Source organism: Pinus tabuliformis, chromosome 1_2, assembly GCF_031772625.1.
Source record: "Pinus tabuliformis cultivar Carrire ecotype Pingquan chromosome 1_2, CPIR1, whole genome shotgun sequence".
Taxonomy (NCBI): domain Eukaryota; kingdom Viridiplantae; phylum Streptophyta; class Pinopsida; order Pinales; family Pinaceae; genus Pinus; species Pinus tabuliformis.
This window is the reverse complement of record NC_142298.1, coordinates 581,217,232-581,289,320: the sequence shown is the minus strand read 5'-3', so window position 1 is coordinate 581,289,320 and position 72,089 is coordinate 581,217,232. Positions and strand designations below refer to the sequence as shown.

The window sequence follows — 72,089 nt, the reverse complement described above, 5'->3', positions numbered from 1 at the left end:
AAGGAGTGAAGCAACTAGCTACTTGGAACACTGAAGTTTAAATGATAAAGTTGTCTCCCTTTCAAACAAAGGATCTACTATGGAGAAAGGGGAATTAGAAGTGAATTAATTTGTTTTGAACTCACACATTTCCTGAATTGTATAACATGAAGGGTGAAAATTTTAATTTTAAAGATTTACATAGTCAAAAATTGGTTCCAATTATTAACAAACGATCTGATCGGGTAAGTTCTTCTCGTAGCAAGTCTAGATAGTACTTTAGTGCATGTAAGGAAAAACAGGTGGCCAAAAATAACTCTTTAGCCATGAACAATAAGGAAATTGAAGCCCTGTTATTTCTGGATCAACATTTGGTAAAAGGAGGACACAACATGCCAGCAAAGGAGGCCTCAATCTTTTAGAATTAAATGATGGAACTATCTCACACAAGATATTAGCATCTTGGGCTTGTTAACGCATTCTAGAATATCATGGAGTTAATTCTATCCCTCTAGTGTATCATTTAAATGAAAATCCAAAATCTTTTAGAATTAAATGAGGGAACTATCTCACACAAGATATTAGCATCTTGGGCTTGTTAACGCATTCTAGAATATCATGGAGTTAATTCTATCCCTCTAGTGTATCATTTAAATGACAATCCAAAAAATTAGTGAGGATTTAGGCATGGGTTTGCACACGAGGAAATTCAATGCTTCAGGATGGTAGATCAAATGTAGTAGAGGATATATATGGCACACATTTACTCTTCTTCAACCCATCTCGTCATATTGATAAGCATCTCCCTCTATGAACAATGGTGACTGCCATATTTTTAGGTTTGTAGAGTGGAAAGGCATCTCCCCTCTATGATGGAGCCTGAGACTTTATCTTGTGAGGTGGACTAGACATATTTGGGTAAACTCCTATCCAAGTTGTTGGAGTCACTCCAAGGGTTTTTGGAAAATTTGATTCATAGAGGATTTGTAAAAGATAAGGAGACAAAGACTTATTAGCTCCTAATGAACATCAATTTCGAACTACTACAGAGTAAAGTAGAGATGTTCCAGGTTGAGATTTTCATTGGTTTGGAAACTATGGAACACAAAGTGTCTAAAATCAAAGAGAGCTCCAACAATAGGATTGAATTCATCAAGGTTGAATATGGGACTAGCTCGGAGCCAAAGAACAAAAAAAAACAAAGTCTAGTAGGCAAATAAAGTAGAAAAGGATTGAAGAAACTAGCTACTTGGAACACTGAAGTTTAAATGATAAAGTTGACTCCCTTGCAAACAAAGGATCTACTATGGATAAAGGGGAATTAAAAGTGAATTAATGTGTTTTGAACTCACCCATTTCCTAAATTGTATAACATGAAGGGTGAAATTTTAATTTTAAATATTAACATAGTCAAAACACGGTTCAAATTATCAAAACACGATCCGATTAGGTAAGTTCTTCTGCTAGGAAGCAAATTCTTGATAATACTTCAGTACACATAAGGAGGGATAGGTGGCCAAAAATAACTCTTTATCCATGAACACTAACGAACTTGAAGTCTTGTTCTTTCTGGATTAACAGTTGGTAAAAGGAGGACACAACATGCCAGCAAGGGAGGCCTCAAACTTTTAGAAATAAATTAGGGAACTATCTCACACAAGATATTATCATCTTGGGCTTGTTAACACATTATACAATATCTTGGAGTTAATTATATCCCTCTAGTGTATCATTTAAATGATAGTCCAACAAATTAGTGAGGATTTAGGCATGGGTTTGCATGCAAGGAAATTCAATGCTTCAGGATGGTAGATAAGATGTAGTAGAGGATATATATGGCACAAATTTACTCTTCTTCGACCCATCTCGTCATATTGATAATCATCTCTGTCTATGAACAATGGTGACTATCATATTTTGAGATTTGTAGAGTGGGAAGGCATCTCCCCTCTATGATGGAGCATAAGACTTCATCTTGTGAGGTGGACTAGACATATTTGGGTCAACTCTTATCCAAGTTGTCGGAGTCACTCCAAGGGTTGTTGGCAAAGTTGAACCATAGAGGATTTCTAGAAGATAAGGGAGACGTATTAGCTCCTAGTGAACATCAATTTTTAACTATTGCAGAGTAAAGTAGAGATGTTCCAGGCTGAGATTTGCATTGATTTGGAAACTATGGAACACAAAGTATCTAAAATCAAAGAGAGCTCCAACAATAGGATTGAATTCATCAAGTTTGAACATGGGACTAGAAAGGAGCCAAAAAAAAAAGAAAAAACCAAAGTCGCATAATAGGCAAATAAAGTAGAGAAGGACTGAAGCAACTAGCTACTTGGAACACTAAAGTTTAAATGATAAAGTTGAATCCCTTGCAAACAAAGGATCTTCTATGGAGAAAGGGGAATTAAAAGTGAATTAATGTGTTTTGAATTCATCCATTTCCTAAATTGTATAACATGAAGGGTGAAAATTTTAGTTTTAAATATTTACATAGTTGAAACATGGTTCAAATTATCAAAACATAACCCGATCAGGTAAGTTATTCTGCTAGCAAGTGAATTCTTAATAATACTTTAGTACACGTAAGGAGGGATAGGTGGCCAAAAATAACTATTTATCCATGAACACTAAGGACCTTGAAGCCATGTTCTTTCTGGATCAATAGTTGGTAAAAGGAGGACACGAAATGCCCTCAAGGGATGCCTCGAACTTTTATAATTAAATGAGGGAATGATCTCACACAAATGATTAGCTTCTTGGGCTTGTTAACAAATTCTACAATATCCTAGAGATAATTCTATCCCTCTAGTGTATCATTTAAATGAGTGTCCAAAAAATAGAGAGGATTCAAGAATGGGCTTGGCTGCAAGTAAATTCAATGCTTTAGGATGGTAGATCAGATGTAGTAGAGGATATATATGGAACAAATTTACTCTTCTTGAACCCAAATTTTCATATTGATAAGAATATCCCGCTATCAATAACAATAACTACCATATTTTGATATTCGTAGAGTGGGAAGGCATCTGCCCTCCATGACAGATCCTAAGACTTCATCTTGTGAGGTGGGCTAGACATATTTGGGTCAAATCCTATCCAAGTTGTTGGAGACACTCCAAGGACTGTGAAAAAAGTTGAACCATAGAGGATTTGTAGAAGATAAGGAGAGGGAGACTTATCATCTCCTAATGAACACCAAATTCGAACTATTGCAGAGTAAAGTAGAGATGTTTTAGACTGATATTTGTGTTGATATGGAAACTTTGGAAAAAAAGTGTCTAATACCAAAGAGAGCTCCAAAAATAGGATTCAATTCATTAAGGATGAAGTTGGGACCAACTGGGAGCCAAAAAAAAAAACCAAGTCACCTAATAGGCAAACAAAGAAGAAAAGTACTCAAGCAGCTAGTTGCTTGGAACACTTGTTTTTGAATAGCCTTCCAATGCCAAATAAGTCCCCACAGTTAGATATATATATATATATATATATATATATATATATATATGTTTTTGTTAGGTTGTTTCTGTAAGGCATATAACATGCTTCTTTTTAGAATGGTAGGAAAAAATAGCCATAATAATAGGCTAGCTATATTGTGGACATATGAAGGAAGTTTAACCATTGAATATGTAGACCAATGTACAAGTCGTGGCCCTAAAACCAACACTTTATATTAATGAAAACCCTAACCCACTCTTTAAAAGAAAAGAAAAATAATCCATCCATCATAACTCCATATTTATCAAGCGTCGAGAGGGATCAAATCTCTAGAGATGCAAACCTTTCCTCAAGGTTTGCACTCAAAATATAGGTTTTCACCTTGAGATATTTGGTCCCTAATTAAGATGGATTTAGGCTTGTCTTGTAGCAAATGAAAATGTCAACATTATTAGAAAAGTCAAAATTAAAAGGAAATACATTGAAATATCATAAGTAAGAAAAAAAAACCACGACTAACATAAACAACTATTTCAATAGTTTATTTCTATATGAAACTATTAAACATGTTAAATGGTTTTTTTTTGCTACATTGCATCCATTAATGCATTTAATAATTAAGCTATGTCTATTTTGAAATAGGGATTTCAAAGTTTTAATTTAATTATCCATAATTATTAGGTGGATGGTAAGGATTTAACCACCAAGGATATTATAGAATATTCCTAGTACTAGAGATAGATCAAAAATTGAGATTTGTCTCCAAAGGGATCATCCCTTTTTTGCCATTTTAATTAAATTAATTAATAAAAAAATGTCATATGAATATGAGTTATGACTCTAATAATGAATAATAATATAAAATAAAGTTATAAATTAGTTAAGTTTTATGAATTTTCTTTTAAATCTTGTCAATGTGAGATGTATCATGAGGTAAGTGTTTTGATACCTACTATTTGATCTGAGAGACGCTCCTCCCAATATGAAAGAGATGTTATAATGTTATATTATATAACATTTTGACTGAGTCGAATAAAAATAAATAATATCAAATAAAATAAAATAAAAATGATATATATATATATATATATATATATATATATATAATGGCAGAAGTTTCCTGAGACACATAAATTTATTAGTCAGAAAACAATTACATAATATCATTTTGCAAGAGTTTACACCCGAACAACACAAACACTCTTGCAATGAGCTATTTATAAGCTCCATGTCCTAACTACCTCTAATTATGGATCACTTATTAAATAAGAAGTGTCCATTTACAATAAATGCTATAAAAACCAACTAGCTAACAAATCTCCTAAAATAGAGCCTAAGATATGACACATTTGGAGAGTCATATCTAGTTACAACAATATGCTAATTCTAAAAGTCTCCATTAAATAATTAAACATTCTAGAATAATAATTATTAATTTAATATCTTAAATTAATAATTATTTTATTCTAATTTTATAACCTATGATAAAATTGTATTTTTGGATCATCTAACATTCCCCCCTATGATCCAAAGATACATTACAACAGATACCAAGTTCATCCCTGAACTTAGTAAATTTTATTCTTCCAAGCGGTTTCGTGAAAATGTCGAGATCTGATCTTCGGAAGGACAATAAACTGGCTTGAGGACATCTTTGGCAATGAGAGATTTGATATGATGATACGTGGTGTCCACATGCTTTGTCTTTGAATGAAAAACTGGGTTCTTGGCAAGTTTGATGGCTGACTGGCTGTCAATGAATAATGATGTAGCTTCTGTCTGAGAAATGCCCAAGTCCTGCAAAATTCGGCGCAACCAAACAATTTCACATGCTGCTTCCCATGCTGAAATGTACTCTGCTTCTGCGGAAGAAGTGGCCACTGTAGCTTGTTTCTTCAAACTCCAAGATACTGCTGCTGACCCCATGTTCATTAAATAACCTGATGTTGATGCTCGATCATCAATACTCCCAGCAAAGTCGGCATCGGAATATCCACCAAGTACAAAATTTTTAGTCTTTGTGTAAAGAAGACCAAAATCTTTTGTTCCTTGGATATATCGAAGAATTCTTTTGGCTGCATTCCAGTGGCTATCTCATGGTTCCTGCATAAAACGTGAAAGAATACTGACTGCATAAGATAGATCAGGACAAGTATTTTTCAAATAAATCAAGCTGCCAATCAACTGTCTGTAAGTTGTACTGTCCACCTTTCCCGCCCTTCAAATTTTGAAAGTTTCAAGTTTTGCTCCATGGGGGTGAGAACGGGCTTGCAATCCTGCATGCCAAATCGCTGAAGAACCTCTGCTGCATACTTACTCTGAGAAATGAAAATATGATGTGGACAATGGAAGAATTGAACTCCAAGATAGTAGTGAAGTAATCCCAAATCTGTCATCTTAAAACCTGCATGTAACTCCTTTTTCACCTGTGCAATATGATCATCATGGTTGCCAGTAATGATCGAATCATCTACATACATAACAAGAATTACCAGATATTTTCCCTGTTGTCGCACATAAAAAGTATCATCAGATTCACTTGGTTGAAAACCAACTTTCTTAAGGTATTCATCCATCTTTGCATACCAAGCTCGGGGAGCTTGTTTTAATCCATATAAAGCCTTGATCAATTTGCAGACTTTATGTTCTTGTCCTTCAATTTCAAAACCTGGCGGTTGGGTCATATACACTTCCTCCTGTAAATCCCCGTTGAGAAAAGCATTTTTCACATCCATTTGATGAACTTTCCGTCCTTTTTGAGCGGCCAATGCAAGTGTTAATCGAATGGTGTTCCATTTAGCTGTAGGAGCAAAAGTTTCCTCATAATCAATCCCTTCCTGCTGTGCAAAACCTTTTGTGACAAGTCGTGATTTATACTTTTCAAGTTCTCCCCTCTGATTATACTTAATTTTGTAAACCCATTTGCATCCTATGGGTTTAACGTTTGCTAGACAATCAACAAGTTTCCAAGTGTTGTTATCAATTACTGCATGATATTCTTCAACCATAGCTTGTTGCCATTCTTTATGTTTTACTGCTTCTTTGTATGTGGAAGGTTCAGTAAAATCATTTGCTATTAAGGCAAAATTGCCTTCACTTCTATGTGCCCTTCTGGTGCCTATTTTATTTTGCTCATCATGGTTTACATCTTTCAAAAGTTGAACTGCCCATTTTGGTAGTTGGTGCTCACTTGTTTGTGCTTCTGTAAAGTCTCCATCATTGTAAAGAGGATTAATATAAACTGATGTTCGTCGTTCAGGTGAAGAATGTGGAGAATCACTGTCAGAGGCACTGCTGCTACTTGGAGATGCGGATGAACTGCTAGAAGATCCAGATGATGTTGTTGATGTAGATGGGTTGGATGACTCATCTTCAGAGGAAGGAAAATCAAGTTCATACCAATTTGGTGAAGTTGGTTGACTTTGCATTTTTCCATTTCTTTTACTTCCTTTAGTTTCTAACTTGTGAAGAAGATTTTCAATTTCTTCAGCACTCTTACTCTCAGTTTCATAAAAAATGACATCCCTGCTCACAATGAATTTTCCATTGGTCAAAAGACGATACCCTTTCTTCTCATCAGAATAGCCAATCATTATGTATTTTAAACTTCTCGAGTCAAGCTTAGTTCGTTTTTCTTTCGGAACTAAGGCATAACATACTGATCCAAAAACTCTAAGATGTTTAACTCGAGGTTTGAAACCAAACCAAGCTTCATAAGGTGTGATTCCATCTAAAGAAGCAGACAGAGATCTATTTCTTAAGTAGACAGCTGTATGTATTGCTTCTGCCCAATATGTTGGACTTAACCTCTTGAAAGTTAACATGGATCTCGTCATTCCTAACAAAGAGCGATTCATCCTTTCGACTAATCCATTTTGCTGTGGAGTGTAAACATTAGTAAGATGTCGTCTTATGCCATTTTCACTACAATAAGTTTTGAATTCATTTGAAGTGAATTCTCCCCCATTATCTGTCTTGAGAGTACCTATCTTTTCTTTGACTTCATTTTCAACAAGTTGGCGAAAAATTTTAAACTTATCAAATGCTTCTGACTTGTTCTTCAAAAAGTAAACCCAAGTCATTCTACTGAAATCATCAATGAATAGTAAGAAATATTTGCATCCACCAAAGGAAGTTTGTAGTGGTCCACAAACATCACTGTGAACTAGTTGTAGTCGCCTGTTTGCATGCCATGAACTTGTTGGAAAACTTTCTCGATTTTGTGTGCCATAAATGCAAGCTTCACATTTTGCATTTTCCCTTTTGAAAGTGGGAAGTCCTTTAACCATTCCTTGTTTCTGCAATTGAGAAAGACTCTCAAAATTCAAATGTCCATATCTTACATGCCATAGTCTTATAGGTGAAATACCTGTACTTACAGCCCCTGCAAAATCTGAATGCCTTGGAATAACTGTCCCTTTCATCCGTAACAATTTTCCATCTTCATATCCTGTCATGATTGTTTTCAAGTTCTGTTTGACTGAATTAATCTTGACTAAACCATCTTCCATAATCACCTGATGTCCTGCTTGTCAAATCGTGACTAAAGAGAGCAAATTTTTCTTAAAACTTGGTACATACCATACACTGGAAATCATTTTTTCTCCAATGCCAGGGAGAAAAACTTTTACTGCTCCTTTGCCATAAGGAGTATGTTTTGTATCATCAACAAGAAAAATGGAATTAAGTTGGCAATCTTGAAAATTCCAGAAAAAATCACGTCGACAAGTCATGTGCTGAGTGGCCCTGGAATCCAAGATCCAGGCATCTTCATAGTCACTTCTAAGATGGGATGAAAGTTGTGATGCTGGCGAGGACGTAAAAACATATTCTGAGTTATCATCATCTTGATCATTTGCAAATTGCGCTGAATGTTGCTGAAACTTGAGAATTTTATTAAGTGAAGTTCGACAATCTTCAGCATAATGGCCAACTTTGTTACATCTTCGACACACAATTTGAATTAAGTCTCTTCCTCTTCCTGAAGATTGTCCTCTGCCTCTGCTTTGACTTGTATTTTGAGATTTTCCTCTACCTTGATTATTATATCCTTGTCCTTTAAAATTGCCTCTTCCTTGGTTGTTTCCTCTACCTTGAAAAATATTTCTTCCTCCTCTGTTAAAATTGTTTCCTCTGCTTTGGCTTCGACCTCGATTATGTGCTGCTTGATTCTGATTCCCTCTGCCTCTGCCTCGAGAACTGTCTGCTGATGATTTACTACTGCTGGCCTCTGTGAGAAAAACATCTTCACCAACTTTCTTCTTCTTCCCAAAAGTTTTATCATGTTGAGTCAACATTTCACAGAGTTCATCAAATTTTAGTTTCTCTAATTTTCCAATTACTTGTAGAGTCTCCAAAAAATGCGTGTAGGAAGAAGGAAGTCCAGCAATTACAATTGTGACCATAAAGCTATCATCAATTGCGGGAAAACCAGCATTAATAATTTCTTGCCTAATATTCTTAAGTCTTGAGATATATTCAAGAACATCACCGCCTTCAGTTAATTTTTGTTGCAACAATTTTAATTGTAGATCAAATTTCTTTGATTCAGGCTGAGTATCAAAGAGGTCTTTAAAATTTTTCAAGGCAGACCATGCATCTGTAGCATTTTCTATATGGACATACATTTCATCATTCACAGACGATTTAATAAGAGCTAAGGCTTTAGCATTCTTGATTTCCCATTTTGCTAGTGCAGCTGCATCTGTGGGTTTATTCGGCTTAACATCTCCATCACATATACCCTGCCATAATTCATTGTAAATGAGAGTGCTTTCGATGAGAAGATGCCATAAATATTTTGTGCCTTCAATTTTGTCGGAATCAGAAAACAAATTAATCAATTTAGACATTGTAGCGTTGAAGCGTCGCACCAAGAATCAGAACAGAAATGACAATATAGTCAACACAACACACCACGCAAAAAACACGATCTATCAGGGCTTGGCCTTGACCCTCATATACTCGTCAAAACAGGAGAAAATTGACTGAGCTTTGCACTTGGCTCTAGTCAATTTCTCAAAAATTACAGGGCAACTTTCAAAATTTGACTTTTACAATGATGCTTTTGCAAAACTTTGTAAAAAAAAGTTACCCCCCCTCAAAGTAAAATTACTTTAAGTTACACTTATTCCCTTTAAAAAATTACAAGTAAAATCTCCTTATTACTCCAAAACTTTACAAATCACCTTATTTCTCCAAATATTTACAAAATCCTTATTACTCCAATTACATAAAATTATATACCGCATCTCACCCAATTACAAATTACAAACTATATATTACAAAAACCTTATCTCTCCAGATTACAAACTATTAAAAAAACTTTATAATTCATCTTATTTCCCCTTTACAAAAAACTTTATTATGCATCTTATCATGACTCTCTTTTTTTTTTTAAAACCCCATTAAAAAAATGAATGTTACGTGAACTTTTAAAAAGTGAATTCTACTTTTAAAGCGTATATCATGCCTTTTAAAAAACACATCCTAACTCACGCTGGCTTTTAAAAATCCACGTAGGCTGGCAATGCTGATTGGAACGCTGGTTGGAACGACAGTGTGAACGATGGTTGGAACGCTGGTTGGAATGCTAGCTAGAACAGCAATGCGAACGCTGGCTAGAACGCTGGTTGGAACGCTTTCAAATTTAAGGAAGCAGGCCCATAATCATGCTCAGTCCAACAGATTGGCCTGAATTTCTCCACGCAGATTAGTCCAACAATGCTACACTTCAGATCCACACTTTCTTTTGTCTAAATTGTGTTGTAATTATGTCCACGCGCTGACAGATAATACTTGGATTCTCTTTACTCAGTCTCAACATTCTATGCATCAATATTCTTCAACTCATTTTCATTTCATGAACGATTTTTACATATTCTGTGTCCATTTTGGCTGAAACGTTCAGAGGGTTACGTAGATCCGGTCATGGGGATTCGGAAGGTGGGGAATGCTGGATTTACCAGCGCAATTAAAGCACAAAAAACAAATTAAATTACAGAAATGTTGTGAGTTTATTTCCATTCAAATGCAGAGTGTTGATGTACTCAAAACAAAAAGTAAACACATGTTACAAACAATAACCAAAGCGCCCAGTTCTGTTACGCTGTTTTAATTTACCGAAAGCTCAAGAGGGCCTGATCGAATCTGGATGCAAGATCGAATCTGGATGCACCAAAAGCTCAAGAGGGCATATTACATGCATCAGCAATCATTCTCTGATCACTTCAACGGAGTTGAGTTTTCCACGATCTGATAGAGCTGGAATCTCCTCTTCAAATCACCTGCAGCATTACTGGAGCTCTGATACCACAAAAATGGCAGAAGTGTCCTCAGACACATAATTTTATTAATCAGAAAAAACAATTACATAATATGATTTTGCAAGAGTTTACACCCGAACAACACAAACACTCTTGCAATGAGCTATATATAAGCTCCATGTCCTAACTACCTCTAATTATGGATCACTTATTAAATAACAAGTGTCCATTCACAATAAATGCTATAAAAACCAACTAGTTAACAAATCTCCTAAAATAGAGCCTAAGATACGACACATTTGGAGAGTCATATCTAGTTACAACAATATGCTAATTCTAAAAGTCTCCATTAAATAATTAAACATTCTAGAATAACAATTATTAATTTAATATCTTAAATTAATAATTATTTTATTCTAATTTTATAACCTATGATAAAATTGTATTTTTGTATTAACAATATATATATATATATATATATATATATATATATATATATATATATATATATATATATATATATATATATATATATATATATATATATATATATATATATATATATATATATATATATGAGTCGTCTACGGACGCGGAGGAATTGCCCGCACTTCCAAAAGTGGCCGAAGTTGGGGAAAAAAATAAAAAAAATCTTGTAGATGCAGTGTTTGAATCATGTTTTTGATGGTGGAAATGGATTCAACACCAGCAGAAACGTCTAGGGCACCTAAAAGTATGAATTTTGACAACTTTTACTTAGATTTACAAAAATCCCTGCCGGATTTGTTCAGAATATAGCCAGAATTTCCATAACTTTCCGGGCAAAAAATCACAATTTTTAGACTACTGCTATATATATATATATATATATATATATCCTCCATGCATCTTAGTTCTGAATCTATCAAGTGTTGAGGGGGATCAAATATCTAGATGTGCAAACCTTTCCTCAAGTTTCCCCTTCAAAAAATAGGTTTATATATTAGATATTTAATCCTCTCGAAGCTTGATAGATCCAAAGTTAAGATGGATCTAGATTGGTTATATTGATAGGAATGTCTATTTCGGAATAGGGCTTCAAAATTTTTAATTTAATTAGAAGAAATGATTGGATAGATGGTAGGGATTTGATTTTGAAAATTAAAAATCAATGAAAAGCAATTGAAAAACCATGGCTAACGGAAAAATCTATTTCAAAATTTCCCCCCTTAAAACTCATAATATTATGAAAAATACTTTTGGCAATATTATATACATTAATTTATGTAATATAAATATAATAATATTATACATGCATATTATTGAGTATATGATATATATTTATTTTACATTTTGTTAGTTGCATTATGTGTGTGTGTGTGTGTGTGAGTGATACATCTATTCTTACTTTTAGGTTAAACTCTTCAATCTTCCTTTAGATTCTATGAGTAGATACTATTTTTCTTATTTTACTTATATAGTTAGTCATATTAAATTTAACTATTCATTATGTATTTTTCTAACTTCTTCTTGAGGGACTAAGATGACATGCAACACCTCTTAATTTAATCATGTAAATGTAAATATAATCTCTCTCTCTCTCTCTCTCTCTCTCTCTCTCTCTCTCTCTCTCTCTCTCTATATATATATATATATATATATATATATATATATATATATGTAAAAGGATGTGGTCAAAGCTCATAGAAGTGTTACAAAATTTGGATGTTATAGGAGAACTTCTATATCAATATATACATCAATATCAAGATTCCTTTATATTTTGAGTTCAAACTCTCTCTCTCTCTCTGTATATATATATATATATATATATATATATAGGATGTGGTCAAATCTCATAAAAGCGTTACAAAATTTTGATGTTATAGGAGAATTTTTGTATCTTTAGATACATAGATATCAAGATTCCTTTGTCTTTTGAGTTCAAACTTCAAAAAATTCCTATAGAAGATAAATTGCGCAACGTAAAAACAATAGATAACACATAACATGGAGAGAAGACAATCAGGGTTTGCATGGGTGGAACTATGTTTTTTCAATGGCCCAAAAACAAAAATTTTTCTTGTAGAATAAACTTATGGAAATTCTAAGAACCAAAAGCATAATTTAATATAGATAAAACATTAATGAGGAGGAGAAGATGGTAAACAACCATGAGCATCCAATTTAGTTGTCAGGATTATCACAATTGATGTAGAGGAGCTATTGAAGAAGTCATCCTTTTGAGTCATTATTTCTTGATGTTGAGGAACCACAACTACAATTGGGTTATCCATGCTATAAATACTTTGCTGCAGAGAGTTAATAATTTGATTTAGGTTTATTAAAATTCTCAGAGACATGTCCATATCCTTTCCTATAGAGCTATCTATCGCTACCAATCTTCCTAAGGCCACTTTTAGTTTGAATCACAACTCTTCAATAGTTGTTTCGTATTTTTAGAGCGAGCTATGAATTGATCATAGCTCCCTAAAATCCATGATTGTGATTGTAGTAGAGGAAAATACAAGAGAAACTAGGAGTAGGTTAATATCAAGTTCAACTATCCATGAAAATCACTCATTTAGACCAACTGTTCAAGCGATAACCAAATGTCTAGGTCAAAAGCCTAGGGATCGACCATTTGATCATTTTTCTGTTTAATATGAAACCATTCAAATTTCCATGGTAAGTGGAAGAGTTACTCCCAAATTTGGTTGATGATGGATTCCAATCCTCTGTCATTTTCATTTGTTCCTTTAACTAGGTAATTTATTAACAATAGATAATCTTCGAACACAATTAATGAGTATGGTTGTAAAGGTTTTCCTAGGAAAATGCCTTTAAGAAGAGCATATTATTCTGTTGAGCTGTTGGTTTTCATTCTAAATTTACAAGCGACATTTCCTTCATTTTTTCTTCCAAGGCAAAAGATAACTCCCCCTCCCCCCTTCTTACCTCCCTTGGGTTTCCTTTCGAGTCTCCATCAAAGAATAGAACATATGGGTCTTACATTCTCAACCATTTAGAGAACTCCTTTGAGTCTAATTAAAGTTGCAAGCATGAGTTTATGGGAATTTTGTGATTTTTATCTCTTTAGAATTATCCAAATCAATGGAAGTGGACCATCATGCCTTCTCTGATTCATCTAATTGGGAGTCTGGTTTTCATGAAAAAGTATGGTAAAAGAATTTGTGGGGAGAAGATTGAGACCTTTTCACAAAAAATTTAGGAAGAAGGATGAATTTCCTTAATATGACTTGGTTTTGACCCAAGCCCATATTCCATAGTAGAAATTTCATGATAGCCATCCAAACCATTTTGATTTTTGTCTTGGAGTGAAAGGAACCACCATAGTTTTTATACCAATTTGCAATTAGGTATGGTCACGTGAATGGAGAGGTGATGTGAGGATCAATATCTTTAGAAAAGAAAGTCCATACCTATTTGACATAAGGGCATTGAAGGAATATATGTTTTGATCCAGGTGGATATTGGTTGTCACCCGCCTATTCCACATGGACCCCCAACACTTTCTCTTTCAGGTTCCTTAATTGTTACTAGCATAGTTTACTATTTTTGGCATTTTTTCAGGTCCTAAAATTCTGAAGTCGTTTTGAGGCCCTAAACGATGTTTTTTGGGGAAATAGGAAAACACTATAGCAGGGGGTCAAGGATTGTAGTTGAAAGTTGTAGTCCTAGGATATATCTTTCTAACGGGGTATTGTATGCATCAAATAAATATCATATTCCAAATTTATGACCCCAAGAAGTTGATGCACTAACTAACCCCAACAGGGTCCATACACATTTGGCGCTTCCTCTCCTAGGGTTACGGTTTTGGATTTTTAAGGTTTTCCCTTGTTTCTAAATAATAAAAAGGCCTTGGAGCCTCGTTGTAACATTTTTCAAAGGCATGTACCTGTCACATCTCTTCTCACAGAAAAGTCCATCATAGAAGGGATTGAATTTACATTATGAGTAGATGCCATCTATCTTGCCACAGGGATACCTAATCATGGGGAGTATTGGTTCAAAGGCATGAGCCTAGATCTTGAGGAATACAAACCTTTCTTAAAATCACCCTACATAGAGGCTCATTCACACGTCATTCCCTTCAGATACCTGTTGGAAAAGTATGCACCACTGATGAAGGTTGTAATGAAGCTTTTCACCTGTGAGGGGAGATTTTCCAGATTGTATGATGCCACATTAGGTTGCTAATGCATTTCACATCTATGAAACCTCTCAACATGTGCAACTACTTGTGTAGAAGTTTTATCAAAATGTATGAAAAGGTGCAAATGAAAAGTAAAGAAAATTACCCAAGCCTTTTTCATCACAGTTTGATAAAGGTTGTAGCCCTCCATCAGTTGGTAGAAAATAACATGGCATGAGATACCTTCATAGAAACAACTTTGCAGTGGCATGAAACTACATCAAGTCATCATCAAGACACATTAGCACAACATGTGGAGGTAGGGTCATCAAGAAAATCAGAGGAATTTCCCAAGGCACCTAGACCTGCGGTGACTAAAATATATTAGAGAGGAAAAAGGCTTGTGTTTACTTCTCAAGTGGATAAAAGGGCCAAGCCTTGTACATCAGCACAATAGGGATCACATTTACGGGATGAGGAGCTAATTGATCATGATTTTGAACTATTTGACTTGGAAGGAGCGGATGAACCCTGAAACTTGCAACAAGTTATCAAGGAGAAGGATTCCAAAATTAGATAGCTCATGGACAATTTGGCAATATCATTATTCATCATTTCCTTCCTTGAGCAAGAAAATAGTCAGCTCAAGGCCAAACATCTAATCATGGAGAAAGAGAAATCCAAGATGTTGTAGCAAGGAGACAAAGGTAAATTAGTCTTAGATCATGATCAACATGATGAATAGGAAAACTAGGTTGGAAAGAAGAAGCCATGAACAAAGGGTCTCGAAAGGGCATTGAAGAAAGAAAAAGAAGAAAACCTACTGGATGAAGACTTGGAAATTGAAGACATAATTGCTTTGGAAATTAGTGAAGACAAAAAGTATTTTTTAGGTAAATTCAATGGCTATCTAGATAAGCTCCTTGAAAAGGCTAATAGAGACAACCAGCTATTGACGTACATGGCCCACCACTACCAAACCAGAAACATGATTTGCAACATCAAGCTCAAGCAAATGAAAAACAATTTACAGGAAACCCTAAAAGAAAAAGATGAGAGGGATAGCTTGGAGATGCTTATTGAAGCATCCATTAGATCATAACATACCTAATTTTTCACTTTTGGACCAATTTTGGGAGTTTTCTATGCATTTTTGGTTTTTGGTGAATTTTGGCGCAAAACTCAGAAATTGCACTAGTCACAGAAACACAGAACCTTGGTGCTGCGCTTTTTCCTTAGGGCTACAAATGACAAGTGGCTTACATTTTTGGAAATCTGGTGGCCTCATCTTAAACCCATTTCATCAGATTCCTCAGGAAGGGCATAAATTTTGAGAAAATGGGGTCAAAAATCAACATTCTGCCCGTCTTTTTGACAAGCGATGTGCATTTGAAGACACCTTGGGAGAATCAATTTTTGAAGGCATTCCCACGGGTCATTTTCAAAAATTCAAGATGTTCTACAAATGAGACAGGCAAGGCTATTTGATTGTTCTCATGGAATTCAAATTTGACTTCAGAAAGGAACCTAAAAGTGTCCTCAAATGTGGTGCTGCACTTCTCCAATTTTTTGAGTTTTCAATTAAAAATTCCAGTGTGTAATTTCTCAGTTTTCTTGTTTGACTTGGTCAAAGTTAACTTCATGATGTAACTTCAGTAGTTCGATGTCTATATGATGTAATATTGAATAAATAGGCATGATATATTGTTTTTATGGTTAATTAGGCCTCATAAATGAAATAAAACTCAAATCAAAGTCTAAGAGAAGAGTTTGTTTTTGACCTTCTCATTCTCACTTGTTGGTTGAGAGATTCTTGGAAATTGTTCCAATACTTAGGGATTTGACCCCTAAAGGTGGGGAAACTGTTTGTTTGAGTCTATGTGTATCATTTCTCATTCGGAGAGAAGGGTTTGACTTCAGAGGAGAGGACTTGTATCTTATGCTTTCACACAATTAATCAAGGAGCAGTTGCAACTATTTTTCAGGAATACTTGTGCAGTGAGTTTGTGGTGTTGTTTTATTTCTATGTCAGTTTCTTATGAATGAATTCATCTCTCTTAACATGTTTTGATTTCCTCAGTGATTTTCCTTGCAAGTATATAGGCATAATTCTTTATATTCAAAGCTTTTTTATGTGGAAAATCATGTTTGTGTATTTCTTCTTCTAGATTAATGAATTCATGGTAATACATGCTCATTATGATTTTCTAAGCTTTCAGACCCTACACTACATTGACCAAAATCTTAAATACATCACAAGACATTGTTATCTTGCTCCTCTTTATGCCTACTAATGCAAACCTTTGAGACCTTAACCTAATTTCTCTTTCTCATCCCTGGTCCAACAACTTAAAAACCCTAAATTTTCAAAAAATCAACTCAAACTATTATATCTAGCCTAAAATATATTTCTCTTCCAGTCATTGACTGTGAAATCCTTAGAAAGATCCCTCTCTGGTCTAGCAAGGTTGGTTGTTGAACTACAAGTGGTTTGAAGTTACCTCTTTCGATCTCCTCCTCAACCTGGGACATTGTAGGGGATAATATATTTCAAGGAAGAACGATGCCGAAGGTACACCTACTGCTGATAAAGGATGCATGCATGGACCGCTTCAATTATTCCAAGCACAGTAAAGGGGGAAAATGAAGTCAAATGGTTACAGTTAAAAAAGCAATGAGATTAAAAATTGATGAACAAAAAAGTAGAATTCACAATAGAAAATGGCTCAAATCACTCATGAAAATACTTAACACTACCAACAAGAGTGTTCCTAGTAAATGTTAGAGGAAGTTAAGCATTGGAAAATAGTTGCGAACATTGAGATATGAAAAAATATGACTAATAAATAATCGAAATTACTTAGTCAATAATCTATCGAAGTCAAGTATAGATGAAAGGAGAGATGGCGAGACCACTGGGTCAAGGGTGAAAATACAGCTACCTATATACCAAAATTCCTCCTATCATCCCTCTCCACTCCCGACACAGTTACATTAGCAAGCACAACAAAGGAAGAGAAAACTAAGCGAAACTTAGGTTAGTTTTTGGGAAAAACACCTTTCCATCTTTGGATGGGCAACCAAAAAATCCCTACCATTTGTATCCACTAGTTCCGACAAATCACGTAATATTCACATGGATCACAAAGATGTGGAAAAATCAGTTTTGATCACGAATTTCAAGAACCATGTTGTCAAATTATTAGACTCCACCTTTATTACACCATGTAAGTAGTATGGTGCAAATTTCTAATGATCGCCATAAATAACAAAAGTTTATTAATGATTCTCAATATCATTGCAATATCACATCACAACCCGGTATCTGCAGGGGGGTGATTCTGTAACACTGACCCTTCGTCGATATGTGATTGCAATCCATCGCATCGCACCTCCGGCCATTTCTTCAAAACCATCCTGCCTGCGATTGTGATTTGCGACATACGGGGGCCAATGGAAGCTTGCCACTTGGTGCCTCCTCATTTGCTAAAGGACCTTGCCACATCATCCAATCCTGCCATGTAAGCAAGTTAAATCTAAACTTTGACTTGCTCTAACTTCTGCATATGAGCTCGGATTTGAGTGTCGTTCACACCATTGGAATAAGAATGACGAGTTCTTCGATCTAAAGATAAGTTTAAAAAAAAAAACTGACACTTTGATTTTTGAGCATAATTTTGAACACCTGATTAGGAAGTATGGTCGAAAGTGGTCCAAATTGAACACTACGTGCAGACCAAGGAATGGGGGAATGCTAAGCTCAAAATCATTGTCTCCCACATCCTTGGTAATGGTGTAAGGACCATATCATAGTGGTATGAGCTTCCGATGGGCTTTGGTAAGGCGTTCTCTCTACAAATGCAACCAGACTTTGTCACCCACCTGAAACTTGTGTGGCACCAGATGTTGATCATGTCACTGCTTGTACTTGGAATTTGAATTCTCTAAGATGTCGTGAACTTGCTGGCATATGTGTTGGATGCGTTAAATAAATCTAGTCACTTTATCCCTCTCGGACGATACATGTGTGGATGTTGTCTATGTATTCGTCTGAGGAATGACAACATCAATCATACACAACGGTTGAAATCCTAGACCCACTTGAAAGGGACTACAACCCGTTGAGCTATGTAGAGCTCTATTATAACTGTGTTGAACATATGGAAGACTCTCCTCCTAGGTTCGAGGATGCTTGGAGTTGTACATGCAGAGTATGTGCACTATCATCCAATTGACTACCTTCATCTGGCCATCAATCTAGGGATGGAAGGTAATCGACTTGGTGAGCTTGGTGTCCAGTAGTGTCCAGAGGCTTGACCAGAATGTGCTTAGGAACCTGCTATACCGATCTAATATAATGGTCTGTGGGATCCCAAAACGTACCCATACTCGTTCAAAGAAGAGCTTGGCAATTTCCTCTATTGTGATACTCTTCTTGCAAGCTGCCAATATAGCCATCCTACAAACTTTGTTCACGACCACAAATACACAGTCATTACCATGTTTGGTAGAAGGGAGGCCAGACATATAATCCATGGAGAGGGATTCCCACAACTAGCTGGGAGTAGGAAGAGGAGTGTACAGGCCTTGCTTCTTAATGGATGGTTTGGTGATAGCGCAGGCAATGTAGGATATGATATATTTCCCAACATCCAGTCGAAGTTTTGGCCAAGATAATTACTTTTGTAATACAGCCACAATTTTCTCCACCCCAAAGTGTCCTATGATTCGACTGTAGTGTGCCTCCCAAATCAATTTGGTACGCTCGCTTGAAGGAACAAAAATGTGGCCCAGGTAGCATAATAATGCATCTTGGAGGTGGAAATCAGGAACTTGCTTCCCATCTACTAGCATCTGGTATGTGGAGGCGAACTCTGGATAATTTTTGTATAGTTGTGACCATCCATAGGTCTCATGACCATAAGAGTTGAGAACAGTAGTCAATGTTTCAACTGGGGGTCGGCTGATGTAGTCTGCAACATGATTGGTGCTACCCTTTTTATATTTAATGTTCAAGTGGAATTGTTAAATATATGTAGACCACTTCCGATGGCGATTGTTCTGCAACTTCCCCTGTGTCTATATAAAATGAAGAGGTTGGTGATCGGTGTGGATGAACGTCTCCTTCCCCAGAATGTAGTGGTTCCATTGTCATCAATTCTACATGATGAAATACATTTCTTTATCATAGGTGGGGTACTTCCGAATTGTATCGAAAAGTGTCTCACTAAGATAGGCCACTGGATGCCCGTGCTGGGTGAGGACTGCACCAATAGCATAGTTTGAGGAGTTTGTCTCGATCTCAAATGGTTTCTACAGGTCTGGTAGTGTGAGTATCGGTACAGAGCAGAGGCGGCACTTCAACTCAACAAACACCTTTTGTTGGGTCTCAGACCAGGAAATTTTTTCTTCACCATGCCCTTAGTAATCTGACTCAAAGCTCAAGTGATATGGAAAAATCCCAACACGAACCTTCGATAAAAATTTGCAAGGACCAAAAAGCTGCGAAGCTCCGTTAGAGTGTATAGGGTTGGCCAATCTTGAATGACTTGGATCTTGGTCGGGTCCACATGCACGCCACACTCACCTATTATGTACCCCAAGTATTGGACCTGGCTCATGCCAAAGGTGCATTTCTCCAAGTTGGCAAATAGTTTGTGTTGCTGAATGGTTTGAAGGACTTGCCGAATGTGTTGCAAGTGTTCTTCCCAACTCTTGCTGAAGATGGGGATGTCGTCCAGATAAACCACCAGGAATGGGTTAGTGAAGGGATGCAAGATGTTATCCATTAGCCTCATAAAAGTAGCGGGGGAATTTGTCAACCCAAAGGGCCTAACCAACCATTAAATAAGGCCTTCCTTGGATTTAAAGGTAGTATTTCATACATCTGTGGGCTCTATTGGAACCTGGTGATAACCAGACTTCATATTGATCTTGCTGAAATACTTGGCCCCCTTGAGTTAGTCAAGCAGGTCATCAATCTATGGGATTGGATACCTATTCCTGACAATGATTTTGTTTAATGTTTGATAATCAATGCAGAGCCTCCAGGCTTTGTCCTTCTTTTGTACCAGTATAATCGGGCTCCCACAGGGAGAGGAACTTGGTCGAATGTGCCCTTTTTGCAGCAACTCCTGGATTTTCTGCTTGATCTCTTCATTCTCAAGAATGAAGCGTGATATATCAGCCCTTAGGGTAGAGGTGCTCTGGGAGTTATATCGATTGAATGCTTGACCTGACAATGCAAAGGTACCCATGTGGTTGAGGAGAAGATGTCCCTGTATTCTTCCACGACTACATCCACCTGCTTCTGCTGCTTGGAGGAACCCTTCTTGGGGGCCATGGATGTGGCTACAACCTTCCCCTTACTTTCAGAGTGAATGAGAAAGAAAACAAATTTCCCAGTCTAGGAGATGACCTTACTGCATTGCTTAGCAGAGATCAAAGAGATGGCAATAGGTGGGGCTACCTCTGGTATCCTGTATAACTTAGTACCCAAAGAAATAATAACAGAGCGAGGTCTAGACTCATACACAACATGTCACTTCCATAAGTATGATTGTCCTAATAATACATCACAAACTTCAATAGGAGAAACATCACACAGTACCTCATCAGTGAAGGGCTTGATGTTGTAGGGAAGGCGACACTACTGGCTAAAGTGGAGATCTCATCCTTGGTGAAGCCACCTGATGGTGTATCGTTGTGGATGTGTTGTAGTTGATAGGCCCATCCACTTCACGACCTCTGCTGAAATGAGGTTATTTTGGCTCCTGTTTTCAACAATGAACTGTAGCAGAAAACCCATCACCCACATCTGTGAGTGGAATAGGCACTCCCCCTCTTTTGGATCTTCAGGCTCAATCTTATGGATCTTGGTGGTGGCCATAGTGGCACTAGGATCTGTGTCAATGATATGCTTCCCTTTGTCATTCCCCTTGTTAGGACTTGATTCAGAGTGGGAAGACACGTCGGACTCAAAAGCCTTCAACTCAGACACCAGTGATTTCTTGGCCCAACACTCACTTGTGTTGTGAGTGGAGCTCTTATGGAACTCACACCACTTTATCGTGTCCTTATTTGTCTTCGTGGTGTTGTTATTTGCTTACAACTTCGGGGGGTTATCCTAGATCTCATCACCTTGGCCTTTCCCTTTTCTATGCAGTTTGGGGGTGCCTTTGCCTTGCTTCATCTTTGCAGATCCAAAGTCTCATTTTTTATGTTTGAGTTTTTGCTCAATCTTGACAACGTATCGGTACGTGGTGTCGACTGAGGAGATGTCTAGGAACTCCATCTTATCCTAGATTTACCTGTGTAGGCAGTCGCGATACTTGAGTACCAAATGTTTCTCAAAATCCTTGATACCCAACTTCCTGCAAAGGGTATGAAAAACATTGGTAAACTCTGGCACGTCTTGGTCCCTTCCCTATCGCAGTGTGGTCGACTTTATGTATTTCTACTCATAGCTCTCGACAGGGTAGTACTTCTCCTTGATGGCGTCCCAAAATGAATCCTAAGTGGGTGCGGTCTAAAATATTGAGGGCATACTTTCATCCTTCTGCTCGCAGTAGGTTTCCCACCAGTCCTTGACGTGGGAGGTAGCTTTGAGAAGAGAAAAATTAATCTTTTCCTGGATGGAAAAATCATGAACAGAAAAATATCCTTCTAGCAGATTTAACCATTTATCTATGGCGTCTGCATCTATCTGACCCTCAAATATGGGAATGTCAAAGTTAACTTGTACCTTAAATGGTGTGGCGCTTCCAGAGTAGTTGTTGGAAGTAGATGTGTTGCGCCTGGGTAGTCGTCGAAGAATCTAAGATAAGTTGTCCATCATTGCATTCCTTTGTCGCTTGAGGGCTTCTTCGAGCAAGATTCTGATAGGATCTCCTTCCCCCTCGTCTTTCTTTTCTTTTTCCATGGGAGGTCGTCAAGATTTGCGAGGCTGGTTTGGAAAAGGTTCGACCAATTCAAGCCCTAACTCCTTATATCCCGACCTCGTTGGGGACATGTAAAGAAAAACAGAGAAAGAACATACCACTCTAATACCACTGATCCAAATTTAAACAGGAACGCAACAAATTACAGATATAACCATAAATACAAATATGCAGTAGAATTAACACTTCATTTCATTAATATCAAATACTAAAATATTCTTATAAACAGAATGGAAATAAGTCTAGCTCGGGCAATGTTACCTTATCTGTGAGAAGAGATGTGGTGGCTACATGCCTATGAACTGTGTTACAATGAGGCTCAAGGGCCTATTTATTATTAAAAAAACATGAAAAAACCCTAGCCACAGGAGATGAAACGTCAAGATTTTATGGGCCCCATTGGGGTTAGTTGGGCAGCCAACTTCTGGGGGTCGTAACTTGGTCATATTATATCTGTTTGGCGCATACGATACCTTGTTGGAAAGCTCTCTCCAAGCACTACAGGTTTTTACGCAAGGCCCTACCTAAGGCTCTAAGCTTGCAACGGACCTCACAAAAACATCGTTTAGGGGGTCAAAACTGCTACGGAAGTTCAGGACCCAAAAACTACTAAAAATAGTAAATGCTGAAATAAACAAGGAAACAATTGAAACCAACTGGAGGTCTAGGTGGAATAATTGGGTGGCCACCAATATACACCTAGATCAATTTACTAACTACATATCTATACAATCGATGTCTCTTTATAGGATCATCCAAAAAGGAACTGTTAGTTTACTTTCATACAAAATTCTTTTCAAATTTAGTGTTATAACAACATTATAGCAAAAACATCAAATAAAATTTTAGAATTTTTTGGTTATAGCCCAAGTTTGGGAATATATTCTTGCAATTATTCTACCACTTTTTTGTGAACTTTCATGCACCTCGGTCCATATCCAATCCAACTTTTGAGAGGGAGTCAGATCCCATGTTCTTGTGCCTGTAAACATGATCAAAAGTGATTTTAGAGAAAGTTTCATTTAATTTGCATACTTTTTTAAACAAGGGTAGAAGAGAGTAGTTTTTTAGCTATGATGATCCTCATTACTGTCTGAGAGTCCCCATATATATGAAGATTCGAGATCCCCTAGTGTCTTGCTAGCTGCAAAAGCAGTTTTAAAGCAAAGAGTTATGCATAGTTGTTTGTGGTTGGTCCAATTTTTGTTGATATTCTTAAGGATGAGTTGTGATTAAAATTAAAAATTCCACTAGCTCCTCCCACAAAGGAGATCCTTGAGCTATACCATCCAAAAAATCCCAAGGGTAGTTTGTTTGTATGATTTCTTTGTGTATATGGGTATGGACCTTTGCAATCGTGGATTGTTTTATTTCCCTGGATATTGAAAGATTGTTAATAGCTACTCTAATGGGTATTGGATTTCTATCCTAAAAAATTGCATGGCTTCTTTCAATCCAAATACCCCAAGCAACCAAAAGAGGGGTTTTTTTTCAACCATTTTTTAAAGTTTCTTTAACTGAATTGCCATCCCAAGGAAAGTGTCATTTCTCCAACTAGCTTATTTATTTCTATACTTCTTTGGAGAAAGATAAATGTATGAATATATGAGATATGGTTTCAAAATTGGCCTTACACAAGTAGTATCCTAGCCCATGAAATGATCTTTTTTGCAAATTGTTCCAAGCAGGCACCTTCTTTTTTAGCAAGAAACACATAAATAGTTTATATCTTTTTTTTTTTTTTCTTTTTTCTTTTTTTTTTCTTCTGGTTTTCAACCATTTTTTAAAGTTTTCTTTAACTGAATTGCATCCCAAGGAAAGTGTCGATTCTCCAACTAGCTTATTTATTCTGATACTTCTTTGGAGAAAGATAAATGTATGAATATATGAGATATGGTTTCAAAATTGGCCTTACACAAGGAGCAGTATCCTAGCCCATGAAATGGTGTTTTTTGCAAATTGTTCCAAGTAGGCACCTTCTTTTTTAGCAAGAAATACATAAATAGTTTATATTTGGAAGGTCGGTTTTGTTTCCAAAGTTCTCTCCTCCACTAAAGGAGGTCATGGGGGAATTTGTTGTAGTGAGAGTTAAATACCCTCATTTGGGAGCATAAAACCCCTTGGATTCAAGGTTTAGATAAGACTTTCTTCGGTATTTGTGATAGTAACATTGGATAATTTTAATCCACAAGTTTATATTGATTAGGCTTTAGCATTCTCAGCTTCTAGACGCAAGTTCTTTGTGGAGATCCATTCCTATTTTCCAAAAAAGTCTGAGGCTATTTCTATCTGATTTAAGGTGTGTCATCCCTCTTCATTTAGCGATTGGATGAGGGGTTCTGGCAATTTATACCAATGCCAACTGATAATCCAAGGGTCTCTATATATGTGGACTTGTGATCCATTATGTATCTTCCAGCAAAGATAGTCATCGATTAAAGGAAAATTTTGATAAGTGTATTCCATATGATGGATCCACTTTTTGCAAAAAAAATTTGAGGATTTGATCAAATTGAGAGTGGAGAGTGTCCTAATATATTTTTGTTGAGGGATTTGTTCCTAAAGGCCCTTCTCCTAAATGATATTCCACGCTCCTTTGGTGATAAGGGATTTGGAGAACCAGGTGACATTTTTTAATACCCACCCACCTTGATCTTTAGGGATGGATACGAACTTCAATGTTATGAGAGCAATGGTCTTCTTTTCTTCCCTGCCTATCCAAAGAAAATGCCTGATGATTTTTTTCAATTTTTGTATAATTCCTAAATGGATCCAAGTAATAAAGGCAAGAAGATTACGATGGCTTCTAGGACCATTTTACAAAATACCAATCACCCTACCCTTGAGAGACATTTATTGCACTAGATTTGGACTCTCTTTTTCATCTTTTCCAAAATCCATAGCCAATATAAAACCTAGATATTTTATTTTGGATTCCATCTGATTGATTATAGTAGAGAAAAAAACCTCCACATAGGTTTTTAACCTTTCAGGTATCTCCCAGACATAGATGGAGGATTTTTGCATTATTTATCTTCACTCATTAGCTTCAGTAAATGAGGATAGTATATCTCTTAGAGATTGAGTATGGGATATGTTTCCTTTAGAACAAATCAGAATATCATCCAAAAAGAGTAGGTGTGATAGGTTGCAACTTTGAGAGATAGTAATCCCTTTAAATCCCCCTTTTGATTTTACATCCATAATTAGTCTACTAAGGCCTCCTGCCACTAGAAGGAAGAGAATAGGAGGTAAAAGAAAACCCTATCTCAGACCTCTTTCTACATGAAAGAAAGTATAGGTTACTCCATTAATCAACAAAGCAAAAGAGGTTTTGTTGATGCAATTCATCACCAAGGTTATAAATGAGTTGTAGAAGCCTATATGAATAAGAAGAAGTCTAAGATAGATCCAACTTACCCAATCAAAGAATTTTGATAGATCAAATTTGTGGAGAACAAATCTTTGTTTCTTAGTGTGAATAAAATGAAGGCCTTCTTGGACAAGGACAATGGCATCATGAATCAAATGATTTTGCAGGAACCCAAATTATTTTGAAGATATGTGTTCAAAAAATATTTCCTAAAGGCAAAAATTCTACGTTTTTGCATAAACACACAATCTAATCCTTCCTTCAATGCATCTATACATTTTAAAATATCTTGATCCATATCAGGTACTTTAAAACTAGGAGTTGATTTTAACAATTATTTTAACTTCTAAAATGCTTATTCCCATTTTTTGTTCATACAAATTTATTATTTTTCTTTTGCACTATAGTTATAGGATTTTTTATTGAAAATCCTTCCACAATTATTTTTTAGTAACTTCCTAAACCCATGAAGCTACGTACCTCATGTACATTTATAGGTGTTGGTCAATCGATGATTACCTTGATATTTGTTGGATCTATAGCTATTCTTTCTTTTGAGAAAATGTTTCCTAAAAAATGAATGTTCAATTCATAAAATGAACATTTAGTTAACTTTCCATACAACTTTTTTTTTTCCTAAGACATTACAGAACTAGCCATAAAAGTTCATTATGTTCTTTCAATCTATATGGATAAATCAAAATAACACTTATAAAAAATTATCTAGATATTCTTAACATACCCCATTCATTAAATAAATGAATACTCCTAGAGTGTTTGTTAGTCTAAAAGGTAATCCTACAAACTCATAATATCCAAAATTTGTCTTGATCGTCATTTTTGGAATGTCTTCCTCTTTAATCCTCAATTGGTTGTAACATAATATTATGCCTATTTTTGAAAATATAGTTACTCCCTTTAGTTGGCCAAATAAATAATTGGTTCTTGGCAGAGGATATTGATTATTTATTGTTCCCTTACTCAATTGTTGATAATTAATACACAGTCACCATGGCCTATCCTTCTTCTTAAAAACTATTACTAGTGCTACCCAAGGTGATTCACTTGGTCAAAATAACACTAAGTCTAAAATTTCTTGTAATAGTATATGTAATTCATTTAATTATGGTTTTTTCATACAATAGGGATCCATTGGTATGGTTTCTATTCCTTGTTTGAGTTCAATAATGAACCCTAATTCTCTTTTGGGTGGTAATCCAAGCAATTCTTCTGAGAACACATCTTTAAATTCTTATAGTATTAGATATTTTTCTAAATATTTAGATTGCTTTTCATTCAAGGATTTTATAGCATAAATTTTGCATCATTTTCACATACTTCTCATTAATTATGATGCCAATATAAACATTAATTATACTCCCTTATTCTTCCTAACTAAATTTCTTTTATGACCTTCGTCATCTTTAAAATATTGTATCTTACTTTTATAATCCAATGTTGCTTCATGGTTATTTAATCAATCCATTCTAATAACTACATCATATGATCCCAAAATTGTCACATAGAGGGATACTCGAGCTACACAAACCTCTAAATTTATCTTACAATATTTTATCAAATGTGTTAAATCTTGTTTCATACCCAATGTCATTTATACTTAACTTAAGTCCTTTTGTTCTAATGCTTCTAATTTTAATCTAGATGAAGCAACATTCAATATAAAACTTTTAGTAGCTCATGGATCTACAATAATTGAGAATTTCATGTTATTAACCTTAACTATAGTACTTAGAACATTATACTAATGTTATACCTAGTGGATTTTTAGCATTGCATGGATATTATGGGCATTGCCCTGATGGTGGCCTGAATTAATTTTTACTTGTTCCCTTCTATGCCTGAGGGAAATCTCTCTAAAAATGTGGTCGAGAACTCTTACACCTCCTTTTAGGAGGTTATCTTCTAGAGTAAAAGTGGGACTAGAACTCTATCATGTAGATCATACATAATGTGTTTGATGACATTGTTGTGCAAGTGGTTGGTATGGTGTTGTCTGATTGCTTGTACTAATAATTGGTCCCCTCTACACATCTTTCTATGATATAATAGTCTTATTAACTATTTGTGATAGGGATGATATTTAAAATCCCAAGCCTCAACTACTTATGATTTCCTCTTCTACGATAATTTCCCTCTGAACTACTTCATGCAAGGTTTGAGGCACTAAAATCCTCACTTTTTCTCCAATGTTATAGCTCATCCTATAAACAAACTTATTAACATGCAATTTTTTAGTGTTCAAATGAGGGGCATACTTCCATGAATCCATCGATATTGCCTCATATTCATGCATACATTGCTTCCCTTGATTCAATATATTGAATTCATTTAGTTTCCTTTCGATGAATTCTTTCAAAAAATAGTGTTCTCAAAAACATTCCTAAAATATCTCCCAAGAATCTTTAGATATGTCCATCCCTAGTTGCAGTAGAAGTGTCTTCAACCATAATAAGGCACTCCCTTTTAGTTGGAAGACACTCATGTATACCTTGAGGTTAGAGGTATAGTCCCTCAAGGCAAAACGCATGACCATGTTTTCTAGCCAAGCCTCAACTATCTATCCATCAATGGATCCCCAAATTTCTTGAAACTCGACTTTCTCTAATTCTTTGTGCATGTGATTATTGGAAGTATTATGGGATCCTTCAACATGAGTAGACACCCCTCCTTCCTCTCTCTCTCTAATCTATTCATTAACACAATAAACATCCTTTGAAATGATCACATTGTTTTCATAAGTGTGAGGACCATACCCAGACTGTATACATTTTTTTTTTTTTTTTTTTTTTTTTTTTTTACAGCACATACAACCAAAAAGAAACGCATTGAGATTCAAATTTATTTAGCACACACATTCCTACCACTCATTTCAGGAACATACCATAACATTTTCAAACCTTTAACTAAGATCAATAGTAATGAAATACATATGTACCGTTCACCAGAAGGCGAGACTCCGCTTGCTCTGCTGTTGCTGGTATTCCTTTGTAGCTGGTCACCTCCGCGAGTGAATGATGACGCACTTGATCCGAATGCGAAGACTCACCGGTTAACCTCCCAACCTACTCCTTGGGTACTCTTCTTCCCCGCAGACCCCCGAGCTGCAATGGGGTTGTACAATGGAGACAAGCACTAGCTGGTAGAGGAGAGTACACCTTGGCTCAAGAGTCCCCTCTCTAAATCCTCTACCTCACCAAACTCACTATAGCTTCGTAATCACTGCCCTCACAACATCTCATCCATCCAAAAATAGGGTTCCAAAAAGTCCCCTCTTCCATGGCTTGCCCCTTCTTTTATAGAAGTCCTCATAGGTGACACTTGTCATGTCATGCATAATTAATTATTTTTATTTTTATTTTTTATAATTCAATAGCTTGATTATTCACCCACCCATGTGTCATTCTCACATCAAGGGTCTCCCAAAATTATTTACTTAAATTTTTATTTAAAACTAATATTTTCCTCACCTCAACAAGATTCCTATTTCTTCTCCTAGTTGTCTCTTTATTCCCTCCTTTTATTCCTTAATTTGTGTTCATTACTTGAATTCAATTAATGAGTCAAGATTTTATCCCCAATCTACTCCCTAATTTAACTCAGGTTATCTCCTAGATGGATATTCTTATGTTGGTTGTTGACACTTGGAGCTTCTCTACATTTCTCTAAATTTAATTTATTATTCTCATTTTAATTCACCTTCCCTTTTTCTTAATTAGGTTTAAATTAGTTTAGGATTAATCTTTATCCTTACCATTATGTTTGTCTTTCCCCTTTTCCTAATTAAACCACATAATCTTCCTAGTATTTTCCAAAATGGGAAGGATAGAGTTTTTAAGGTACTCTATTTTAATTCTTCCTATGATCCTCCTTATTCCAAGTTTTATTTTTGATTTAATTATATTGGTTTCTAATCATCATTTACCCTTGATGTAAATTTACCTAGTTTTCATTCCTTGCTTATATTTATTTATTATTATTTCTTTTTAATGATTCCAAGGATGCCAAGTTTGGTTGTGCCCTTAAAGAACTTCCCTAGAAGTTCCAAGGGTGCCACACCTAATAGCTTATTTGTGATGTCAAGGGTGCGAGTTTGGTTGTGCCCTTCAAGAACTTCCCTAGAAGTTCCAAGGGTGCCACACCTAATAGTTTATTTGTGATGTCAGGGGTGCCAGTTTGGTTGTGCCCTTCAAGAACTTCCCTAGAAGTTCCAAGGGTGCCACACCTAATAGTTTATTTGTGATGCCAAGGGTGCCAAGTTGGTCGTGCCCTTCAAGAAATTCCCTTGAAGTTCCAAGGGTGCCACACCACTTGCCCTTCAAGCATCCAGTGATTACGAGGGGAAAGTATAGTGCAATGTCATAGACCACTGTCATCTCTTATGTTTCCTGCTATAGTGAGACTAATGGTGTCGGGGATCAAGGAATCTGCCTTGATGCGTGCCCCCCGGTAAAGTCCTGATGAGCGAACCAACTATGGAACCTACCCTCATGGCATCGTGATCTTCAAGGCGAAGGTGTTTCAACCCTTCCAGCCCAAGTCACAGCGGGAGTGCTAGTGGGTGAGATCAGGGACTCTGTCTCACCCCTCCCATGTAGATTCCATCCACTTGTACAACCCCATCACCCATATGTGAGTCATTCGGTCAAGCAACTAATCTGTGCCTGCAACCATTAATATATCATCAGAATATAGTTAAACATATATGGCAGATTCCAAGATCGACTTAGACTTTCACAGATAAAGTAATATAAATTTTCATCAAACCAGGTGTCATCGACATGTCATATGCGAGTGCCTCTGATGGTTTCCTGCCATACTCAATAATCATCAATAACAAGGTTTCTCAATGTTAGTCAATTATCATAATAGCATCATTAACAATTCCTGGTCATTCACATCATTGTCCATTGTAAGTTTGAACTAGAGGAAGTAGGTAACATAGGGGACACATCCCTCATGGCTATCATCAATAATCATCAATGGAAACATACATATTCATTAAGCTATCAACATCATAACATCGTAGAAATATACCTATCCATAAAATTTATCCTCATTATGTTTTTAGTAGAGCGCATACATATTCTTTACTACCCTCATCATAATTTCAAATAGAGACCAACTTAACTATTTAATATTGCAATCATCAGAATACTGATAGATAAGATACATAACCATTCATGCTACCATAATATCATTGGAAAGCATTCTTAAACATCACAACCATGAATATCTCAATCGCTAATAATAGTGTCATGGGTCCAGATCCTCAATCTGAGGTCCTCGAAGAATAGAGTGTCTAAGATAATGTCGTATTAGGGTCAGGAAACTAGAGTGGGCACTACATACACCCCCTCTTAACAATGGACTTCGTCCCGAAGTCCTTAGAACATACAGGAGGGACGGCGACACATAATCTTAGGAACCCTTCCTGAAACTCTTGCCAACCTTCTGGTGGGCAGGTTAAAATTTTCCCAAGGTATCTATAACACGAATTCCGTTATAACTGAAGGACTATATCTGGGGAACATTGCAACCCACTTTTTGTATAAATGTACAAAACATGCATTATATATATTATTAAAATTAATAGTTACAGGAAGCGTCATTCATAAACTTTTCCAACAAAATCATCATAATCAAAATCACAACTATTTAAAGCAACAATTAATAACACCCACCTTCCTTCAAATGACAAATTGACTAATTTAGGAGAAATCTCTCTAGTTTTATTCCTTCAATCATGCAATTGAGATAGCAATAATTTTGTATTAACTCAAATTCATAAGGGATGCCTATGCCTTTTCCATAGGAGGAACTACCCACCTTAAGCTTGGACTTCAATATTTGTAATGGTCAATAATAATTGTGTTAATTACTGTTTGATATTTTCACCTATGACGTAATCCACTTTTGTTTACCATGTTCTAAATCTTCAATTTTGTTAGGAACTACAATTAGTACTTTGAAAATAACATATGCCACTGCTTGCTAGGGGGACATAACAATGCCTACTACCCTTCTTAGAGACTTGATTTACCTTCATGATCCATGTTCTGAAAGTTCAACGTTGTACAACTACCATTTGCACTTTAAAATAAGTGCATACCACTCCTTTCTAGTGGATACCTAAGGGTACACACTATCTAGAGATAAAAAGATGCTAACTACATAGAACGTAATCATCACTTGCAATGAATGAGTAGTCCAAACCTTCATCCCTTCAAACCCAGCTACCCTACTTCCTTTCGCTAGGGTAAGCGAGTGAGGCTATCTGGGGCCTATCTTCATTTAATCCTACTTAATCTAATGATATGTAATACAAGGCTTGCACCAATCATTTAAAAAAATCAGAATTCATCCATAATTGAATCCTCAAAGATAAAAGAGATATCTAGACCAATGTGCATCTCAATAGAAGTTTAAATTTTGAGACAGCATGCCAGAAGAAGAGAGCAGACTAGAATAAAGTTGCATTCCTTACCCAATATATATAAGATATTTCTAATCAGAAATTGAATATATTAGGAATGTAACCTACTTAACAGAACTTCAGATAGAATGGGTGGTCAGAGAATTCAGTCAGATCAGTAAGTTTACCTGGCATAAATGCAGGGCTGTGTCATCAGGAGCTTCTATTGTTAAACGAAGATCCCTTGAACAACCAAATCTGCAGTATTTCCTTTTGTTCATGGTGTATTTATTCCACATTTGGAACCTTGAACCATAACCATGTATCACTTTATTTATCCTCATTCAATAAAGTTAAACATACTACTCAGTACATACCAACAAAATATTTCATAAACATAACTTTTGCGTAGCCTTTCCATGTAACATCACTTCTTGTGTTTGATTAGTCACTGAAAGCAGATCAAAAATATTGATCATCGTTTTTTGTTCACCTCTAAGTGGAAATTTTTTTTTTGCATGGGAGTCTTTGTAATTTTCCAAAAGCTAGTTCCAAGGCTCATTATCATCAGGAAAACTGATATATATTTATTATTACTTCAAAAACAGCACCCATCACACAAAAGAAAATATGTACTAGAAGATGAATATTATAGGGCAACAACTGCTCATAGAAGATTTAAAATCTGTCCAGCAAGTTTAAAATTCAATCTGCAACATTCCACCTGATTTACAGGGCCATTGCATCCGACATTCAGCCTAGATATAACTCAGGTATCACCACATATTAATGACTCTGTAAAATTTAAATACAAAGCTAAAAGCCATTAACGAAATTACCTCTAAACACTATTTAATGAGGCACCAGTATTCCCGTTTGGGAGTATAACATCCCCTCTAAGACTCCCAATGATGTTCCATCCAAAATCTTCTCCAAACATTACTCAATATTTATCAAGAAGACTATTTTTAAATGGCAGCTAAAACATGTTCTGATTGATTAATCCAGGCTATCTGTCAATAGGTTCTCTATTTATCAATATCTAGCATTTAATAAAATTGTGGAAAGAGGAGATAGTTCTCACATACCAAAGCTAAAGAAACTACAAGAGTAATACCTTCAATCAAAAGAAACTTTACAGTTTATTGTATCATATTGGAGGGAAAGGCTAAAGAGAATACTTGGAGATTTTGTCAACACAGACCACAGACATCAACACTGAAATAAGAACAGAAGCAATACTTAGATAAAATCATCAATATACATCAAATATAAAAATGCCTTACAAACTCTGGTTCTCACAATTCCTGCAAAGGGATAAAAGCTAAAGAAAACACACAGACAATAATGAGGCCATCTAGCTTCCTCTTGCAGCAGAATATCTGAAATGAAATGACAAGTCTTGATCTCTACATACAGTCTTCCAAAAAGCAAGACAAGTGTTGTATCTCCTCCCCATATAATGTGAGAAAAATAAGTGTCAAAAACCTTGCACAAAAACGAGCTGTGATTTTCAGTAAAAGAGAGAAGATGAGATAATTGAAATTCTATTAGTGTTCACGAGAAACCAAAATAGTGCAATGAGAATAGTCTTTTAAAAAGCAAGACAAGTGTTATATCTTCTCCCCTTATAATGTGAGAAAAGTAAAAGTCAAAAAAAAGCTTGCACAAAAACTACCTCTGATTTTCAGTAAAAGAGAGAAGATGAGATAAAGTGACCAAAAGAGATCAATGGGACTAAAAAGTACAAACAATTCACAATCATAATGTAGCAGTACCAAGGCAACTCCTAAGTGCCAAAAATAAACAAATGCAAATGAAAATGAAGTAGAAAGTAGGAAGGTGTAAAGCAAGAGAATAAACCATAGCAAAGAGAAAAGAACCACTCAGCACTAGAGGTAGAAATAAGACGTAGAGATGGAAGAACAGCTATTGATGTCATCATCGATAGTTGTGAATGCCCCAATGCACAAAAGCTCTCCTCGCATCCGAGATCAAAGAGAAAGATGTAATATCGGAAGCTTGATCTGGACTAGAAAGCACTCTCACACTGGAATAAACTGGAATAAGTACTTCTCTGTGGCTTCATGTAAGTGGGTCATCTGCAAGATGGCCCACTCATTCAAGGCCTGTTAATTCGCACAAATGCCTTGAAGTGAGCAATGATTAAAATGGTTACTGTATAACGTTGACAAGTATTTAACATATAAAATAAGCCCACTGAGCAATAAGCTAATAAACTCTCATCAACGTGTCCCTTTCCCCATAAGAATAGAATAACTTGAAAGTTGAAAGGTTTTAGTTTGGCCAATTCAGTTTTTGAAAGAAGGAAGAAAAAATAGGTCCAGCAGTGTAAAAACTCGTGACATATTTTCATGGGACACAACATCGACAGAAAACAAGCATTCCAAGGAAAACAGGAAAAGGACAAGAGGGAAATACCACTGGAAACAAACATTTTAACTAACATGAGAAACAAAATCCAATCATCCAAAGTACTACCTCTTCTTCAAATTTGGAACAGTACCCATTGGTAAACTTATTCCAGATTTTGTATTTTAAATACCACACTATAGCGATAACAGATATTCTGCTCTTGTATTCCCTTCCCTCATATCATGTTATAAATATTTGAGCTTCTGCAATGTCAACACTTTGGTTCGCTATGATTTTTTTAATGAAGTAAACAAGCATACAAAACAGCACGGAATTCAAAACCCTTACATGTCTATAGATTGAGCTTGCTAGGTTAGACAGAAAATTTGAATCACTTGTAACTTACACATTAGAACAGTACTATTGAATGAATCGATGTAGAATGTCAGGCCCCACTTGCATACAGCCTTGTCCATTCTTTTGCTGTTTCCACAGCCTCAATTTCATTTGTCTTCTAGTGTTTTGCAATGTTTTCAGAAAGAGGGTCATCTGGATTTGGTGCACTTAACAGTGCTTGTATACTCAGTAAAACTGTTCGAATTTGCAATGCTGGACTCCACTTGTCCTTGAGAATATCAAGGCATATGCGTCCAAGCTTATCAATATTTGGGTGGTAAATCTTTGTCAAAAACGAACCTTTGGTGCTGCCATTGGATACTCCTCAGGCAGAAATAACTCCAACTTGAAAACACCCCCTTCATATGGAGACTGAGATGGACCAAGAATCATCACATTAAAATACCGTAAATTGTCCTCAGATGGAGAAGCACTTATACCAGGTGTTGGTTCAGTAAGCAAGCGTTGAGTTTCCTTTATGATTCTGCGAGGCAAATTACTGTTCGACATAGCTGCAGGGTAGAAGAAAGAAATCCCTTCAAAAGAGAATCGATCTGAACCTTATCGTTCGTTTGAAGCTTGATGGACCAAACCTCAGGCTCTATTTATGAAGAAACCCTCATTCTGTCACAGCAAGAGTGAAACCCAACGATAATAATTAAATGCATAAAATAATGGTAAAATGGTCCAGGAATTCCATATATCTAGATGAAGTGCAGATCTCGGGTTCTCATGAAGTTTCAAACGACTATCACAGGAAAGGATCTCGGATACCACAGTGATGAATTTTTGGAAGTCTGTCCATGGTGCAGTATGTGGATACCTCTGTAATTTAAGTGGATGATCACAATATTTCGGATCTTTGAGATCTTAGTGATCTAGGACATCAGAAGATCTCAGATCACCCATGTTTCGATAAAGACTACAATCAAAGGTTACAAGATCACAATTCCTTGGAGAAGGGAAATTGGATCCGTCTTGAATGTAGATAACTGCTCAGTAAAGCATCTCTATGATTCAATGCGAGAAAAAGCTGCCTAAGGAAAGTGGAGACAAGAAGGGAAAGAAGAGGCATAAGAAGAACATTGAGACCTACAAGATCTATATTTTTAGGGTCTTGAAGCAGGTTCATCCTGATATCGGAATTTCCAGCAAGGCCATGGGAATCATGAACTCCTTCATTAATGATATTTTTGAGAAATTGTCAAGCGAGGTATCGAAGCTCGTCCGCTACAACAAGAAGGCTGCTATTACCTCTCGGGAGATTCAGACTGCCGTAAGGCTTGCTCTTCCAGGGGAGCTCGCGAAGCAAGCTGTTTCAGAGGGTACAAAGGCTGTTACCAAGTTTACCAGTGCTTAAATTTGGTATTTTTCTGTGAATTGAATTTATTGGTGTCTTTTGATGCCACCTATTGTATCGAATTTCAAACAAGCTATTGACTCTCAGAGTTTGATGGAGACATTTGGTGTTGCAGAAATCATATATGACAAGATTTGATAATTGTTTTTTTTTTCTAATGTCATTCACAGATCCTAGCACGGATTATCCTTAAACGACTGATGTAAACTGATTGAAAATTGATTATTGTAGGACTCACCAAAGCACAAGTAGTATTAGGCATAAATACAACCAGCCAAGGAAGAAACCCAAGTGATGTGTACCTGATAGAATTCCTAATACTTCGAGGTGGAGATGAGTCAGCCTTGCAAAAGTACCACTGTGAAATAGTACCACTAATAATGTACACCTGAGCTTCTATCATCGTTCTCAGAGACCATAACATTGTGATGATAGCTAATGCATAGTACGCCGGAACCCATCCGTCCTCTTTCCATAAGCAACACTCCACACCAGTGCTTCCTCCACACGCATACCCAGATTCTTCAACTTTGGGATTAGGTATGATCCTGCCATTTAGGCGTGCAAACACCAAAAAGACTATGATGGGTATATAGTAGACAAAGAGACCAACTATTAAGCTAGGCAAAACCAGCATCAGTCTCATGTTTCTCGCAAGGCCTTCCGAAGTTGTGCCTATGATTCTGATTGTGAGTTCTATATGGTGCCAGTTTATAATAATGATCCAGACAATTATCCCGCATAGTACAAAAATAAAAAGAAGAATGAAATTCCTCAGTGCCAGGCTTATTTCATCCCCGCAATCCTTACTCATAGTGCAAGCCACGAACCAGAAGACATTGATGAAAATAGGAATGAGAACAAAGAAGGGGAGACAGGAATACACTATCTGTTTTGTGTAATGCCTAAGGAGCCAGAGAAGACCAAATAAGAAGGGGATACTCAGAATCAGTGTTATTACAAGTGTCCAAACCATGTCCTTCAAAAGATGCTTGCTGCTCCCAGGCACTACAAGATTTGGGTAATATTCCAATTGTATTACACGAATTGGGTGATAACCCAAATGTTCATATGCTCCATCAAAACCTAATCCTTGATCCCTTATGTTAACACTGAGTGAAGATTTTGTACAAGTGCTGGAATTTGTATCATAGACATAAGAGGAAACATTTCCGTAATTTCTGTTGCGGTGGACAATTGAAAATATTCCAAACGCAAAGGTCGCCAATACCAAAATGACAAATACGATTAGAAAGGGTATGTTCCGGAAATACCTGCGGCCGCTGTTATATCTGATTGGATGGTAGTCTTCCTGCTGAGAAGAAGATATTTCCATCTCTGTCAAGCCAGATTTATTCAGCAGAGGCTCTGAAGATTCAATATAAGAATCCAATGAACCTCATCCCTTGCATGTCTATGCGCTGTGCGATTTTGTCTAAATGCCTGTATGTATATTTTGTGTATGCTATTTTATGTGTTTTGAAAAGAAACCGCAAGAAGAAATTAAAGAGCAATCGTAGCTGCCGTGAAGCAACGCGCGAGGGCAATTTTAAAAATTTCAAAACAGGGTTGTTCGAAAGGGTCTTTTAAAGCGAAGTCGATACATGCATGGGTCCATAGGCCTCAAGGGTTCAACATGGCTCTGATACCAAGTGTGAGGACCATACCCAGACTGTATACATTTTTTTTTTTTTTTTTTTACAGCACATACAACCAAAAAGAAACGCATTGAGATTCAAATTTATTTAGCACACACATTCCTACCACTCATTTCAGGAACATACCATAACATTTTCAAACCTTTAACTAAGATCAATAGTAATGAAATACATATGTACCATTCACCAAAAGGCGAGACTCCGCTTCCTCTGCTGTTGCTGGTATTCCTTTGTAGCTGGTCACCTCCGCGAGTGAATGATGACGCACTTGATCCGAATGCGAAGACTCACCGGTTAACCTCCCAACCTACTCCTTGGGTACTCTTCTTCCCCGCGGACCCCCGAGCTACAATGGGGTTGTACAATGGAGACAAGCACTAGCTGGTAGAGGAGAGCACACCTTGGCTCAAGAGTCCCCTCTCTAAATCCTCTACCTCACCAAACTCACTATAGATCCGTAATCACTACCCTCACAACATCTCATCCATCCAACAATAGGGTTCCAAAAAGTCCCCTCTTCCATGGCTTGCCCCTTCTTTTATAGAAGTCCTCATAGGTGACACTTGTCATGTCATGCATAATTAATTATTTTTATTTTTATTTTTTATAATTCAATAGCTTGATTATTCACCCACCCATGTGTCATTCTCACATCAAGGGTCTCGCAAAATTATTTACTTCAATTTTTATTTAAAACTAATATTTTCCTCCCCTCAACAAGATTCCTATTTCTTCTCCTAGTTGTCTCTTTATTCCCTCCTTTTATTCCTTAATTTGTGTTCATTACTTGAAGTCAATTAATGAGTCAAGATTTTATCCCCAGTCTACTCCCTAATTTAACTCAGGTTATCTCCTAGATGGATATTCTTATGTTGGTTGTTGACACTTGGAGCTTCTCTACATTTCTCTAAATTTAATTTATTATTCTCATTTTAATTCACCTTCCCTTTTTCTTAATTAGGTTTAAATTAGTTTAGGATTAATCTTTATCCTTACCATTATGTTTGTCTTTCCCCTTTTCCTAATTAAACCACATAATCTTCCTAGTATTTTCCAAAATGGGAAGGGTAGAGTTTTTAAGGTACTCTATTTTAATTCTTCCTATGATCCTCCTTATTCCAAGTTTTATTTTTGATTTAATTATATTGGTTTCTAATCATCATTTACCCTTGATGTAAATTTACCTAGTTTTCATTCCTTGCTTATATTTATTTATTATTATTTCTTTTTAATGATTCCAAGGATGCCAAGTTTGGTTGTGCCCTTAAAGAACTTCCCTAGAAGTTCCAAGGGTGCCACACCTAATAGCTTATTTGTGATGTCAAGGGTGCCAGTTTGGTTGTGCCCTTCAAGAACTTCCCTAGAAGTTCCAAGGGTGCCACACCTAATAGTTTATCTGTGATGTCAGGGGTGCCAGTTTGGTTGTGCCCTTCAAGAACTTCCCTAGAAGTTCCAAGGGTGCCACACCTAATAGTTTATTTGTGATGCCAAGGGTGCCAAGTTGGTCGTGCCCTTCAAGAAATTCCCTTGAAGTTCCAAGGGTGCCACACCACTTGCCCTTCAAGCATCTAGTGATTACGAGGGGAAAGTATAGTGCAACGTCATAGACCACTGCCATCTCTTATGTTGCCTGCTATAGTGAGACTAATGGTGTTGGGGATCAAGGAATCTGCCTTGATGCGCGCCCCACGGTAAAGTCCTCATGAGCGAACCAACTTTGGAACCTGCCCTCATGGCATCGTGATCTTCAAGGCGAAGGTGTTTCAACCCTTCCAGCCCAAGTCACGGCGGGAGTGCTAGTGGGTGAGATCAGGGACTCTGTCTCACCCCTCCCATGTAGATTCCATCCACTTGTACAACCCCATCACCCATATGTGAGTCATTCGGTCAAGCAACTAATAGGTGCCTGCAACCATTAATATATCATCAGAATATAGTTAAACATATATGGCAGATTCCAAGATCGACTTAGACTTTCACAGATAAAGTAATATAAATTTTCATCAAACCAGGTGTCATCGACATGTCATATGCGAGTGCCTCTGATGGTTTCCTGCCATACTCAATAATCATCAATAACAAGGTTTCTCAATGTTAGTCAATTATCATAATAGCATCATTAACAATTCCTGGTCATTCACATCATTGTCCATTGTAAGTTTGAACTAGAGGAAGTAGGTAACATAGGGGACACATCCCTCATGGCTATCATCAATAATCATCAATGGAAACATACATATTCATTAAGCTATCAACATCGTAACATCATAGAAATATACCTATCCATAAAATTTATCCTGATTATGTTTTTAGTAGAGCGCATACATATTCTTTACTACCCTCATCATAATTTCAAATAGAGACCAACTTAACTATTTAATATTGCAATCATCAGAATACTGATAGATAAGATACATAACCATTCATGCTACCATAATATCATTGGAAAGCATTCTTAAACATCACAACCATGAATATCTCAATCGCTAATAATAGTGTCATGGGTCCAGATCCTCAATCTGAGGTCCTCGAAGAATAGAGTGTCTAAGATAATGTCGTATTAGGGTCAGGAAACTAGAGTGGGCACTACAATAAGTTCTCATGTGGATGTGTGCTCTTGTCCAATAACATGTTCTTCTTCTCTAGGTAGAGAGTTTGTAGGTGTAGGTTGTGGTGGAGGTTGCATGCCTTAGCCTCTAGCATTTCTGCCCCCATGTCTTTTTCCTCTTCTACCCACGATACTGTCATAAGAAGGAATGTCAAATTCAAGTTAGTCAACGTCAATAATTAAAATATTTAACAAGGCGTAAAAAGAAATCAGTTCATGGTCCTAGTGTGTTGAACCGTGATATAATACCATAGGTAATTCTCATCCATTTAGCTTCAATATACCTAAAAGGTATTTTTTTTAAGGAAAACAATTATTAGCCTAATATTGGAGATATCTCCAAAGTGAGTTAGCTAGAGTTGAGTATATAGTAAAACACTTGAATACATTTTCATAAGATGATCATTATTATCCATCTAGTATATATTATGTATTAGTATTTTTTATCTAGAAGATCCAAATTAATGGTTATAAGTATTCATGAAAGCCACATTAGATATATATTATATGTAATGTTAATATGTCTTAATTAATAGAATTTCTATCTTCAATATTTTGATTCATCTACTTTTCAACATTGAGGGAATAATGGAAATTTTATTAAATATTTGTCTAATTATTATTAACTAGCTATTAAAATTTTTATTTTATTTCTTAGCTCATATCTACTTTTTTAGGTTATCGTCGTCTTCTACTTGTCAATATCTTTTCGAAGCTATATAAATTTTATCAAATTCTAAACTCTAGACACAAAGTTATGGCCCTTGGAAGATTTCCCATTTGGAGCCATATCAATGTCTGTACATATGACAGATGGCTTCATGTGGTAGTACTAACTACATGTAAGAACCACTCTACACTAGCTTACCAATTCATTATCCAGATACAGTATTAATTTACGCTCGTCATGTCTATTAAAAAAAACAGATTCCAAATATCCAACTTTTTGAATTATCACATCATCAATAGTCAATTTCCTAGATATTTAGATTTGGATACTCCCAAAAATATTCTTTCTGAAAAGGTTGGATTTTTAATTTCACTACACCTCCACCACAATGACTACCATCTAGATTCCACCTCAACATTGTCAGCGTCACCTCAACTTTGAAAGTACAATCAAACCTACAAATATTAGGTCTTCAAGATACCCAAAAACATCCATATTTTTAAAAACATAACAAGCCCATTTTTACAAGTTTTTTATTCCTAGACTCCAAGTAACCCCCTTGATAAATGTCACATCAGTCATTGCACCAAATAGTTGCCATGTCATCCTGACACATCCCCATGCCATGTCATCTTGATTTGTCCTCCTTGCCATGTCAACATAACATGTCATTCTACTACATCATTATTACATGTCATCCTTGCAACATCATCACACCATGTCAACACATGCTCACTCAAGTTGTCTAGGGTTACCTATGTGGATTCCACATGTTTACCATGTGATTTATCCCTCTAGCATCTAGATATGGATTTTTCCAAAAAACTAATTTTTATGAAGTTCTGTATTTCCAAACTTCTAAATCCAAAGAACTAAGATCTTTTGGATCCTTTGGATATCTAAATTTTATTAATTGATGAAAAACCCCTACTTGAGGTGAGACACCATATCTTCAAGATATTTGAATTTTGTGGAGTGTCTGTAAAGAATTATGTGAGTTAATGGATTTTGGTAAGAGAGTTCCATATTGAAATTTCAACATTTGGTCTTGTTGAGTGTAAAGGAAAGAAATGGAGAAGTTATGGGATTTTGTTAAACAATAGGAAGATTTCCATTGACTAATGGAAGGGGGAAAATATCAAATTTCACTCTTAAATTCCTTTGCATGAAGTTCCAAGGTTTAATTTCCATTAAACTATTCAATATTTGCAAGGATTTACTTTAATTTTATTCTTTTTCTTTTTTTTTCCTGCTAGGATGGTTATCTGAATACCCATTTAAAAGAATTGCCTGATTTTTTAATAATATGGATTCCTAGACAACAAACTTTGAGTGTCTTGGTTCCAAGGTGTAATGCAAAGTTTAATCTATGAAGTATTTAAAAGTTTGGTGCAGGGTAATCTAGATCACCTAACTTCTGGATCTCTAGATTGATGCCTACAGGAACAAAGACAAATTTCTCTTGTTATGAAAGGGTTTTTCTTTAAGATATTGGGCATGGAAATAAGAAACATAATTAACTATCGGATTTTCCATACAGACATGACCTAGCTAAGAGCCATTATCGAAGGTATTGACAATTAAGATTCAATAAATCATTTATAATTATAGGAATTTGGTTAATAATTCTAATTGGTTTTACCTATAATGTGATTAGAATTTATTGTTTGGTTCTAAAACACTTTGTTATCTTATATCCCAACACAATGAAGTATCTACATCAATTTATCTAATTATAACCAATATACTTAAGTATCAACAGTTATCTTCATTCAACAACAGTAAAATCATGATCTCTTCTAGGAGTGGCAGGTCCCAAGGGAAAGGGGGGGGACCTTCTGTTTGGTCCCAAAAGAAAAATAGAACTAGAATACTTAGAGAGCCTAGGCACAGCCTCCAATGACCATGCTAAAATGTATGCTCCCTTCTAAGGCATTGTCTTGGCTCGAGCTTTACCAGTTAGATTTGTACTTATGATAGGTAACTCTAATAACACCATTTGTCATCTTTCTTTGGGAAAATTTCCTTTGGAAACCATGTTTTGTCATCTTTATACAATAATTTCTTGATCACTCCCTTGGATTCATTGCATTCAAGTCAAACATGTTTTAAAAAACTTGAGCAAGGAAATAGATAAGTTGGAAATTCAATCCTTATCACTCCCTCATAGAACATTAAGAGCCAATGGAATCCTCTAGGAAGCAATTCTACCTTGAAAATATGATGATGAATTAAAAAAATAAAAATAAAAAAATAAAAAATTGCAATAGCTCCAGGTGGTGCAATAGGGAGACACTCAACACAGTGAGCACAAAATCTCTTAAGCCAACTTGGCCCAATCTACCCTAACTAAAGTACCTAATCTTAATCAGGTGACTATATTTGATCATTATAGATGACTAGGAGTTATTACTTATTATAATTTGATTCCAACTAATTGTTAATGTGTTAATGGCATTTTCTATAGATTAGTTATTTTTGCACTTTGGTACTAAAATCGAGGCATAGCCAATCTGGCCATACTAGTGTAATCTTAAAACCTTTTGTTATATTTTCTCTCAAGAACTTATGGATGTATCTCATTTGTGCATCGAAATATTTTTTGCTAATATAATCTACCTTGCTATTGTTAAAAAAAACATGATATTTTCTACATACTGCTTAGAAGAGAAATATCTTAAATAATGAAACCTTTAAAAATATGAATATCTTAAATAATGAAACATTTAAAATAATACCACATTTATCATCATAACCAACCCATATGATATGTCATTATTATAGATAAATCAAATAATCATTAACCCATTGTTGCCATTAGATGCCCACAAATCACATTAAGAAAAAACCATCTATGCATAAATAAATATGACATAAAATATAAATATGTCACATGTGTCAAAAATGAGAATGTGTCAAATCACATTATAGATAAATCAAATAATCATTAACCCATTGTTGCCATTAGATGCCCACAAATCACATTAAGAAAAAACCATCTATGCATAAATAAATATGACATAAAATATAAATATGTCACATGTGTAAAAAATGAGCCATTTTTATCTACACCATCAAAAAAAAAATCAATAGTCCTCAATATATGAAGATTACTCACCATGTCCGAAAAAAGTAACAAAATTCTCTATCTAAATAGCTAGAGATAATGGTTTCTCAGTCCCTGGGAACGCCATATCTGTTGCACATTGATTTTCCGCCTGCCCGTTCCAATCCCAACCCTTCCAAGCCCAGTTTGTCATTCACCTCACTCTTTATTTCCTCTCTGGGCCTTGACTACCCTCCCCTTTCTCGAGCTATGGTTCACCTTCTTGCTATTTTCATCCCGCCCTCCCCCTCATTTGACTCTCTGCCACCGGTTTCATCGCCCTATCTGCCCTCCTCTACCCTCACCACTTTGGTAGGGTTTGTTTCTGCAACAAATTTCTCTCCTCTCTAGCCAAATTCCCCCCCTTTCCCTCACACCGTGATGGTGTCCAGTCCATCTACCTCCCCATTTGGATGCTTCGACACACCGAAAGTAAACCCTCGTCCAGTAACCCTTTATCTCAGCAAGACATTCTGGGTACACAGGACCACACAAAATCACCTCGCTCTAGTAAAGACAAGAAATTGAAGTGTGTCAAAGCTTGTTACAGGAGTAAGGATCTGTCCCTCAGTTTCGGTGACGGGGTGCAAATGAGGGAAGTTATGGATACGAAAAACAAGGTTTTAGTTGGCAGAGTCAGAGGTAGAGTGTATTCAATTGCCCGTTTGCGCCTTTGTGTCATGGAAATTTGGGGGAATATCTTCAAGGACCTTCCAACTGTTACTACCCTATCTTGGGGATGGTTCACACTCAATTTTCAAAGGGAGGAATATACCTCTTGGGTACTCTTGTAGTATTGGCATATCGAGATGGATCCTGTATTTCTCAAGAGATGGAGCCCATTATTCGATCTTGAGCGGGAACAATTAGGTGCAAGACCGCTTTGGGTCAGGCTACCTGGGCTACCCCTCCACTTCTGATCCGAGGATATCTTCACTTGCATTGGGAATGTGCTTGACACCTTCCTAGATTGTGACAATTCTTATGCTAACTTAGGCAATAAATCAATGGCTCGCATTTTGGTATACCTGGATACTAGAGAGGGTTTGGAGGAAAAGATTACATTACATTGGAAAAGATTCATGTGTATACAAATTCTGGACTATGAGGGGGTGCCTTTCAGATGCAGAGGGTGTCATAAGGTTGGTCATCTTTATAAAGAATTCCCTCTGGTTTTCTATGTTGCCTCACCCTCCAAAGTCATAGGTGATGTTGTTCCTGCTGCACCTTCATCTGCTGAAGGCCAGACACCTCGGTCACAGGGTCTTAAGACAACAGAGTGCGGATCAACTCAGGTGCCATCTTTGGCCTCTTCCCGACCTCCCTCTCCACTTATCACGAGATCCAGGGCGGAAGTTGCGGTTGCTCGCTCATCGGGTACTCCTCCTCCCCTCTGCTCTATATCTTCTATTTCTTTAATTTGTTCAGCACAACACTTGCATGTTACATATGCATCCATACCTTACATTTCTTCATCTGCTATTACTTGTCCATTGGAGCTCCACCATCCATCTATCTCAACCACTCTACCATCTATTCTTGGGTTAGCTTACACATCCTCATCCCTAGATCTTTCAACCACCTCTAGACATTCACACATACAATCTTTGATCCCGAGTATCACACCCTCCTGAGCATGTCGATATTGGGTTGATCTCCCCTCCTAAAATTTCCAAGAGCACCAGGGGTTGGCACTCTTTCATTTCAAAATAAATCATGCAGGCTAGGGTGGAAGTGGCTCATGGCAGACAATCCACACTTGACAATGTAATTAGAGCATCGAACACCCTCCCACAGTCCCCCCCATGAAGTGAATCTCCTTTAATTGCAGAGGGCTAGCTAGCCCTCCTAAAAAACTAGTTGTCATAAAACTTTTAAACTCTGAGCCTATTGATATCATTTTCCTTCAAGAAACCATTGGCATGGCTGATCATGTTATCCTTGTCATGCAATCTCTGAAGTCGAGTTGGACTTTCCATGCACTTGATGTCATTGGTAGATCTGGGGGCATTTCCCTGGGCATTAATCCTTGCACTATCAAAATCAGTGCTTCTTGGGGAGGTTAGTTTCATTGGTATGGACATTTTCTCCTCGAAACTAGGCATGGACTTCAGAATTATCAGTGTATATGCTCCCTATCATAATAGAGCTAAGTTTTGGAACCATCTCCTCAACTTATCCCTTGCCAACTCCGACCAATCGTATTCTGGGTGGGGATCTGAATTTCTCTATTGGATATGGGGAATCTTGGGGGAGAAATTCCCAACTAGATCCTCTATCGGACACTATGGAACACCTATTGGAGCAACACCATCTGATTGATATACCCATGAATAAATTTCAACCTACCTGGCGCAACAAAAGAACTGGAGATGCATCACTGGTCAGGCGTTTGGATCGTTTCCTCATCAAGGAACATTTGGTAAGATCCCTGACTAATTATAGATAGTGGATGGGATCTAGTGGCATATCTGATCACTCACCTATTTTCCTTGAGCTGTCGGGCCCCTTCCAGAAGCCTAGGTCTCCTTTTAAATTCAATTCTACTTGGCTGAAGGACCCTAATTACATCAATTTGGTTAATGATTATTGGCGTTCTCATCCACCTGCTCAGGGGAGAACCATTACATAAGGATTATGTCACAATCTCCTTGAGATAAAGAGCTTATCTATCAAATGGGCTAAGGATAAGAGAGACCAGGATGATCAAACCCTCAGCAACATTGAGACCAAGCTGGTTGATCTCTTGGATGAGCAGGATCGAGGGTTTACATCTGATGAAGCAAAAACAATTCTCATTGATTTGGAGACTCAAAGATCCAAGATCCTCAAAGATCGGGAGGAAACTTGGCGCCTTAGGAGTCGGGCTATTTGGTTACAGGATGGAGATGATAATACCAAATTTTTTCATAATTATGCGAAGGGGAGAAGGGCCAGCAACACTATTTGTAAAATGCCAACTGAGGATGGCCATTCCACCCAATCTTTTCACCAATTGGCACATTTGGGCAATTCACATTTTCAGAGACTCTTTCAGGCCCCCCCAAGTGCCACTCTTGCCAAAATTGTTCAAATCATCGGGCTCTTCCCTCAGTTTATTGGCCCATATGAGGTAGAGGATATCACAAAACCTGTTACTATGGGGGAATTGGAAAGTACATTAAAATGGTTCAAAAAGGACAAAATCCTGGGATCGGATGACTGGCCTGTTGAATTTTACTTATCCTTTTTTTATACCATTGGACAAGACCTTCTAAAGGTGGTGGAGGATTGTAGGCTATCTAGACGCATGTATGAGGCCACCAACTCTACCTTCATCGCACTCATTCCCAAATTGGACTCTCCCCTTTCATTCAATGATTTTAGACCTATATCTCTTTGCAATTGCCTCTACAAGATCATTGCCAAGATTATTGTTAACCACCTTAAGCCTATTTTATCTAATCATATCTCACCTGAACAATTTGCATTCTTGCATAACCAACAAATTCATGAGGCTATTGGCACCGCAGGAGGCCCTCCATTTCATTAAGATCAAGCAGCTCAAAGGTGTCATCCTCAAAATCAATCTTTCCAAGGCCTTTGATTGGGTTAGATGGCTTTACTTAAGAATGCTTCTCACCCATTTAGGCTTCCCACTCTCATTCATCAGACAGATCATGTGCTGCATCACTACCGTATCATTCAGTTTCCTGATCAACGGCTCTACCTCCAACTTTTTTCATGTTGAACACGACCTCAAGAAGGGTTTCCTCTTTCCCCACTCCTCTTTCTCCTTAACATGGAAGGACTTAGTAGATTAATATCCCTGGCTAAAAGGGAGGGGAGATTACAGGGTCTCAAAATTATTGACCAGTGCACTCTAACCCACCTCCTTTTTGTTGATGACATGCTTATATTTCTCAATGGAGGCATTCGAGATACCATTGTTTTCTATGAAATTTTGCTACTTTTTTCATCTACCACTGGTATGGAACCTAACAGGTTGAAATCCACTATCACACTCTCATCTTGCACTCCATACGAAGCTCAGAATCCACTACAAAAATTCCCATTTCAGAGCCTTCGATTGGAAGATGGGCTCAAATATCTTGGGTTTTGTATCAAACCCCATTGTTACAAAATTGTGAACTGGATATGGATTGTGGCCAAGGTTGAAAAGAGATTACACAACTGGAACCACAAGGTTTTATCCAGAGCAAGCCGATTAGTTCTTATTAAATCGGTCTTGGAGGCTACCCCGGTGTATTGGATGTCTTTGGCATGGATTCCCAAAGGAATTCTTTCTCAGATACAAAAACTTTGCTGCAGATTCCTTTGGAATGGATACAAGGAAGGGAAACCATCTGCTTGGGTGGGATGGAAACACATTGCAATCCCAAAGAAATGGGGAGTATGGGGCTTAAAATACCTACCCACTTTCTCTCATGCACTTGCCGCAAAGATGGGATGGCTTATTCTTACCTCTCACGGCCTTTGGACCGAGGTGGTACACTATAAATATATATGGCCTTACCAGCTTATGGATTGGATATGCCTTCCTACATGGCATCTGGTATATCTATGATCTGGCGAGTTGTCTTACATACTCTGCCCACTATCAGAAATGGACTTACTTGGCGTATTAGAGATGGCTCATTTGTGCATGTTAGCATAGGCCCCTAGACTGGATGTGGCAACATGGACTGACTTCCTCTCGACCTCATTCAATTTCTCAAGAAGAGAGATATCCTCATGATCACAAAACTTTTTGATTCAGAGAACACTTCCACATTTTTACAAGCATGGAGATCGACAGACCTATTAGGTATACCTATATAGTGGCATCAGGCGTGGGCAGGATATATCACTGTGCTATCAGAATCTCATGTTCGCATTAAGGAGGGTGTTGATGAACTTATTTGGGCCCCTGCTGGGCATGGTGCATACACTCCTAAAGAAGGTTATCCTATCATACATGTTGCCCATATGCCGCCTACACTTATGGATTGGTGGTGAAAACTTTGGAAGCTCAAAGCTCCTCCCCAAACCAAATTGTTTTAGTGCAATGTTTAATGAACAAAAAACCAACCAGGGGTAATCTAATGAAAATATCATTTTTTGCCCCCTCTTGGTGCGTACTATGTCATTAAGCAGAGGAAACAAATGATCACCTCTTTCTCCATTTGCCTACGGTGATCTATATATGGGAACAAGTTCTATCAACATTGTCCATTTCCATCAGATGGCACAGACAAAATACTTTGGAGGCCTGGAATCATTGGAGGGAGGGGTCCTCGAACCAGAAAATTCACTACCTTCCTCTGATTATTTGTTGGACCATCTAGCTGAATAGAAATGACTTCATCTTTAGAGATAGAGTGGCTCGTTGGCCATCATCTATTGCCCAGATTATTAATGCCTATCATGACATTCCAAAAGATGATCCCTCACCTCTCGACCGTGTTGTGACACCAAAAGTCATTGACCATAATCTCTCTTGGGAATACTTTGATGGTGTTGCACAAGAACAAGGATGTAGGGGGGGGTATATTATTGCATAAATATGACAATCATTATTTCCGAATCCAGATGGGCTTGGGGATTGGCACTAACAATTATGAAAAATTGATCTCTCTTAGACATCTCCTCCATTTTGCACTCGCACATGAATGCAGGCATATTCAGATATTTGGAGACTCTAAAATCATCATAAATTGGTTCAATAACTCATCTGCATGTCATATGCACTCACTCATAAACATATTGGATGATGTCATGCTCTTAAAAGCACAATTTACTTATATTTCTTGTCATCGTATTTACAAGGAGCGTAATATGGTTTCCGACCAGCTTTCCAAGGTGGCCACGGTCCAGCCCAGGGGATTGTGGATAGTATAGGAGCAACAGGGAGCTGATCACTTCCAATATTATCATCGGCCTTATATAGATCAGTTCTACCAGTGGGCCAATAGGCACTAATTTTTGCAATATATAGTAGTGATTTCTATCATAACTTGGTTTATATTTTGTATATATTTTTTCCATGAATAGCTACTGTATACCCTGCATGATAATTTTGTACAGACTTATAATTTTTGATGGCTATGACCAACTTACAGCATATGCCATACATGCATCTACAACATGTAATTTTCTAAATTAATAGAAAATTGTGATTTTTCCCCGGGGGAAAAAAGAGACAATATGTAAAAGCTAAACAAAATCAAACATAAGACCTTGATGATGTAATTCCTAAACAAGAAGAGGAAGAAATTTGAGAACACTATAAGCGAGTGGCAACCTTAGGGTACGTATCAACAAACAAAATCTCTAATCTCATGGTTACTATTAGGCCCAACCATTCAGCGTGCCCCACTTCATCCATCCACAACTTGGCTTCTTCATCATACCGACTTGTTCAGATGTAGGGGCAATCGCTGGTGAATGAGGAGTCGTTCAACACTTGTAAGGGCACTTGCTGGTGAATGAGGAGTCGTTCAACACCTACAAGGGCACTCACTAGTGAATGAGGAGTTGTTCCAGCTGTGCTTCCTGTTACAAAGGCATCTATTCACGCGAAAGAGGGGCTCTGCCTTAACATTACAGTGTAATAACTATTTTTTGACTACTTATTAATTAATCATTAATTTTATGTTTTTGGGTAATTTTTCAATGCTTTATTCTTAACTATTTTATTAAAATTTAATAGCGGACCATGGTTAATCGTCTAACAATAAATGAAAATGACTATAAACAATAATATAGAATAGCAATTAGGGAAGTTCTCCCAAGAAAAATGTCTTATGTAATTATTATTAATTGTGTAATTATTATTAAAAATTAAATTAAAATTTTAAAACCAGTGAAGAAACCACAACCATACTAAATAATTTTAAATTTTTAAATTTAAATTATTTACTTAAGTGGAAAAATTATCTACAAAATTTTAAAATAATAATAACCATCACATGGAGAATGTTTTCTCGTTCCTCTTCTTTCACTTATATTAATATTGATATAAGAATATGAAAATATGATACTATTATTGAAGTGGAAACCTAACCCACACACGTCGGTCTTAAGACGAGGGTACCGTGTGAACAAGTTGTCGGCCTTAATAAGCCCTAACGCATGTCATATAAAAGGGGGCAATCCAGTGGCCTTGACGGGAGGGTGTGGGAGACTCAAGAAGACAGGTAGGATTCAAGTACACGAACTTCTTCTCGTGGCTCAGCGTTTTTCCTTAAAAGAGGGAGAGTTTTTATTTGTGAAAGTGAAAGGATTGCCTGCAATGGACGGGTTTTACTCTGCCATTGGAAAGCGAGCACGCAGGGAAAATGAGGTTCCAGAGAACAATGACTCTGGAAATAAGAGGCGGAACTCTGGCACTGGTAGAGAGCGAACTCTGCCTGGCGCTGACAGTACTGTGTATCGCATACTATGCCCTGTTAATGTGGTAGGAAGTGTTATAGGAAAGGCGGGTAAAGTTATAAAATCTGTGAGTCGAGAGACGCGTTCGAAGATCAAAGTTATAGATGCTGTTCCAGGCGTTGATGATCGCGTGATAGTAATCTTCAGCTCACCGTCAGGCAACGACAAGGAGAAGGATTGCAATGAGAATGAAGTTGAAGTTGAACCCGTACTGTGTCCTGCTCAGGATGCTCTTCTTAGAGTGCATTCTGTTATTGTTCAACAATCTTCTTCTGCTAGAGATAATGACGCCGACGACAAAAAGAGACAACACAATGCTCGGTTGCTGGCTGCTAACAGCCAGATTGGAGGTTTGATTGGAAAAGGTGGAAATAACATTCAAAAATTGAGGAGCGAATCCGGGGCACAAATTCAGATACGGCCAAAAGATGAGTTGCCAGGCTGTGCTTTTAGTTTTGGTGAAGTCGTTGTCATATCTGGAGATGCAACCGCTGTCAAGAAAGCACTGTATGCAGTTTCAGCTTTTCTGTATAAACACCCACCTAAGGAGCAAATTCCTTGGACTGATATTTTATCTGCAACGAACCCAACTTCACTCCTTCCTTCTGGTGTGCCCGCATTATTTACTCCGCCAAATTATGTTCCACAACGAGATTCACTGTTTGCTCATCACAGTTCAGGTGCTCCAAGAGTAAATGGTACTTATGCCTCCGGCCATTTACCAGCACTGGGAGGATATGGAAGTGAAGCTCGAAGTTCAATATGGCCTCTTACTTATAACCCTGCTCTTCCCATTGCTCCAAAATCTGGGAATTCTGCTGTTGAGAAAAGTCCGGAGGAGTTTTGTATTCGAATAGTATGCCCAAATGATAAAATTGGAGGTGTGATTGGTAAGGGCGGCAATATCATCAAAAGCATGAGGAAAGATACAGGAGCAAGTATTAAGGTTGAAGACGCACAATCAGATTCAGATGAACGTGTAATTGTGGTTTCTTCAACAGAGTTGGCTAATGATGGTGTTTCACCTACGCTTGAGGCAGTCCTCCAATTGCAAGGAAAGACTAGTGGAAGCACTAGTGACAATGACAATGATGAAGGTGGCATTTGTACAAGGCTTCTTGTTCCGTCAAAGCACATTGGTTGCCTTCTTGGCAAAGGTGGCAACATCATCAGTGAGATGCGGAAGCACACTGGAGCAAATATTCGCATATTTCGCAAAGAGGAGCGACCAAAATGTGCCTCCCAAAATGAGGAGCTCGTTCAGGTTACTGGAGAACCGAGTGTAGCTAGAGATGCCCTCATCCAAATTACAAAAAGGCTGAGGGGAAATATTTTCAAAAATTTGGATGGTGCCACCAATACCTACACCCACACAATGCCTAATTTGTCAAGTTTATTTGTGCCCAGTGCCATCCCTCTTTCATCATCAAGTTATGGCACAAGGCAATATGATCTAGGATTGTCAACGTAGATTAGGTGCTCCAGTCATTTTTAAATATATGATGGTTAAATTTGAGTTTGCTTAATTTATTTCATTTATATTTATTAAGGTTAAGGAAACAAATTAAGAAAATTTATAACAGTCTGCACATAACATGAGTTAGCAACATCACTATAAGTACATCAACAATAACAAAAATATGTTTTTCTTTTGTTACTTACCCAATGACTTATGCCAAATGACATGGACCCCACCACATGGCTCCACTATAATTTTAGACCATGGAAACACCAATTCCATTTGCACTTTTACATAGCATCAATAATATTTCAAAAACAGTTTAATGTTCAGACTTTTTATGATAAATTGCAACTAGTCTTTTATCACATTGGGTAGCATTACTATGCTTTTATCTTGATTTCAAATGTTAGATATGCATTAGTCATGCATGAGTAAATTTTAAAATACCTTCATTTTTCCTGCCATTCTCATGGCAGCTACATTCTTGTTTATTTTGTCCAAGAAGATTTAGTTATGCCCATCTTGGGTTTCATTTCTATTCTCCTTTGGCGCAAAACCATGAGTTCACATTGCAAAAAAAAATTGGCCGTTTGTCATTTAGAATTGCAAGTTATTTATGAGGGTTATATGCAGTTTTCTTCTATGTAGAATTGTGGGGTTTCTTCCCTCTTGCACTCATATGCATATTGACACAAATAGAAAAAATTAGATTTAGAGTTTTCTCTTCATAGTTACAGATACACCACTCGAACATAATCTTTTGTTTTTTACTAAGTTGGTCCAAGAACCTAATTTATGTTTACCTATTTATCCCTTGGAATTAACCCATATCAGTTTTCAGTTAACTACCATCAATTAATCAACTCTCCTGATTATTTTGATTTTAGGTTAGCTTAACCCTTTTCCTTATGGATAAAAATATAAGTAAATTAGTTAGTGAAATTTCATTGAGTAAAGTATACTAATATGTAAGCTTCTACAAATTTCATGATCATTCCATCAATCATTCCAACAATGAACCTATACATGTACACACATGCACATATACCCATGACTCAACACTTTACACATTATCACATAGAGTCTGGAGACTACTCTATCTCTATTCACGTGAGTCAAACCATGCAACCTCCTATGCTTTTCAATGATCACAATATAAAAGTCCTACTCATTAGGAATTCCTTTTGTTCAATATGTTCTTCTATACATGCCATCTAAAGCAGTCATATTCCTATTATGATGACCACTCTTGATAACCATATCAAACATAAGGGAAATTATATATGTATTCTGCATTATTATGTTTGCAACATATACGCAATTTAAGTCGAGGTTAAGGGAAATCCCTTAAACATTTTTTTTATTATTCACTATATCCATGGACTCAACCAGCCCTCTAGGTTGTCACGTTATTGTTTCCACTCTGAATTTTAGCCTCAGTCGATTCCACCTAATCCAAGGTTGTGTAATGCTATCATCACACAAATATATATTTTTTATTCTATGTCTATGTGCTTTCATGCTTTTTTTTGTCCCCGGGTGCAACCAACATACTATTATCGCTCTTACGCTTTAATTAGAGAGTCACAAAATGTTCCTTTATTTTGTTATCTCAATAAATGATATTCACATTTTTTCCCGGCACACCAACACTATGTGGATATGATAGGGATTTTTAAACTGGTTTTTCTTTTGTATCACACATTTACCTAGTACTACACGCCTCTTTTTCCTTGAAAGGGTCACTCGTCATTCCTATGCCATCATTCTTTAGATTGTTTTGATATCTGGAACTAAAATTTTAGATTACAAGTACGTTGATTCCTAAAATTCCTCAATCAAGAAGGCCACACAAGATTTCCTTTGAAAATATTCATTCATATATAGAGAGAGGGGGCATATGGTTAGTTCTTCCACTGTCTTATCAATCTAAAAAACCAAAGGTGTTTATGATAGACATGGAAGTTGACTCACAGTTATAAGTTGCAACATTTAACATGTTCTTACTTGAGATGTGTTTTAATTATATATTTATCCTATAATGATGACATTTGGTTTATCATGTTCACTTGTAACATATATTAACATTAGGTACCTCCAATTTTTTTATTATACTCTATTCTACATAATGTAGGATTTGTTTTCGCCCTCTTTGCAACACTTTTCCACAAATATTTACATCCTTATGCAACATCTTGCATCCATTTTATTATATATTTATACCCTCAAATCAGAGTATTCGTAGTGAAGGTTCCCATCCTTCGTAGTATTTTTGGTGTATTAATGCTTTTAATAGGACACCTGCATATACAAGCAAAAAATCGTAATTATTATTTAACTTGCATACCATACATCTATCAATGTCTACCTTAGGGCTCACAATACTTCATTGACCAACAATATAGTACCATTCTAGTTCTATTGTATCCTTAAGATTAAAACATTGTATCCTTGAGATTAAAACACCGATTATTGTATACATACTTACATATAAATTTTATAGGATAGGTCCAAATTTTCAACTTTTTTTGTGCCGGGTTTCATGTACATATTAACTTTTAACATGAGCGGGTTATTATCATTATTTTTTATTATAGACAACATCCTCCCTTAATTCCTATCCATAGTTTTAATCTATACTCTAATATTTTCCACGTCGTTTTTTATCCCTCTTAATTGTCACGTGCATAAATATTTTAAGCATCACTTATATTTGATCGTGTGAGTATTGGAATTTTCTAAATTTTTTGCATTGATATCTATAGAGTCCATTTTTGCAATTTCTATAAGAAATTTTATTTTGTACTTCCATTTCTACTTCTCTTTACCTCATTGATACTTGTCACTTCTATGCATAGTTTTTGGACTTAACCTCTAGGGAAACACCTCTCTTAGGTAAATTTTTTCTTTCCTCCAGTACTTTCGCTCCATGTTCCAGAGTTATGTTGGTACGAGCATAATAACTTAGAATGATTCATTTATTATTAACCAATTACGTCCTATTTTTCTTTGCTTCCATATGGACAATAGTTGTCTATATTTCCCTTATGAAATTGACTCCTGACAAGAGTTAATTTTTTTCTCCTACTACCAATGGTGTTTCCTCAACCCAATTATATAGGTGCAATGATTTAATCTTACTATTATGTATGTTTCCAACATGGCTTCTGCCCCCTTTTGATTCTTTTAATTATGAATTGCATTCATGACATAACTTCAATCTGCTATACTAATACTCTTATCACAATTACATTCAAGGACACACCAAGATTTTCCTCAATATAAAATTATTAGCAACGTGCATAGATGATGAAGTCGGTCCAATATAAGGATGATAATCGTTCTAATGAAAACCTTCATTATTGTTCTATACGCAGGTTTATGGAAATGCATAGCCATTCAATTATTAAAGAGTGTACATCTTTCCATTTCATCACCCGTTTCCATTTCAGGCTATTTTCTTTTATCTTGGCCTACTAGGATTCGGTTCTATGTATGAACTGAGTAACCAACACTTAGATTATTATTTTAAACATATTACACTTGACCCGAAAGGGTTTGATTATCTGTATTTTTTTAATACAAGTATTTACAATTATCTTGATCTCAATACTAGGTTTAGTTTCAACTTACCAGTTATAAATGTAATAGTATTTTCATTAAAATTTTAGTTTTAGGTTTTCCCTTAGGCCTTAGAGTTGAACCTGGCTCTGATACCACTTGTGACATCCCCATGAAACTCAAGTATAGAAAAGGATTTTTTTTTTAATACAAGAAATTTTAACTAATCTTTGACACACAACTTATATCTCAATTCCATATATATAATTTCTCTTTCTATTTAATTACCCACTTAGACACAATGTCCATATATGAATGAAATTGTTTATAAATATAATTTTATATAATCGAAATTTACATCAATAACCTTTTTGTAATTGAGAATGGATAATGACTCTAGATTCTGCGTAATAATAATAATAATAATAATAATAATAATAATAATAATAATAAAACAATAACAATAACAACTAAACCTACTCATTTAAGAAACCCTAAACCCTAATATTTTGTTGTATAGTTCTATTGTTTTCCTTTGTCATTGTAATAAATGGATCTCGATATATAGTTCTAGTTCACCACACTTTATATTGCATATGTGATTTTATTAATCATTTAAATTAATGGTATCATGGGGATTTTCAATCAAACTTTCGACCACCATAAATACATATGTTACCTATATGACACTAGTGTTTGCAATTATGTATTGAATTTCGAATTATCTATAGTTTTCTATGCCCCCTTTGTTGGTAACTTCGGGGGTTTATTAAATATGCCTTATCATGAAAAACCACCACGGTGACTGTACTATTGTGTCTGGCTGCTCCAAGTTCATAATTTTCATATTTCACCTCCCTCAAAGGTTCTTCATAGAGGTAACTTTTTTTTTTCTCGTAAAGTTTTTCTCCTTCTCTTCTTTCTTTCATGGATTTACCTTGTAATTTCATATCGAACCTTAGTTTTGTTTTAGTGATTAGCAAGACATGCAAATCATATGAATAGAATTCCTCCAGGGTAGATTCTATTTAAAGCATGTATCCCAGTGGGCATGTCTCACTCTAGGTTGTGGTTAACTTCTTACAGGTTTCTCTTTCTTTTTATTTAATGACTATAGGGCTAATAATTTTTGTTACATTTCACCCTAAGAGGTGTTTTTAGTAAATAGGTATTACTTCCCTATGTGATAGAGTTCGTATAAATGGTGAGGAAAGGGGTTATGCACTACTACAGGTAATCTATATTATATAGGAACCAGGTTTTTTAACTCATGAATTCTTTTTTTCATGAGTTTAGTTTCGATAATTCTCATTCTTCTTGAGGTTTCTTCAATCAACTAATTTCATCTCAGTTCCCTGTTGTTACAAGACCTATAGTTTGAATTAACGCAATGCATAAAAGTCCATTCTTACTCAGTTTACTTCTTGTCGGCAAATCAGATTTCCAATTTTCTCAGGTTTTTAATTTTCCACATTCCTTCTCTTTCGAGGTCTATACTTGTTGATGGGCATGCATTTGTTTCTAAATTTAAAAGGTGATCCAAATTTTTCTTTGAATTGACACTATTTATTGTAAAGGTCTAATACTTAGGGTTTGACCCTTGATTCTCCTTCGGGTTATTAAGGAATTTCATCCCGAATTGCCCATGACATTTGACTACAATATTTTGTAAAGGAATGGATACTTTTTAATGATTGTTGTATTTAATTCTTATGTTGTGTTTTTCGACAGATTATAGCTTTCCATGGACTGTAAAATTTTTCTTTCAATTATAATGTAGTCTCTTTACATGATTAGTGGTGTTCTATACAATTCTTAAGTTTTCTTTAGGAATCTTTCTTGTTTTTCTTATATGTTGTTAATTAAAACATATTTTGATGAGGCATTAGTTACTCAATAAGTTGTTAAGTTTCTTTATATCTATATATACCAAAATTGGTTTATCTATTTTTGTCAAGGAAACTTATTTTCACTACTATTACTAAATAGTGCAATAGTTAATTGGTTATATATTTGCTACTATCCATATAAAGGAAGTTGATAATCTTAATAGTTTTTTTCCGCTTCCTCAAATTTTTCTGTGAAGAATCTTTTGTTTTTTAAGTTTTCCAAATCACTCGTGGGCGTATGGCACACCAATTAAACCATTGTTGACTGTAAAGAATTATATTGATGTTTTTTCATGTAATTGTATTACAAAAATGTAAATCATAGTTTTCAATTTTCTATTGTATTGATGTAGGGCTTCAATGCATTATCTTTCATTTGGCCCTATTCAAACCCTATGGGCAATACACCACTCTTGTTTTTTTAGTTTGGATATGTGATAATAGGAAAATGTTGATGTAAATTATTATTCATGTCTAAAAATGAGGTTGTATTTTCTCTTACCTTTGAAAATCATTATAGTGTTCTTGGTAATAACCCACATAACTACTGTGTTTATTTTTTATTTGCATTGATGTAATATGGTATTAAAATAAGGAAAACTATACTTTCTTTAATTTTATAAAGTATATTTTATATTATCTATCGGTAGGAAATACATCCTTTTTCTTTTATTTTTTATAAAATTTCTTTTAAACAACAGGCAAGGGGAAGCCATTATGAGTTCCGCTAACTCTACTACTATAGCTTCAAGGATTGATGTTAAGGTGTCTCTAGCTGTTGTAACATCTAACCTAATTTCTTGTTAATATATCAGATGTCATTCCACGTATGAAAAGTATATCGTAATACTTCCTATTGTATAGGACGCATTAGACAGCACTACTATGGAATGCACTTCCAAGTACCTCTGGGTATATTTGAGAAGTCCCCTATAGGTTTTTATCCTACCATAGGTAACCAACTCAACCACCTTGTCTATTGTGATACACCGAACACAGCATTTGGGGAGATTGTTTGCACATACTAGAAATAGTATATTGTAGTTCATAGTTACTCTGTAAACCCTTTTTTTATTTGCGTTGTTAGTTTCTAAAATATATTAATTGACAGCGGAACAACATCCTCACCGTGGAACAACTCCTTAGTAGATATTAGGTTGAAACTAATAGCAATAGTTCCTGATTCTACCAGTCAAGGAAACCCCTCTAATAGAAATCCTAGTCATTTTCCTTCTTTTGGAAATATTGGTGCTCCTTATATGGCAACGTTGTCCCTTCTCAGATTTACCATTGGTTTACCAGTTTAGTTATTTTCAACCTCTTTGATTCCAAATGTCCAAACTGCTTCTCAACCAAGTGGTCCTCCACCTGAACAACATCAACCTCAAATTACCATCTTAGGGCTCTGATACCATCTGTCACAAACCCCTCATCTCCAACATTTTGTTTACTTTCTAATCACCACATTTACTAATATAACTCTTCTTATGCATATTATAGCATGACTAAATAAAAGTGTATCACAACTTCCATATCAATATCATTTTGTAGCTTATGAACATTACAAATTATGTCATACCTTCCTATTGGTATGTACCTAATATAAATCTAAAGTTCTATTTAGGATATGGGTTTTATGGGACTCTTACAAACCCCTTATGAGTGTCGTTCCTAATGTCGAAATGGTTATATTCTAACTATTGTATGATAAGTGCATCATATAAAGGTAATGTGGTATTGAGACCTGCGGCTATCATGTCTCTCTAAGCAAGTAATGTGTATCTATTGAGGCTTAATGGCTACATTACATTTACAATATGTTATTTCATCCATAATATTATACACATTATTCTATGGTACTCCATAACTTTTATGACTAAATTTAATGCACCATCGTAATCACCTTTATATATGTCATGTCCCTCACTGCTATGAATTATTTGAACATGGATTATCGTAATACTACTACGGTTTCCCCTTAGTGCATTCTTACCATGGTACTACTTCATGGTCTGTATTGAATTTTCCCATTATTTTTTATGACACACCCCACCTGGGGATTTGGTTCGCCAATCTATGGGTGCTACCTCCACACCCTTCACGTGATGCACAGGCGGAATTGGGATGGCGTTCAATGGTTTATATTTACAGGGGAAAAATCGACGGTCAAGGATAGTTTATCCCTACCCTAACTCCTTTTCTCCTCATTTAGCAACTCATTGTGTTTTGGATTTCGTCGAGCTCAACGCTCAGTAGTTTCCAGATGCTACTATGTTGAATGCATGTAAAAATATTAGCCTCGTCGTGGCATCTCTAGGTTGTATGGTAGCGGTTCCTTCACAGGTGGTAAGCTATACACATCCAGGTAATCCAATTTGTAATTTCCCGAATGACCTAGTGGTTTATTATAATATTACCTGGTTATTTATTTCTTTAGTTTGTTTGTTTCTTTGTCATTTCTCCACAGTTATTATTTGTTTTCAGTTTAGTCTATTTAAGGTTCTCCACTTTATTAGATCAAACTCATCGTTTACGTTTTCCTACTGTTCATACTACATAGCTGTCTTTCTATAAGCTTACATGCTTTGGCCTCCATGATTCAGTGGATTAGTAGCTATTTAAGGTTCGACCCACCACCTCCACTTAGGTATTAGATCAAACCCTCATCGTTTACGTTTTCCTACTGTTCATACTACATAGCTGTCTCTTCTATAAGCTTACATGCTTTCTGGGTTTGCCAAGTATCCAGTTATGATCCAAGTCCTCCAAGGTATGAACTCTCTATCCGGTCAATTTGAAGGGTATCATGCATTGATTAATCAATTTTCCAACACGAGATAGAGGGATGCTCTTCTTCTGCACACATAATCCTTTGATAAATCATTTTTTTATTTTACTTAAATCGCTTCAGATGGCAAGGTAGCCTTCCCAACTTATTTTTTTTCCTGTTCAATGTTTTTCCAGGTATGCACTACACTTTGGTTCATGGCATGAGCCTCGGCTCTTTCTAACTACATTGGCGCTTCTCACCTTCATCTCTATGATTTCGATGGTTTTCAAGGTTGGTCACCTCCTTGTAATAGGAATGGTTAGTCCTAGATACTTAGGACAAATTTCTGGGCTGAAATTCCTGATGCTGAAATACTTTCGGTGTTGAATTACAAAATTTGTAAAGTGTGTGCTTGAATGTCGAGAACAGAGTACTATTCTATTGTTATTTGTGTTTCGTGTCGCTGATTCCCATCAACCCCAGTGGGGTATTCTGTTTTATGATGCAAAGTTCCGCCTAACTAGGCGACTGTTTACCACTCAGTCTTGCGTACTAACTCGCATCTAGGCTTATTACTGTATAATTTACTGTTACAATGGGATTTCACCGTCATGTAATGTTATATATATCTATGCCTATTTAATTAGAGACATCTCAGCAAGTTTTGATTTGTTTGTGTCTAAACGAATTACTTTTGATGGGTTCAGTTTATTGGTAAATTTGTTTGTAAATGGATGAGATGTTTGACTCAGGTTTACCTGTGTGTTGATAATGTATGTTTAATTCCTGTATGATTCTTCTTTGGTCCTATCTGGTTCGACTAAACATCTCATGTATACACGATAGTTGTCATTGTTACATAGTTGTTGTGTACTGTTAGCTCTAATTATGTTCCTTCAAGCATATATCTAATTGTTCTTGCACTTTGTCATGGGATAACTTGACAGTAGCGGCCCAACAACTGTAATTAAATTTTCTTTTGGTAGGAAATACAAAAATTAGTTGTCTAGCTATTGGTTAGTGTAATTGTGCATCTTGAAATATAAAGTTACTAAACTAAGTAAATAATATTTTGTCAGTGGTTTATCCTATGCTTCCTGCCATACCACTTTTAGTTAGTCAACATAGATAACTTGAGACACATACTCAGATGGTTCTATACCCATACTATAAAAACCGCATAGTTGTGTTTCCTAACTAGATCCAGGACGAATTGACTATTAATATAGCCAAATCTAGACTTTGTTATGTTTACTTATTTTTATAATTTTACCAGATTCATCGATCTCCAGGTTCCTACTCCAACATATGTAGTGTTTTGGTTACTAGGAGTGCACCACTCACCCTTAACTCGAATATTACACCTTTTTCTCACTAGCTGTCTTATGGATAGCAACACTGATAATTAAGGTTCCATCCAGTCTATAAACCTAGGTGTTTAGTTTGTAAGCATGAATACATCGAGCAGACAAATTACACCTTTTTCTCACTAGTTGTCTTATGGATAGCAACACTGATAATTAAGGTCCCATCCAGTCTATAAACCTAGGTGTTTAGTTTGTAAGCATGAATACATCGAGCAGACAAATTTATAGCCTTGAGAGAGTAAATCTAACATTTCTCATCAATTAGTAATAGAACACGTTGTAAATCGACAGTGACATCTTCCTAAACTTCACATGAAGTAACAATATATTCAACATCTGTGCATACTAATCAGTAAATTCACCTCTATATTTGGTTGCAGTTATTCCCACTTAACTAGATACAAAAATGATAAATTACAGTAAATTTTGCTTGCAAATAATATTGCTCGGATTCTAGGAATAGAAAACAATTAAAAATGACACGAGACAAATTCCTCATATCATCTTAGAATATTATCTTAATTATAGAGAACATGTGAACCCTTAAAATAGAAAATTTCCCAGAATTTCCAGTGCCACCCTAAATTAACATTTTACTACGGAAAACGTAAAAATATTTACCAATAAATTCATGCATAAAATCAAATCATCAAACAGCATGTAGTCCTTTGTATACAATCCTAGGGTAAGGGACTATACCAAAGCATCTAAAGTAATCCTTTAATTGTGAGTGGATGAGCAATGCTTAAAATTTTTAAACAAATGCAAATCCTAAATATTTTATTGTGAGTGAATGAGCAATGCTTAAAACTTTTAAACAAATGCAAATCCTAAATAGAAAATAGAAGTGTTGATTTTTCATCTTTAACATAATTAAACTTTAAAATGATTTGGAAAGAAAAATTAAAGAAGATATATAATTCTTTAAATATTCAAATTGAACATCTAATTTAAATATTCAAATTGAACATCTAATTTATTATATACAGTAGATGGCTATAGAAGTTTTCTATAGCCAAACAATACATGTACAATTTTGTCATCAATTTAAAAATTTAGAGGAATTAACTAAGACAAAGTAATTTAAAAATTTAGAGGAATTAACTAAGACAAAGAGTTTCAGCTAATTAATCTCTTTAAATAATGATAACTTTGCAGGAGCTTTTAGATAGATTTACATTCAATGTAATCTTCCCCATACCTCTATGTTACCTTGAACATGTGAAAAGAAAACAGATTTACATTCAATGTAATCTTCCCCATACCTCTATGTTACCTTGAACATGTGAAAAGAAAACAAAAATGAAAACATAATTGAATACCAGAAGAACTCATAGAGATACACAAGTTGCTCAGAATGGATCCAGATTTCTTCTATTAACTTCAAAAATAGCTTAGAAAGTTACAATCATTTCTACTAGTTCATCACAAGGGGGCCTTTTCTTCTTTGAATTACAAAATATTTATAGAGTTTGAATTAACATATCTAAACTTAAATTGAAATTTATTACAAAATATAATATCATCTAGAATAGTTGGGATATTACAAAAATAGAACTGAAAAATATTAGATTAGAACTAATTTGAACACTTTGCACAGATTTCGAGGGTTATTGTTGATGAATGTAGCTAGAAATCTGCTTTTATGTTCACTACCCCTATTACTCTATTGTCTGCTTCTAAAATTTTGTTGTCTTCTCTTGAAATTTGGCATTATGTTCCTATACGATGTGCTCACATGGTTTATACCATCTCTTTTCATTAGGGATAGAAAAATTTAGCAATTTTATACATGACTCATCAACCTCTATATATTTTTCAAAAGTAGGCCAAGTTAGAAACAGATGCTTAATTTCATGTTGAATTAACAAATCATAACTTAAACCTTCAATAAAATATTTGCCAATTGTAATTCCTCCGATTTTGGCAAACTTGGTCCTGTCCACTGCTATCTCATGTAACATGTGTTGATAATATTCAAGTGGAATCAATTTTCCACCTCTATCCTGCAAACTTGAAAGTCCTTTCTGATGTAGAGCATTAAAAAAAAAAAAAATAATCTAAACCTCTAAATTCTAGCACATCTTCTCAAGTTGTAGCATCAAATTCCTCTTGGTTACAACCTTTCTCACCTACAAGACAACTTTATTTCTGTCTTCAATGTTGAATTATTCAAGTTCATCTTTTTTCTTGGATTTTAAGACTTTGAATATCCTTGTTCCATCTCCTGGTTTGTGATCCATGTCTACTTTTATTTCTACTATTGTTGCTTGTGATCTCTGTAATAAATCTTCTTGTTCAAAAATAATTTCAATAGAAGGCCATAACTCAATCACCGATGCATTAATGTCAATCCAGATATTTTCATTGGCCTGAGCAATAGTCTATGCAATTATTTTAACGGCTACAACCACTCTCCAAAATTTTTTCATATGCTTTGTTTTGGAGCCTCCCGTCTAAGCCTCCCGCCTAAATCACAGCAACTCATCTCTCACTGACCTAGGTACTTGTGCTTTGATGGAGCTTTATTATTTTCATTATAGATTGTGTTTTCTTACTTTTTTATTGTCTAACCCACAATATGATCTCTTGACTTGGTTTCAACCCGGTTCCAGGCTTGCCTTAGTGAACTGTGCAATCCTTGAGGGCAACTAGCCTTGCTCTCAAGAATTACGAAGTGCAAGTTAACAGTCAGCCTTCAGCTCCAGAATTGCGTAGAGCTAGATGACATCCTATCTTCAACTCGGAAACTATATAGAGCATGAGAGGCAATTGATAGCCACTCAGCCCAGAAATTTCACAGAAGCTTCCCACTCAGAAGTTTCTCAGTGCATGAGCCAGTGATTTGCCCAGAACTGCGTAATCTGTTTGGGCCATGCATGACATATTTTTCCCCAAAAAGAAAAAAATAAAAAAGTGAAAAAGCATCCCTAGAAAATAGGGACCTATTTTTAGCAGCTCAGAGGAGACACTTGAGTTATTTTGGAAATTGCCGCCAAGTGTCACTTTTTTCCTTGATTTTTGGCCTTCGCGTCATAAACCCTAAATCAAACCAAATCTATTCAATCAATGTAGCTAGAGCTCATTTGCACATTTGATCCTGGAGCTCTGTCATTCTTGAGGAGATCAAGGAACCTTCGGTGTGATCTTCGTTGTTTTTCCAGGTAAGTCTTGTTTTTCTAGGTTTTTGCTACCTTTTATGTCGCTTTTGTTTGTTTAGCTTATGAGAGTGTTGTTTCACTCACTTTTTTGAACAACCACTGATGTTTCAACTTGTTTTAGCTTGTAGAAGTGTTTATTTAAGTTTTGCATTACCTTTTCCAAGTGTCGCATGCATCACTCAGTTCCTGCAATAACGGTCACCATTGCAACGACTTTCTCCACATGCTTCGTTTTCCTTCCATTTGATTGATTCCTTCACTCGTTTCATTTGCATGCATTATCATTCACTTAGATATACACCCAGCATCATCCAATACTTCAGATCTATTCGATTTCTCAATTCCCTAGGGCAGATCTAGGCTTCCTTGGCCCGGATCGCGTCTTGCCCAAGCATGCACTATGCATTTCTAGAGCTCAAAGCCTTAGCCTTGGCTTATGGAATTACGTAGAGGTTTCCTAGGCCTGGCTCCAACTGCACACTACGTAATTCCAAGAGCCAACCCCAAACCTTAGCCACTGATACTACGCAATGCTCAGTCTCTCCTAGCTTGTGCCCAAACTAAACTGAACATTTTGTAGTTCTAGTTAGCAAGACCTCCCCACTTACTGTTGGGATTGCGCAATGCGTAGTTCCAATTGGCATCCAGCCACCTCTGTGAGCCTACATTGCACAATACTTCTCAGCAGTTGCCCAATTTATTTCTTTGTATGTTCTTGAAATTATTTTGGTTTCAAGCTATCATTTGCATGCCATGAGTGTCCTCTCTATCTCTAGGTACATCATTTTTTGAGAAAATCTCTAGCAGTTACAGGTAACATGGCTTCCAAGAGAGTCACATCAAAGGATAATGTCAAGAGTAGCACTGGGGAAGCAGTTGAGCATGTGTCAGTGAATTTTCTAGTTTATGTAGAAACTCAGTTGTTCATTGAGAAGGGCATGAAGTTAACATGGCAAAAAATCAAGGATATCTTTGCAGGGGGCTTCAAGGAAGATCTATAGGATCAGCAAGTTTATATCAATGTCCATCAGTCAAGCTTACATAAGATTATATGAAGGTACCTCGCCTTCCCATGTGCATACATCATCCACTGGATTGTCTCACACATGGATCCAGACACTATGACATTGATCAGTGTCAGTGGGATACAGCTCTCCAACTTTAGGGCAAAGAAATATCAACAGATGTATCATTAACCTCAGTTGGTGAATTACATGGATGCACTTTTATATGTCAGCCACATCTTTGTGAACACCAGCGATATAGTAAATTGTTGGGTGAAAGAGTCATCGAAGTTCAGAGAGACACCCAATCATGTTTACAAGACAAAGTCGCATAGGAAGGCTTACTAGTTCTTGATCATCTTTGCATGTTGATTATATGGTCAAGAGAGCACAGAGATATTTCCATAAAATTGGGTGATTGTTTGGACTAGTTGGCGAATGATGGAAGGCCATTCAATTGGTCAGATCTGTTGGATCTTCAGTTGAAATTCCATTTTACTAATGCCCAAAATTCACCCAAGGATGAGCGAGCAATATTCTACATGTCTGCATATTTACTTGATGCAATATGTGCCCAACATCAGCTTCCTATCATGGGTTGGACATGGACACCAAAAGAGATTGTCATCAACATTTATTGCAAGTTTCATTTTGACTACAACTACCAAGGAGTTATGGTGAAGCTGACTGGACATTTCGTCATCTTGGTCTAGCAGTTGATCTTTGTGCATGATCCACCTTGCATTCCCTAAGAAGCGATGGAGGCAATACTTAACATTGCAGATTGGTATGTCTCACCTGGTGCCACCTTCATTAGGATGTTTGGTGGAGAGAAGCCTCTGCATGTTCTACCAAGGTATTCCAAGGACAAGTTGGTCATGCAAGAGGTCTGATATCACATCTCCACAAGGTTATCAGCGGGGTTGCCTAGGAGGAAGAAGCCCTGATGGCCTGCTCTTCCTTTGCAGATTGGATTGTACGATATTAAGATCTTGAATGATGTGGATGTCGAAGCTAAGGAGATAGTAAAGTTCGAGTTCAGCACCAAAGACTTCAATTTGTATGATCCCCACAGTATTTTCAAGAACCATTGTACGAAGGTGTATTATCCATGGATCCATAAGACATGTCATTGGGCAGAGGAGGACCCTTGGAGATATTTTTATAACTACTTCAAGCTCAATGAACCAATAAGTATAGCCACATCATGGAAAGTTGCTCTCTAGGATGCCACACTGCATGAAGTAACAACAACATTAGCAATAAGCAACAATCTGGTGCAAGAGAAGGGTAAGAGGAAGATTGTCGAGAACCTAGAGGCTGAGAAAAGCTACAAGTTCAAAGAATATCCTATCATTGAGAAAGAATCTTTGGTAGTGAAGATAAAGAGGCAACAACGCATAAAGAGGGCAGAGCGAAGGAAGAAATAAAAGCAAAGGTTGGAGGAAGCAGAAAGGAAGTTGCAGGAAATGGAGAAGAAGTTGAAGGAAGAGAAGGTGATAAGAAGGAGAGAGAGGGAAGAGAAGCAGAAGTAGGAAGAAGAAGAATGGCAAGGCGTGATGACAGAACAAATAATGCCCATACAGGTTGAGGAGTCAAAATAGCCAGAAGTTTAAGAAGAGTGTGAGAAAATGTGGGATTGGGAGCTTGCTCAACATATTGAGAAACTGATTGAAGTGACAGACATGGAGTTAGGATAGCAGCCACAGGATCAGGACACTGACCTCATGTTGAGAGCACCCGAGGTCACATATCAGTCTCCACCACCACCAGTGTCAAAACCAGTCCCGATCAAGCAAGGAGAGGTTGTTCTCATTGATGATGATTCGGTGAATGGATGTATACAATCTATCATTCGATGAGTTACAAAAGAATATTGTACAAGCACGGAGAAAACATTTTTCATATGATCATGCGTCACCTGCATTCTGAAGTAAAAGATGATAGTTTCAAATGTCATAAAGCATCAAGTTTCCATGGTTGATGCCACTTTGGCTTATGTAGGAACCATGAGCTCAAAAGTCAAGTTCCTGTTAGCAGAGAATGAGCGGATGGCAAAGAACTTGTAGGAAGCCAGGCAAGGGGTAGAACAATCTAGAGAGTAGAGCATAGGTTCTGCAATGGAAAAGATGAGGAAAGAGATACTTGTTGAATTATCAACACTTGAGACTTCCATGCAGAAGCTCTATGAAGAATTCGTCACAGTGAATAAGGAAGTTGTCCATTTGCATGGATTACAGCAATGGTGCAAAAGGTTTTTCCAAACATCAAGGACATACATGCTACCATTGCCCATGTGCAATAGTGGACAATGTGGTACAAAGGGGCTCCACTTCACTTGCCGAAGATGATGAAGATGCAGGAAGAGTTAGACAAAGAAAATATCTGGATGTTGATCTAGACCTATGAGCAGCTCACCCCATTCTTCAGTAGCATATAGGCTTCATATGCATGGTTGCATAAGAGTTTGGAATTCATGGTAAGAACACACAGGATCCTATCAATCGGTTCCCTCACCGAAGCTAAGCACAAGAACCAAGTTCGGTTAGAGATTGACAAGTATATGTTACAGATAAGGAGAGAGGCCACGAGCGATGACTTGGATTTGAGTGCAAAAAACATGCAGAAGTACATTGGTAGTCATGTCATAGTTAACATCATGTTGCACATGCTTCAGGATGAGTTGGAAAAAGGTTCCAAGACCATATACCCAGAAGCTATGGAGACAAGAGTCCACTATCAGAAAGACACCATCAAGGATTTTGGGGACATCATCGCACAGTGCTAAGCTTGGTATCAATATATGACCGAGAAGCATCAAGTGGAGGTTGCCGAGTTGGTCTTTCCCCAAACTTTTGAGTCAGAGTGTTTTGTCTTATTAGGTTGTCTCTAGCCCATTTTGTCTTACATGGGTACATGTGGAAAATGTAATATTATTTGTAAATATGTTGTAAGTGAAATTCCAAGTGTCACTAGTGGAATGTGAAAGGTCATCATGTTATGTAATGAGTTATTTGTAAGGAAGTTGAAGAGTCGTGAGGGTATTCAAAGAGTCACAAAGGGGAATATCAAGGGTCACCACACCCTTTGTTATAAATAGAACCTCATAACTCATATAACGAGCTTTTGGGAGCCAAGCTTTCGGCTAGGCTTAGGCTTAGGAAAGGCTTGGGAGTATTGTGACGTTGGCTTCTCCACAACATAGAGCAAGTATACTTCTTTGGAGGAGCAAGTGTTCTTGACTATTATGTTTCACTATTTGGGCTAGTGGATGCCAATGGTGTATGTATGGATGGAACTTTCACTTATAATAATAATAACAGAGCCAACACACTTTCATGCATATGTTGTTATTGTAGTTGGACTATTTTGGTTTCTTTAGAAACATATGTTGTTTAACTTACACATTTTCTTATGAATGATTTTGTATGCAATTGTATGAACCTTGTTGAATGTTTGTTCTTGGATTAACCCGTCATTTTGATTTGTGGACTACTTCACATTTTAGCTTGTGATGTCTTTCCTCTCGTGTGTTCCTTTCAAGTTGCATACTATTATAGGATTCTAAGGGGCACACTCCTTTTCGCCTCCGTTCTTTAGAACCCCCATGCATCTCACTTGACTAGTTGCAAGGTCACACACTTGCTTCCACCCAAAGTCATCATACTTATCTCTGCATGCAACCGTGGTCAAGGCACTACATTACCACCCACTACTGGGACTCCTACTCCAAATGGTCTGAGGTCTAGTTGGGACTTCTTACCAGGGAGATCCTCTGAATTTTGGCGGGTCCAGCACCATCAACATTTCTGATGCTAGAAGGAGGGCCAGATGACAAGTTGATCCCTTGAAGTCTATTTTGAATTTTTCACATCATTCATGACTTATATCACAATCACAACCCCGGCATGTTTTTCTCATGCTATTGATTTCAATGTTTCGGTGGATGTTATAGATGACTTGTCATGACTCAAATTTGATGGCAAAAGCAGATATCCCTATTAATTCATGTAGTTTCCTTTATGGGTTTCTGCGACAAGAATTAGGTCCCCTCGGATGACATTGCCTGTGGGTTGTTCGCTTACATGTTTGAAGGGAACATCAAGCAATGGTGTCACACATTTATCACAGCCTCTATACACTCTTTCAAGCACATGATCAAATAATTAGGTCATGCTTTCGTCTTTTATGACTGCAAAGCACTTCATCACAAAAATTTAAAATTGTGAAAAGCACCTGATGAATCAATTGCACACTTTTATGATCGTTTCTGCCATTATTGTTTTGAATTTCTAGAAGATGAATTTGACTAGAAATTTCTGAATGAAATATTTCAGTATCTTTTTCACATATCTCAGAATCCATGTGAGTTAGAATCTTTTGAACCCCTCCCAATATACCTCATTGTTAGAGCTTCGAAATCTAAGATGAACAAGGTTGTTGTCCCAAGTGACACTATGTCCCCTTCTCATCAAACAACTCTAGCTCCATAAGATGAGGTGGGATAAGTTGTGAACCTACTTGTTGAACTATCACCATCTCCTCCTACCCCACCTGCTCTAGATTTCTGTGCAGATTTGGACTGCAAGCCTAATGGTTGTCACATGGTCTCATCCACTCAGCCTCTGTCCATTGGTTCCTTTGATCCTCCAGATTTTGGTGTGTTGTGTTCATTCGTTCCGGATTCCACTTTTGATGTTCACGAGGATCAAGTTGGGGACG

At 36.4% G+C, this 72,089-nt stretch overlaps 3 protein-coding genes and 1 pseudogene across 3 annotated transcripts; 2 read left to right on the top strand and 2 right to left on the bottom strand.

Moving 5' to 3' along the window:
- Window positions 1-35,139: 35,139 nt before the first annotated feature.
- LOC149206959 (ubiquitin-conjugating enzyme E2 35 pseudogene) lies at window positions 35,140-36,027 on the bottom strand (annotated as a pseudogene).
- Window positions 36,028-36,350: 323 nt separating this feature from the next.
- Window positions 36,351-36,698, top strand: LOC149206958 (histone H2B.1-like). Its single transcript, XM_089397875.1, has one exon. The coding sequence runs from the start codon at window positions 36,351-36,353 to the stop codon at window positions 36,696-36,698; it is 348 nt and encodes a 115-aa protein (XP_089254001.1).
- A 160-nt stretch (window positions 36,699-36,858) lies between these two features.
- LOC149206957 (uncharacterized) lies at window positions 36,859-38,034 on the bottom strand. Its single transcript, XM_089397874.1, has 2 exons — window positions 37,785-38,034; window positions 36,859-37,706 (listed from the first exon to the last, which is right to left on the bottom strand). Exons 1-2 carry the CDS (start codon window positions 38,032-38,034, stop codon window positions 36,859-36,861), a joined length of 1,098 nt encoding a protein of 365 aa, XP_089254000.1.
- Window positions 38,035-52,013: 13,979 nt separating this feature from the next.
- Window positions 52,014-53,624, top strand: LOC149206956 (KH domain-containing protein At4g18375-like). Its single transcript, XM_089397872.1, has one exon. The coding sequence runs from the start codon at window positions 52,014-52,016 to the stop codon at window positions 53,622-53,624; it is 1,611 nt and encodes a 536-aa protein (XP_089253998.1).
- The last annotated feature ends 18,465 nt before the right edge of the window (window positions 53,625-72,089 follow it).

Excerpts from the sequence above, each read along its gene's own strand:
- LOC149206957 (XM_089397874.1), bottom strand. The coding sequence starts at position 38,034 with ATGGAAATATCTTCTTCTCAGCAGGAAGACTACCATCCAATCAGATAT. Across the intron at positions 37,707-37,784 it reads CATAAGGGATCAAGGATTAG|TGCCTGGGAGCAGCAAGCAT; the intron begins GTTTTGATGGAG and ends CAAATCTTGTAG.
- LOC149206956 (XM_089397872.1), top strand. The coding sequence starts at position 52,014 with ATGGACGGGTTTTACTCTGCCATTGGAAAGCGAGCACGCAGGGAAAAT.
- LOC149206958 (XM_089397875.1), top strand. The coding sequence starts at position 36,351 with ATGATTCAATGCGAGAAAAAGCTGCCTAAGGAAAGTGGAGACAAGAAG.